At 39.2% G+C, this 72,089-nt stretch overlaps 3 protein-coding genes, 3 non-coding genes and 1 pseudogene across 10 annotated transcripts; all 7 read right to left on the bottom strand.

The window, feature by feature from the left end:
• Window positions 1-10,675: 10,675 nt before the first annotated feature.
• Eddm3b (epididymal protein 3B) lies at window positions 10,676-11,472 on the bottom strand. The gene has a single exon (XM_013365759.4). The coding sequence runs from the start codon at window positions 11,458-11,460 to the stop codon at window positions 11,023-11,025; it is 438 nt and encodes a 145-aa protein (XP_013221213.2). The 5' UTR covers window positions 11,461-11,472; the 3' UTR covers window positions 10,676-11,022.
• Window positions 11,473-30,698: 19,226 nt separating this feature from the next.
• LOC101965025 (mitochondrial nicotinamide adenine dinucleotide transporter SLC25A51-like) lies at window positions 30,699-31,780 on the bottom strand (annotated as a pseudogene).
• Window positions 31,781-32,673: 893 nt separating this feature from the next.
• Window positions 32,674-48,627, bottom strand: LOC101957018 (ribonuclease 4). 5 transcript variants are annotated; one of them, XM_078050425.1, is made up of 2 exons: window positions 48,445-48,627; window positions 32,674-33,688 (listed from the first exon to the last, which is right to left on the bottom strand). In XM_078050425.1, the coding sequence occupies exon 2, from the start codon at window positions 33,669-33,671 to the stop codon at window positions 33,228-33,230; it is 444 nt and encodes a 147-aa protein (XP_077906551.1). In that variant the 5' UTR covers window positions 33,672-33,688; window positions 48,445-48,627; the 3' UTR covers window positions 32,674-33,227. The 5 variants fall into 5 exon arrangements, with proteins under 5 accessions (XP_077906551.1, XP_077906550.1, XP_040131028.1 ...); XM_078050424.1 differs by having other exon boundaries at window positions 48,396-48,627; XM_040275094.2 differs by lacking the exon at window positions 48,445-48,627 and adding an exon at window positions 41,462-41,591.
• On the bottom strand, window positions 35,587-39,838 carry Ang (angiogenin). The gene is made up of 2 exons (XM_078050423.1): window positions 39,608-39,838; window positions 35,587-36,222 (listed from the first exon to the last, which is right to left on the bottom strand). Exons 1-2 carry the CDS (start codon window positions 39,680-39,682, stop codon window positions 35,764-35,766), a joined length of 534 nt encoding a protein of 177 aa, XP_077906549.1. The 5' UTR covers window positions 39,683-39,838; the 3' UTR covers window positions 35,587-35,763.
• Window positions 48,628-48,955: 328 nt separating the features above from the next.
• Window positions 48,956-49,027, bottom strand: Trnap-ugg (transfer RNA proline (anticodon UGG)). The gene has a single exon. It is a non-coding gene; the product is annotated as a tRNA-Pro (tRNA).
• Window positions 49,028-50,218: 1,191 nt separating this feature from the next.
• On the bottom strand, window positions 50,219-50,308 carry Trnay-gua (transfer RNA tyrosine (anticodon GUA)). Its single transcript is given in 2 exon segments — window positions 50,219-50,254; window positions 50,272-50,308. It is a non-coding gene; the product is annotated as a tRNA-Tyr (tRNA).
• A 989-nt stretch (window positions 50,309-51,297) lies between these two features.
• On the bottom strand, window positions 51,298-51,370 carry Trnat-ugu (transfer RNA threonine (anticodon UGU)). Its single transcript has one exon. It is a non-coding gene; the product is annotated as a tRNA-Thr (tRNA).
• Window positions 51,371-72,089: the final 20,719 nt, after the last annotated feature.

The raw sequence follows: 72,089 nt of genomic DNA on the forward strand, positions 1-72,089 counted from the left end.
GCAGATTAAAAACTGCTGAATGAGGCTTTATTGAGATTCTCTCCCAGGCGAGACCCTCCAGGCCAACAGAGCGGTCCAGGGAATTACCCATGGGCCCAGCTGGACTGGAATTTTTATTGAGCTTAAGGCAGGAAGGGAGGAAAGAAAGGGCTTGGGACAGGAAAGGGAGGTTTTTAGAGTCCCTTGTCCTACTGGGGTTGGTGGGGGGAGCTTGCTGAGATCCAGGATTGGTCAGGAGACCCTGCTGATTGACAGGTGGTTCTGTCAGCACCTGATTGGTGGTTCTGACATGTGGGTTGCCTGGTGGTTTGTTCCTTAGCCACCTCAAACTGACCCAGCACTGGGTTCAATCCCTAGGATCAAATCAAATAAAAATCTTTCTACATGGACTCCCAGCTTCGAGACTTGTTTCCTTCTAATCCACTGTACACATTGCCTCTAGATTAGTTGTCTTTGAGGGTAGTTATAGTAGTACAACCCTCTTGTCCAATGCTTTTCCTGTAGAAAAATATTTATCTACAGGAAAATAAGACTGTTTATGGTTTACCTACAGTGAAGACACAAGGTTACAAGGTTGCAGGACACAAGGTTAATATATAAAAGTTAATTGTTTTATTAAGCACCGGCAATGAACAATTTGAAATTGAAAACACATACCATTTACATTGCAAAAAGAAAAGGGATATACTTAGTTTTAAGTGTAACAAAATAAAAAGATTGATATGAGAAAAATATAAAAATCTGATGAAAGACATCAAAAGAAATAAATAAACATGTAGACATCCCATATTCATGGATAGGAAGAGTCAATATTCTTATGATGGCTGGGGTTGGTGGTGCATGCCTGTAATTGAAGCAGCTTGGGAGGTTGAGGCAGGAAGATCATGAGTTCAAAGCCAGCCTCAGCAAAAACGAGGCGCTAAGCAACTGAGACTTCTGTCTCTAAATAAAATACAAAATAGGGCTGGGATGTGGCTCAATGGTCGAGTGCCCCTGAGTTCAATCCCTGGTACTTACAAGGAAAAAAAAATTCTCATGATGTTACCTCCTCTCAACTCAATCCATACATTAAGCATCATCCCAGTCAGTATCTCAGAAAGTTATCTTGAGGATAATACCAAAGTTACTCTGGAGTTTATCTGAAAAGACAAAGATACAGAATGTCAACACAATGCTGGAAAAGAAGCAAAAAGAAGATTAACAGCACCCAACTTCAAAATACTATACACCTAGAGTACTTAGTCAGCTGTCTGTTACCGTAAAAGCAAAGCAAAACAAGACCAAACCCTGAAATAATCAACTTAGAAAGAGGCCAGTTTTATTTAGGCCCACAGATGCAGAGGTTCTAGTTCATAGTCAGTTGGCCCTCTTGCTTTGACCCTGTGGCAAAGCAGTATATTAAGGTGGAGTGTATGTGTTGGAGTGAACCGCACCCCATGGTGGTTAGGAAGCAAAGAGAAAGAAAGAGGAGAACCTGGGCCCCAATATCTCCTTCAAGGGCATGCTCCTACTGACATAACTTCCTTCCACTGTTCTCACCTCCTAAGGTTTCTACCATCTTCCAACAGTGTCACAGGTAAGGGACCAAGTCTTCAACACATGGACCTTTGGGAGGGTATTCAAGATCCAGACTATAGCAGGCAGTATGGTGTTAGTGAAAGAATAAACAAATAGGGCCATAGACTAGAACAGAGTGGCCAGAAATGGATCACACAGTGAACTGATCTTTGACAGTTCAACTAATGATAGTGGGACAACTAGACATCCACATGCAAAAATAAAAGAAAGAAAAAAAATCTTATAGCTCTAGATCTTATATAACTTATAGGTCTACATTTAAAATCTTTCACAAAAATGAACACAAAATCGTCCATAAACCTAAATATTTTACCTAGAAGATAACATGAGAAAATCTACAGTTTGGTGATGATCTTTTTTAGATGTAAAAAAATCTGTGAAAGAAACAATGGACAAGCTGGACTTCACTAAAATAAAAAAAAATCTGTTCTGTAACAGACACTGTTAAAATAGTGGCAAGACAAGTCAGAAAAAGGTAGAGAATATTTTCATAAAATATATCTGATAAATGAATGTTACACAATGTGTATAAAGAATTATTAAACCCTAACAATAGGAAATTTAATAACAATTTTAAAAATGGGCAAACAAAAAGAACAAAATGAAAAGGACAGACTTTAGGGCATTTGGGTGACAATGTGAATCTGATTTCCTTTTAAGGAGGTTTATGTAAGATGTGCTCTTCTGAACACAAAGGGTCACTCTTCTTTAAAACAGGAAAATTCCTGAATGATGGTGCATGCCTGTATTCCCAGCAACTTGGGAGGCTAAGGCAGAAAAAATGTAAGTAAGACTATTTAGTAAGACTGTCTCAAAATAAAAAGTAGGAAGGTCTGGGAATGTGGCTCAGTGATAAAGTACCCCTGGATCCAATCTTCAGTACCTAAATAAATAAATTTGGAAAATTCCTAGGAGAATTAATGTCAGCTGAATTTATAGGAAGATTAAGTTTGGATAATCTTTCTTTGTGTATCTGCTGTCCAGATGTTTTCAGTTTAAACTAGTTTTTATTCCATCTGGTGGATGCTAATTTCTTCAATATATCATTAGAGAACTGCAAATTGAAACAACAATGAGATATCACCACACACCTATTAGTATGGCTAAAATTCAAAAAAAACTGGACAACATCAAATATTGATGAAGATGAAGAGAAGCAGGAATATTCATTTACTGCGGGTGAAAATCTAGTTTCAGGGTCATATTTTGGGGTGTATATTCTGATATCCTACAAGAGGGAATCCAGTTAGCCTGCTTGAATCTCATGACCTTTGCTTTGGTTCAGTAGAGGAAAACTGGAAATCTTGATGGATAGTTCTAGCAATATTACACACAAAAGAGGAAGAATAGTTTCCTAAGGAAAATAAATATGCAGTCATCCAAAAGAGGGTAGATGCTGGGAAATCCAAAGTAATAGTACCAAGCTATTATACTAATCATTCTTTTTTTTTTTTAAGTTGACATGTTCCATATTTATTACACAAGTGCCATTGGGCTGTGTGGCTGTGAGCACTCAGCTGTGAGTGGGCTGAGTGCTAGAGGAAGGTCCCTGGACACTGTGTGAACCTCACATGCCTACGTCTTCTTGAGGACACACTGCTGGGGTCAAGTGTCACCCTTGGGCACACCCAGTGAGGGCCAGTTTGCCAGGCCCCTGGAGGACCATGTCCCCAGCTTAGGGAGCTCCCCCTCCTCTCCCTCTCCGAGCATTCGGTTCCATCCACAGCCCAGCTGATGTTCTGGCAGTCACTTCCCAAGTGTGCAGAGGCCTGGGGGAAGACCACCTGTGGCTGCTGCAGCCATATCCTTCCCCAAAAAACAGTGGCTTGGTGGTGGCTTCAACAACCTGCATTTGCCTTGTTTATTCACAATGCCTTCCCTTCCCCAGTCCAGGAACTTTGCTAATGACCCAGAAGCAGAGGCCACTACCTGCCAGCATTACCGCAGCCCAAGGGCTGCCACCTGCCAAGGAGAAACTGCAGCTTCAACCCCCTCAGTGACTTGCCATGTTATCTCAAGCCAGGGGTGGCAATATACTAATTATTCTTGACTCCATTCTCCTTCTACACTGTTTGAATCACCATCTATCTGCTAATCCTTTAATCAAAACATTTACAGAGGGGCTGGAGATATAACTCAGTAGTAGAGCACTCATCTAGCAGGCATGAGGTCCTGGGTTGAATCCCCACTACCACCAAACCAAAAATATTTATAGAGTTTCTTTCTTCTTCTTCCTCCTGTCCTCCCTGTGCCTTCCCCCTCCTTCTTTTTTATTTTTATTTTTTGGTCCTAGAGATTGAACCCAGGGCCTCCTGCAAGCACTCCACCAGTGAACTACATCCTCACCCATTTTTATTTTTTTATTTTGAAACAGGTCTTCCTAAACGGCTTAGGGCCTCTGTAAATTGCCCAGGACCTTGCCATTCTGGGATTATAGTGTGTGCCACCAAACTCAGCTGAACTGATTTCTTTTTTAAAAACAATAAACACAGGAGAATCTCTCAAAGCATAAATAAATTACCCTTTTGTAAGGGAAATTTACTCTTAACAAAGAAAATCTCCACTTCTACTGGTGTCTTCCTCTCTGTACCAGAAAGAGAAGGATGTCTATGAACCACAACAAGCTCTTCTCAATGGGAAGCAGCATAGCAGGTTTTTTCCTCATTTACCATTCTTTTCTTGCATATCTTGCCTCTTCACCACCTTCTTTCTTTGTCTTAGGTGAAAAGGAAATAGTAGGTGTTAGGAAGTGAGTCAGCTACGAGCTAGGAGCAGGTGTTGGGGTGCAGCGGAGCGTCGGAGGGGAGAAACCACACAAGAGACTCACTTCATGCAATCGCAGGGGGGAAGTTTATTGAGGATCCTGTTCCAGCGCGCTGGGACTCTGTGCCCACTCAAGAAGGGAGAGCGGCTCAGAGCCCAGAGCGGAGGTCAGGTGGAGCTTAAGTACACTTTTTGGAGAGGGTGGGGGGCTTTGCATACATCAGAACAAATCATCTTAAGGCGCGGGAAAATTGAACAACAATTCTGAAACATGATTAGTACATACATTGGCGGGAACAATTTAGGCAGAGATGATTGGTCATTTCTAAGTGGGGTACACATTTAAACTGATTGGTTCTGGGGCCTAGATGCGTAAGTGCCATGCTACCTAGAGCCCTTAGCTATTAAACAACCAGGGAATCAATGGAGACATTTACTAGGCATTTCCCTCATTGTTCTAACAACTACAGGGATTACAGGTTTTGGGGGTAGCAGAGGGACTCTAACAATACTAGTCTTTTACTTTTTAACCCAATCCCTGCACTTTGGGAACTTTAGGATGCCTGGTCTTTTACACTTTAACTCAGGCTCTGTGGCTTAGAATCAGCTTGGAAATTTTACCTTTACACAGGGAAAGGACTAGGAAGGGCAACTGAAACCCACAGGGAGCCTCATTGCCTTAGAAAGCCCTGAAGTGATGAGGGCTCTTGTCACTCTTCTCTCTGAGAGAACCTATTCTTGCCCTCAAGGATGTCCCTCTTTCCTTTCTTCCATCTCCCTTCCCTTCTAACAATCATTGCTCTTCTTTTACTAAGTCTCATGTCTTGAGCAAGAACACAAGAATCCAGGTTGGGGGTCTCTGTGACTGCTGCTGCCTAGGGCTCTGCTGCTGCTGGCTGGTCTCCTCTGCAACAGTAGACATTAAGGGGAGTTCCCCTCTGCCCTCTGGGTTTCCACAATTGAATCTGCTGAAATAAACTGATAATAGATTCATAATAAGGGAGAAGTTTATTTGTATGAGGTGCATGGAGAACCACACAAAACAGTGATAACAGGAAGGACTTTACAGCTCTCAGTATTCAACTAAAGCTCAGAAGGCAGATTAGCAGGGGAAACGTGCCGCAGTCTGGCTGGGCACAAAATCACGAGCCACCATACACCTTGTAGATTCAAACAACTCTTTATTCCCGAACTCACACCGGCACTCTACACACATTCTGGGCAAATCCAAGTTCTGAGCAAAATCCAGTACTCCCCCAGGCTCTTATCTTCAGGATATGCCCTATTCGCAGCAGGGTACACCTTAAACCTGGAACCGCCCTAAACCCAAGGCCCTAAATCCAAGGAGCGGGATACTCCCTAAAACCTGATCCGCCCTAAACCCGGATCCGCCCTGGTCCTTGAGCAAGGTCACCTTATTCAAGCATACATGCAATGTCACTGCAAATGACCTGGGTCCAAAGGCAAGCCCATTCATTCCTACTTGGCAATGGCCCTCAGCAGAAATGAGTTTTACTTTGTGGATAATGGAGGATAACAACTTCTTTCTCAAATCTCCAATTTCAGGGGTTGAGGGGTACAGAAATTTATAAGAGAGGATTCATCTCAGGGATGCAAGGATACTTCCACATATGGAAATCAATAAATGTAATTCATCACATAAAATTACTTAAAGACAAGAACCATATATTTATCTCAATAGATGCAGAAAAAGCATTTGACAAAATACAGCATCCATCTATGTTTAAAATACTAGAAAAAAAATAGGAATAGAAAGAACACTGTGAGCCAGGGGTGGTGGTACACACCTGTAACCCCAGTGGCTCGGGAGGCTAAAGGCAAGAGGATAGTGAGTTCAAAGCCAGCCTCAGCAATGCAAAGCACTAAGCAACTCAGTGAGACCCTGTCTCTAAAATAAAAATACAAAAATAGGGCTGGGGATGTGGCTCAGTGGTTGAGTGCCCCTGAGTTCAATCCCTGTTACCATTCCACCCCCGGCCTCGACAAAAAAACAAAGAACATTGTGAAAGCTATATATAACAAACACAAGGCCAACATCATTGGAAATAGAGAAAAACTGAAAGCTTTCCTTCTGAAAACAGGGATAAGACACAAATGCCCACTTTCACCTTTTCACTTTCTATTCAGCATAATCCTTGAAACTCCAGCCAGAGCCATTAGGCAAAAGAAAGAAATTAAAGGGATGTGAACAGGAAAAGAAGAGTTTAAGCTATCTCTGTTGTTGTTTTTTTTTGTTTGTTTGTTTGTTTATTTTTTTGTGGTGCTAAGGATTGAACCCCAGGGCCTTATGCATGCAAGGCAAGCACTCTACCACCTGAGGTATATCCCCAGAAACTCAAACTATCTCTGTTTGCCAATAACATGATCCTATATTTAGAAGACCCCCAAAAACTCCACCATAAAACTTCTAGAACTCATAAATGAATTCAGCAAAATAGCAGGATACAAAATTAACACACATCAATCAATTGTGTTCTTATACTCTGATGATGAATCATCTGAAAAGAAATTAGGACAATCATCCCATTCATAATAGCCTCAAAAAAAAAATACCCACACCCCCCGCCCCCCCCCCACAAAAAAAAACACCCAAAAAACACTTGGGAATCAATCTAACAAAAGAGGCAATTACCTCTACAATGAAAACTACAGAACACTAAAGAAATAAATTGAACTTAGAAGATTAAAAGACCTCCCATGTTCTTGGATAAACAGAATTAATATTGCCAAAATTACTACTAAAAGCACTATATAGACTCAGTGCAATTTCCATTAAAATTTCAATGACATTCTTCATAGAAATAGAAAAAACAGTCATGAAATTCATTAGGAAAAATAAGAGGCCCAGAATACCAAAGCAATCCTTAGTGAGAAAAGTGAAGCAGGAGGCATCACAATACAGAACTTAAATTATACTACAGAGCTATAGTAACAAAATCAGCATTGTATTGGCACCAAACAGGCATGAAGACCAATGGAATAGAATAGAAGTCACAGAGACAAACCCACATAAGTACAATTATCTCATACTAGACAAAGATGCCAAAAACACACATTGGAGGAAAAATAGCCTCTTCAACAAATGGTACTGGGAAAACTGGAAATCCATATGCAGTAGAATAAAATTAGACCCCTATCTCTCATCCTGCACAAAACTGTACTCAAAGTGGATCAAGGACCTAGGAATTAAACCAGAGATACTGTGCCTACTAGAAGAAAATGTAGGCCTAACACTCTGTCATGTCAGTTTAGGAACTGACTTCAAAAAGACTCCTAAAGCACAAGAAGTAAAATTTTAAAAATCAGCAAATGGGATGTCATCAAACTAAAAAGCTTCTTCACAGCAAAAGAAACAATCAAGAGTGTGAAGAGACAGCCTACAGAATGGGACAAAATCTTTGCCACCTGCACCTCAGATAGGGCATTAATTTCCTGGATATACAAAGAACTGAAAAAACTTTAATACCCAAAACAAACAAACAGCCCAATTAATAAATAAGCAAAGAAACTAAACAGACACTTCTCAAAAGAAGAAATACCAATGGTCAACAAATATATGAAAAATGTTCAACATCTCTAGCAATTAGAGAAAAGCTAATTAAAACTACACTGAGATTTCATCTCACTCCAGTCAGAATAGCAATTATCAAGAATACAAAAAAGCAATAAATGTTGGTGAGGATGTGGGAAAGGACACACTCATACATTGTTGGTGGGACTGCAAATTGGTGCAACCACTCTGGAGAGCAGTATGGAGATTCCTCAAAAAACTAGGAATGGGACCACCATTTGACCCAGTTTTCCTATTCCTTGGTAGATACCCAAAGGGGTTAAAATCAGTATACTACAGTGATGCAGCCACATAAATGTTTATAGCAGTAAATTTCACAATAGCTAAGCTATGGAGACATCCTAGGTGTCCTTCAACAAATAAATGGATAAAGAAAATGTGGTAAGTAAACACAATGGTGTATTGCTCAACCATAAAGAAGAATGACTTCATGACACTTGCCTTTTGACACTTGGATCTGGAAAGTATCATGCTAAGTGAAATAAGCCAATACCAAAAAACCAAAGGTCAAATGTTTTCTCTGATATGTACAAGCTAATCCACAATAAGGGAAGCGGGAGGAGTGGAAGAATAGAAGTTCACTGGATTAGACAAAAGGGAATGAAGGGAAGGTAGGGGGTAAGAAAAGGAAAGTCAGTGGAATGAATCTGACATAACTTTCCTGTGTACATATATGAATATACAACAGTGAACTTCACTTTCGTGTATATCCACAAGAATGGAGCCCTAATTAGCAAAAGAATATTCTACTCTTGTATAATTATATCAAAATGGAATCTACTGTCATGTATAACTGAAAAGAATCAATTAAAAAAATAAGAATAAAGGAGGCACAGTGGGACTAAAGTTAGGAAATGTGGATTTAGCTCAACTAAGAAACAAGTCACATTCTCTGTTTCCCAGGCATCCACTAGGGTCAGGAGGCTGCCCCTCAGCCTCCATTCTCACTATAAAGAAGTTCAGGAGCTAAAATAATTTGGAGGCTTTAACTTCAGAGGGGTTCTGTTTCAACATGAGACTCAAAGAAGGTCCAGATGTTTGAAGTGTAAAAAGCATTTCTGTCTACAGGAGGGAATAAAGGTTTGGGATTCTGGGTGGTAGGGGGGAATGATGATAGTTTACAAAGAGAATTAAAGGAAATAAATACATGGCAAATAGGAGAGTTTGCTCTGTGCATGAAGTTTCTCAGGTAACAGGCTTCAGAAAAATAGATGATTGCTTGCAACAAAGTCTTTCTGGATGAGATTTCAGATCTTCAGTCTTATTTTCCAAAAATAAATATTTTTTGTTTAATGAGATTGCAGAGAAGGAGTTCATGATAATTGCATTCAGGAGGAACTTCCAATTCAGACAAGGGAACTTTAGCCCCCTCTGAGTTATTCATCCCTGATCCCACCTCCATGTGTATATGAGATGCACATGTTAATAAACTTTCATTTGTTTTTCTGTTGTTAATGTGATTTCTGTTATATGGACCTCCAGCAAGAACCTAGAAGGAAAATATTTTTTCCTCTTCTATAATATATTAAGAAGAGCATTTACCATGTGGGGAAAAAAACAAATAAACTAATATTCCCCATATGTAAATTGATCTTGAAGGACTCTGGTTTAAAACTAATCTCTTGTTATTTTGGTTAATATAGATTATCATTCACCAGGTATCATCTCATCCCCAGATTCACTGAAAAATTTCAAGGTTCAGGAATTGCCCTACAAACATGATGACCCATCTAGATATACTGGTCGCTGACTGACACCAGAGTTATAGGATGGTGTGCAGTTACCTAATTAAAAAGATTGATACCTTGGTCTTTTCTCTGATTGTTTCAGATTCAGAATCATGTAACATTGCAGGAGACTAGAGAACTTAAGGTATTTGAATGCTTAGTATTTATCCTGCCCATACCCCTCCTATATGAAGGGAACATTCTTCTTACCCTGTATCTCTCTCCCTAATTTACAAATAGAATTCTTATAACACTCTACCTGCTTGCACCCTCAACATTTTCTTCTCCTATTTATTTCCTTATAACAACATTTAAGTCTAAAATCTCATTCTCAATTGAAAAACTTGACATTTTGAAGTCTTCAAACTTCCACTTAATTTATTTCCCCGCTGAATGAAAATGTTTATTATCAGGCAAACTCACTTATACTATTATCTTCTACTTAATGTGGAATGTTATCAGGAAATAAAATGCCTTAACCCATCTACAATGAATTGGCCTTCTTAGGAATGTTCTTAATAAATAAGTCCAGTGGGGGTGTCTCAGTCTGGTTGATGGAGGAGGGGTACTGTTTGATCTGAGGTTCATAGCTTCTGTTGTGTTCACAGCTTACTATGCTTTGCATATTAGAAATCCCCCTCTTCTAGTCAGGGAGAGCAGATGACTAAAGTCTCATGTTTTATCCAAAGAATGAGGAAATAAAAAGTCAATTTTCCTTGGAGTACCTACTGTGAGCCAGGAGCCATGTGACTATCAGTCAGCTCTGCCTGTGCCACTCATTTGGGTGGATCTAAGGATGCTACCACAACAATGCTTAGGTCATGGCTTGCCTTCAGCTAAGCACATACAAACACGTTTATATACCCAGATACATAAACATATTCCATACATTTAGGCACACACAACCTGTGTACAATACAATCACATCTACTCATACACCGTAGTAAGTGCAGCCACACTGCTCATACTAGTGACATAATACAAACTGCATGCATAAATATGCTCATCATACACATTGGAATAACACACTTTATTTATAGAAGGAAAGGTCATTCAGCTTGGTAGGTTTAAAGATGTCAATGTCAGGAAAAGTCCTGGATTAGTCAAGACGAGATGTCACATGAGCTGAACCTTGAAAGAACACTTAGGAGTAACTTAGGTAAATGAGGACAGACTATTATTACAGGCAGAGAACCACAAAAACAAAATTGTAGTATCATGAGACTGTGATACATAACTCTGGTTGGAAAACATTGACATGAAAATGCAAACTGGGGAGTGGCAGTGGCTGTTGATGTATGCAGGGCCATCACCTGAAAATCACGAAATGTTCTCTCCAACCTGAGGTCCCAGACAGATTGTCTAGTTGAAGAGAGGCTTTATGAGCTTCACATCTTCTATATTATCAACATACCCATCCATGCTACAATGGAATTGAATATAGCTATAGCTCCTGGTCTCTCTGTAGTTATTTAATTTCTCCCAGTGACAAGTGAGTGTTTTGATGGGACGCTGGGCCCATATGTATGTATTTCTGTAACGGTCATTCCATTTGCTACTAACGCATACATGCTCAATTTTGTACCATGAGATATAAATGAACATGTGAGAGAGCCTGTGGCTCAGATTTCCTTTTTTCATGAGATTGTTACATTTGTAGGAAGCAAAATCTTGGCTTGGACTTAGGTGATGTTCTTCCATAAATTTCCTCCTGGAAACGTTCTCACTGTGCAAAAGTAAACTGCATTGGAGACACAGCAGGACCAAGAGGGTGACCCAGACCTTTAGAGAGGACGCCATCTCAGTGACCAGGACCACCTGTGTATGCACAGGGAAGAGAGAGGAAAATATTAAGGCATGCCTGGAGGGTTGCGCTGCACTTCAGAATTCCTGTTCCTGGGCTGGAGATATGGCTCAAGCGGTAGCGCCCTCGCCTGGCATGCGTGTGGCCCAGGTTCCATCCTCAGCATCACATACAAACAAAGATGTTGTGTCCGCCGGAAAAAATAAATAAATAAATAAAATTCTCTCTCTCTCTCTTAAAAAAAAAAAAATAAAGAGAGAGAGGAAAAAAAAATTCCTGTTCCTGCCAATGAGGGCACTTGGGCCTAATTTCACTATTTGATTCCTATACTAGAAGATGATAACTTTTTGGGGGGCAGAGGGGTTCTGGGAATTGAACCCAGAGATGCTTTACCACTGAACTACTTCATCCCCTTTTTATTTTTTATTTTAAGAAAAGTTTCACTAAGTTGCTTAGGGCATTGCTAAATTGTCCAGGTTGGCCTTGAACTTAGTGATCCTCCTGCTTTTAGCCTCCCGAGTTGCTGGAATTATAAGCATGTACCACTGTGCCCAACTTAGATGACAACTCTTTTTAGATAATAATATTTATAGAAAATAAAAATGTGTTGCAGACTGAGTGTACCAAGAACAAAATTTGGAAAAAGTAGACAACATTTAAGAATTCTTTCTATTGCCCTCCCCTCTATAAGACCCATGGAACCCAAAGGACTATAGCTATCTCTAGTAAGCTCCTTTCCCCCAATTGACTTGCAGGAAATCATGTGTCCTAAAGAATATGGCATTTTTAAACCTATGTCTGCAAAGTAGAAATGGTTGTCACCTTTAATGGGCATGTAGAAGATAAATAACTTCTTGGGAGATATTTTCTAGGTGAAAGGCTTTGGTTCCCTGAAATCATAGCTCAGGCTGCAATTATGCTGACTTTGCATGATGATGCTTCTCTAACCTTAACTTCCTTATAACAGCTACCCAAAGCCTGGGTTTACACATCCCTTCTCAGGGGCCATTTCCCCAACGCTTATTACAAATGATCTCAATTTGACAGAGCTGCTTGTTGAGAATGTTGTGGTAAAGGAACTCGAATTTTGAAATATTGCTCTAATCAAGTAAGTACTAAGACTAAAACTGCCTTCACAGGAGTAACTCTGACCTAAAAGAGGGAGTTATTTGAAAACTCTCCTCCTTAAACTAGGACTCTGCCCTCATTTGCATGAAGAATGTACTTGGCCCTACTGAATCTCTGATTTGCAACTCTGAATACCAGTGTCCTTCAATGGACCCAATAATATTTCCTTCAGGACAGACCTGAGAGAGTGTACTAGGATGTGTATATGCTTTGGAAGATCAGGGTTTGGAGGAGCAGGTGGGGGAAAGACTATATTAGTGGGAGTTGAATTGAAGCCTCATTTTTCTGTAATTTCTATCTTTTCTATCTAAAAAGTCGATCAAGCTCCTTCCAGTGTTTCTGGGTCCTTCACCCAAGCTTCCTCTGCATAGTTTTGTAACTCACCTTATTCAGATTCTGCGATCCTGTCACTGTTTGCGCTTGGTATCAGTATATGGAAGGGAAGAGCAGAGTCTGCGTCTTTCTTCTCTTAGTGCCCAAGGAGTATTCAGTAGTGGACAAAGGAATGACAGTGGGAGGCACAGCACTCCTGATGATTTGTGCTGCTGGTGGAGTGGAGGGCAGGGTCAAGGATATCTTTTTGTGTGAACCTGATCCTACACCTTCTCATGTAGAACACTTGAGTTCACTCTGAGAATAGCCTCGAGCAAAGGCTGCAAACATCAAAGCATGACTCCTGGGTACAAAGGAATTGCAGGGCACCGAAGAGTGACCCTAGAGAGGGTTATCTATAGTTTTCAGAAGACAACTAGAGATCTGACTTCTAAACTCATTGCCTGACTAACTTCTGGGCTATAATTTGCTGGGCTATGTTCTATGGGAACTCCAGGGGGAAAAAAAAAAAACACCTCTGGAGGTATGAACTGTGGGAACTTTGCTGAAAGGAGAAAGTATTTAGTCCAAGGTGCAGTTTATGGATAGATTGAGACACTGAAATATGCTTTCTATCAACATCTTCAAGGATGGCTTATAGCTAAGCTACCACCATGGAATTTCTCACCGAGCCACATTATTATTAGAATATCAGAATGTTCAGCTTACATCCAGAATTTACCTTCAGACTCTAACTCATATTAAGCATTCTTGGAATAATAGGGAATCATGTGCCAGTAGACTGGCTGGGAGGTTGGCTCAAAGCACAGTCTTTATATCCTTCTATACTCTAGTTCTTTAGGTGACCAAGGGGGAATTCTGAGCATCTGAGTTTGGATACCTTAGAGATGATTCCAAGGACAAATAAGGTCACAATCACGTGCACATATGTCTTTCTTTCCCTGCCTCCCTCCTCTTTCTTTCCTGAGGATTGAACCCAGGGATGCTCTACCACTGAACTATATCCCCAGCCCTTTTTATGGTTTATTTTGAGATGGGATCTCATTATGTTGGCCAGGCTTGCCTTGAACTTGTAATCCTCTTGCCTCAGCCTTCTGAGTGGCTGGAATTACAAGTATATACCACCATGCCTGGCTTGTCTACAGCCCTTTCTAACAAGTTTGTGTTACCTACTGAAGGTTAAAATTCAAGTAGTGCTTCAATAAATATAGAAAAGATGGGGGACCAATATTTGAAAGAACAAGAAAAAGATCCATAGTCTTTCAAAGCATCATATTTTATGGGATCTTATAGAATATCAGCAAGCAATTTTGAGACTTGTTGATAATATTATTACATGTAGGATTATTCTATCCTAGACATTTCTAGTGTTAACTAGTTAATCCAGTATGTTCAATAAGTGATATTCTACTTTAAATATAAAAAAAAAATTACTGTGAACTCCAGGCACATATCAGGAATCCTACAATACCCTAAGCCCAAAGTCCTAAGTCCTCTTGGATATAAAGCAAATTATATAGGAAGCAACCAGAACTACATTGTGGGGAGCAGTATCCCTTTGTATTACCTTTGTTGGTGACTTCTGATTTGAGTTATTAGAGTGATATTATCCTTTGAATATAAATTTTCAGTTATTTCTTAATCATTTTGTTTCTTTAAACATTTTCTTTAACTCTTTTTTTCTATTAGTTCTTTGATATTTCCTTTGTTGACCACTATTCAATACTTTTTTTTGTTACACCTGTTTTCAGAACCATAATAGAGACTTAAGTTTCCTGATGCAGATGACAAGAATGTCTCAAGGAGGCTTCATGTGGGCTGCACATGCTGCCCAGGGTTGCCAGCTCGGTGGGTTCCTGTGCAGTCTATCAGAGAATCAGATAAAGGCCCTGGGGGATGGGAACAAGTCTATTGGGACTTCTTGTTCCAGCAGAAGGGAGACCCAGCAGTGACAGAGTCAAGCTGGCTCTCAGGACAAAGGAGCTAGTGTTATTCATGTGAAACGGGGAGGGGGTGGACCAGAGTTTAGGACTATTAATTGGCTTTAGATGCATTTTAAAAGGTGTTTTTCTTTGGGCAAACTTTTCAATCTTGAGGGAGGGGTAGTCAGCTGGTCGTCTTGGTGTAAAATGTTAGTTTTTTTTTTTTTTATTATCTTGCTGCATCTGGTATAAATGGTTCTGCCCTGGGATAAGGATGAGCTGCTGTAGCTGTTAAGAGAACACAGATGGGAAATGGGAGTGAACACAAATCAGGGCAGAAACAAGTTAAGGGCCCTGGCAATTTTCTGTGTTGGTGACTCCTCAACAGTTTTATCCTTTTTGTTTCTTGGGGGAAGTATCCTGGTTTTAATCATATATCTGTTTCTGAGGCTAGTGACAGAGTTAGTGAGTGAGGGTACAGGAAAGGCACACATTATGCTCTTTATAGCTAAAAAACCATGAGTTAAAACAGAGTGCAGGGGAAAGCACATACCATGCTTTTAATAACTATCAAGCTGGCCGTTGAGGTCTCTGAACTTTGTAGGAGAGATCTGACTGTCTCACAAGGGCTCCAAAGATGGAATTCCCAGGGTCCAGGAACTGATGTGTTGGGGAAAAAAAAATGTTTTTGTTTTCATTAAGCCACAACTGGATTTAGCAATTCCTTCATTTATGAATGTAGGGAAAAAATAGAAATCATAGATTTTTATATCTGTTCACATTGCTACAAATATCTCAAAATCATTTACATTGATTAGAAGTTCAAAATTATTGTCATAATTATGTTCATATTTACACCGTATTACTAAAAACATTAATAAATACATGTATTATTATGTATTACTAGGTCACAAACTTTAAATATTTGATACTTAATTTCCTTTTTAATCCAAAGGATTGTACTTGATGATATTTGTTCTCTTGTTTTCAATTATTATGTTTGCTCTTAATTGTTCTTTGGCTTCACCACAATGCCAAAGGCCTGAATGCTGCAAAAACAAAACAAAACAAAAACAATTTAACCCCCTTTCCCAAGGGATGGTAGAGTAACCCAATGAAAGAATTTTTTTTTTCCATCAGTAACTATTTATTATAAAATTATTATAGTTTTATCTCAAAGGATTAAAAAATAGTGATGCTCTGCTATCACCATACGTTTAATATAAAAGCCCTTTTCAAAGTACCAAATTCACATCATATTTGATTACCAGCTATTCATATATACATCCAATTTTTAAAAATTTATTTATTTACTCTGAGTTGTTATACATGATAGCAGAATGCATTTCAATTCCTAGTACACATATAGGGCACAATTTTTCATGTCTCTGGTTGCTCACAGAATCACACCATTCATGTCTTCATACATGTACTTAGGGTAATGATATCTATCTTATTCCACCATTTTATTCTATTTTAATGCTGAATAATATTCCATTTTGTATATATACCACAGTTTCTTTATCCATTCATCAACTAAAGGGCATCTGGGTTGGTTCCACAATTTAGCTATTGTGAATTGTGCTGCAATAATTATCGATGTGGCAGTGTTCCTGTAGTATGCTATTTAAGTCCTTTAGGTGTAGACCAAGGAGTGGAATAGTTGGGTCAAATGGTGGTTCCATTCCAAGTTTTTCAAAGAATCTCCATACTATTTTCTATATTAGCTTCACTAATTTGCAGTCCCACCAGCAATGTATAAGCGTGCCTTTTTCCCCACATCCTCGACAAGACTTATTGTTGTTGGTGTTCTTAATAGCTGCCATTCTGACTGGAGTGAGATGAAACCTTAGAGTAGTTTTGATTTGCATTTCTCTAATTGCTAAAGATGTTGAACATTTTTTCATATATTTGTTGATCGATTGTATATCATCTTCTGAGAAGTGTCTGTTCAGTTCTTTGGCCCAATTACTGATTGGGTTGTTTGGTTTTTTGATGTTAAGTTTTCTGAGTTCTTTATATATTCTAGAGATTTGTGCTCTCTCTAATGTGCATGGTAAAAATTTGCTACCATTTTGTAGGCTCTCTATTCACCTCTTTGATTGTTTCTTTTGCTGAGAAGGAGCTTTTCAGCTTGAATCCATCCCATTTATTGATTCTTGATTTTATTTCTTGTGCTATAGGAGTCTTATTAAGGAATGAAAGGAATCTTGATCCTTGAATAACTTTCATCATTTACCTAAGAATTCTCAAGTGATAAAGAAATAAAATTCTTTGTACTTAAAATAATGTGTTGTTTTCAAAACCTACTTTTACCCTAGCTAACCCCTTTTGATTACTTTTACAGTTTTGATAAATGTGGTATTATTTTATTATTAATAAGGTTATGATGCAGGCTGAGGATACAGTTCAGTAGTAGAATACTTGCTTTAAAATGTGTGAGGCCCTGGATTATACACCCAGTACTGGGAAAAAAAAAAGTTATGATACAACTATACCTTATTAACATTTGTGTGTGTGTGTGTGTGTGTGTGTGTGTGTGTGTGTGTGGTGGTGGTGGAGGTATATCAAACCTAGGGCCTTGCTCATGCTAAGCCTGTACTCTACCATTGAGCGACATCACCAGTTCTCCCTTAACTATTTTAAATAAAGAGAACTAGGATATAAACATTGCAAAAATAAGTAAGTAAATAAATAAATAAATAACTCAAAAAAGGTAATGCTGCAGTTGTTGCTATTAGGTTTGGGGTAAATATATGAAGTCCTAGGTCAGCCACATTCTAGCAGAAATACATTGTGCCCTCACACTTGTTTAACTCCAAAGTTTAGCTCTATTGTCCCCCCCGCCCCAGGTCAACTGGGAGGAAGTTGAGGAAAGGACATCACCAGAGACTTCCTCTTTAAGTTGGATATTGAGAGAGTGCCAAGAATGTTCGTGTACAATCAAAATACCACCTGCTTATCGATCATAATAAGGAAATTCTGAGTGTGAAAGCATCAGTTATGCCATATGCATTATGGTAAGAATGAGGGAAGATGAAGCTTATTGAATAGATCAGGTACACTCTTAGTATTAGTCAGCATCATATTACTACAACAAAGCCTGGAGGCAATTAACTTACAAAATGAGAATGGATTTATTTAGCTAATGATCCTAGAGGTTCCAGTCCAAAACCAGTAGAACAGAGGCAAAGGTATAAAGACAGAAATAGGAGATAAATTCCACCCCAAGTGAAACAATCACTTAAGGAAAACACACTCTGTTTCTCTCCACTCTCTCACAACATTTCTGATACCACATGTATGGTTTTTTTTTCAACCACACAATTCTGTAAGTCTCCAAATGCAGGCTGGTTGTCTAACAGTTAAATTTAATTTTGAATGTACCTGAAGTTAGCCTCAGATCCCACAAGTTAACATCTCAATCCCAAAAAACTGTACCTATTTCACATGTACATGTCGAGTCCCAGCCTCTAGTATTTTTGACCCACCAGCTATAAATCAGCATTCTACCCTCTCATCAGGTTCCATATTTGCTAAAATAATTTGCACACAGAAGTCAGGCTAACATTTGACTTGTTTATCAGTTTACAAGTTACAAGCAAAAATCCAGGCCTTTGGGGAATTCTTGCATGAGAGCTCCATTTTGGCCCTCTCGGACTCCATTTTGGTTGAGGGTTTGATATGTGACCCTATTTTAACCCCACTTTCACCTCTCCCCTTCCCTTTTTTTTTTTTTTGGTTCTGGGGATTGAACTCAGGGCCATATGCATGCAAGGCTGGTACTCTATCAACTGAGCTATACCCCCAGCCCTCCCCTTTTTCTCTTTTGACAAAGATCTTTCTCTGGAGGCATCACTGATCAACCCTCAATCAGACTTCATTGTCCCTCACCACTGGGAAGGACCTGTTCTCTTGGTCTGATTCCTTGTTAGAAAATCCTTAGGAATTGTGAATCTGTGTCAGAAACAAGACAATCCTTTCAACCACATCTGAGCAACAAGGAGAGCCACAGTGAGAAGCTATTGAGCTAAGAGTGCATGGAATTTATTGTTAAATTCAGCTTTTCTATATCATGAGCATTGGTGACCATCTCAAAGCACTGGGCCTGCATTACTGGGTTAGAATTCTGTGGAAATTCAACAAGCAACAGGTACAAAATTTAAGAAGTAGAACTCATAGTAAAAATAACAGCAATATTATATTTCCAGTTTACGAAATGGTTTTGAGCCATGAGCCTAGGCCTGAAGATAACCAATCAAATAACCAAGGAGAATTTGGTGAGACCTTCTCTAGCTAAGTGGCTTGTTCTCTTCCTTTAATTGGGTCTCAAATTCTCCAGAGGGATTTATCCAGGTACAACATGTAGTGTTACTGATGATGCAGACACTTCTTTGTTCAGCTAGTAAATGATTAAGAGCAATTCTGTTATTTCAGAACATTCCAGCAACAGAATATAGTGAATGCTTCTGAGTGGCAGTAGGTTTTGCAGTGGAATCTGCAAAGACAAGTAATAGATACATTTCTTTTTTTCTTTTTAATATTTTTTTAGTTGTAGATGGACACAATATCTTTATTTATTTTTATGTGGTACTGAAGATCAAACCCAGTGCCTCACCCGTCAAAACTACACTGAGATTTTATCTCAGCAGTCAGAATGGCAGCCCTCAAGAATACAACAAAAATAAATAGTGGAGAAAAATGCACACTTTTACACTGTTGGTGGGACCGTAAATTAGTACAATCACTATGGAAACCAGCATGGAGGCTCCTCAAAAGACTAGGCAAGGAATTACCATATGATCCAGCTATACCACATCTCAATATTTATCCTAAAGAATTAAAGGCATCATACTACAGTGATATATGCATACCCATGTTTATAGCAGCATAATTCACATTGGCCAAACTTTGAAACCAGCCTTGGTCCATCAATGGATGACTGGATAAAGAAAATGATGTATGTATACACAATAGAGTTTTATTCAAGTCATAAGGAGAAATAAAGTTATGGCATTTGCAGGAAAACTTTTGGAACTAGAGACCATCGTGTTAAGTGAAATAAGTCAAATTCAGAAGGTTAAGAGTTGAATGTTCTCTCTCATTTTCAGAAGCTAGAGAGGAAAAACTGAAGAGAAAGTTGGGGGCAAATCTCATGAAAATCAAAGGGAGATCAGTAGAGGAAAGGGACCAAGGGGTGGGAGGTGGGGAGTGATATTGGCCAAATTACATTGTTATATTGTATGCATGTACAAATAAGTATAAATTCCATCTGTGGGTACAACTATTATGCACCAATAAGAAAGTGGAAAAATCTTTATATCTTTATATTAGGGAGTATGATGCATAGTTCCTTATGGGACTTGTGCATTGTTGTAAACCAAAAGAGAAGCATTGGGGGTTTTGATAATAGACCCAATAGTCAATAAAATTTCTGCTTTTGGCAAGAGATTGGGAAATACGGATAAGGGTATTGTCCCTCCACGAAAAAGAAGAAGAGAGTAAAGACTATGGAGTGGGGGTAAGGGGATTTGGTTGTAGCTCAGTGATAGAGTGCTTGCCTAGCATGTGTAAGGCCCTGAGTTTGATCTTCAACACCAAATGATTAAATAAATAAATAAATAAGTTCAGAGAGATAAAGGCTTTAAACAGGTCTGGTCTGGTCACCTTTGGAGAGCTGTCCATATCAGATGACATCTGCTTCATTTCCTAAAAATTATTAGTGTTAAGTCCGGGAGAGGAGTCCAGGTACAACAAGAGGTTGGTGCCTTCTATAAATGAGATATATGTATACAGAAATCAGCTCCTTGGAGCTTGGCAGCATAAATGTTGGTTAAAAGGGGCTGCTATTGGCCTGTCCAACAAGGTTGGAGGCAGACCTGGAAATGTCTTCCAATATACAAAAGTTCTAATGTTTCAAGTCTTTATTTACCAAATTTGTATATGCTACCAGAATATAATGTTTATTCATAGTTTTGATTATACCTTTATATAATTTTTTATCCATGGTGTTAATTATATATTTATAACACAAAAGTACGTACCTTTTTTAAAATGATGGTCAAAAGAACAGCAAGAGCCAAATGCCTGGGGCAGCCCATGACTATTTCAAAGGTTGAGAGTTTATGCAATCCAAAGAGGAGAAAGTAGCTTGTTAATTCAAAATTATTATACATAGGGTTTATGTATAATAACTTACATAGGATTTCTGGCCAGGAAAATTGCAAAGATTTCATAAAATTTTGTGGATTGATTTTTAGGAGTATCATTCAACCAGTACAGTTAATTGGGGATGATAACACAAAGAAAATATTGTAAGATGGGACAGAGAGCACATAGCCATGTTTTAATTTATCCAATGAAGTGTGTTCTTAATTTACAATGGAGGTTTACTAGGTAGGGAATATTTTTAATCTTATTTTGTGGTACTAGGGATTGAACCCGGGGTTGTTCTACCACTGAGCTACATCCTCAGCACTTTTTATTGTGAGACAGGGTTTCACTGTGTTGCCAAGGCTGGTCTTGAATTTGTGATCCTCCTACCTCAGCCTTCCAAGTCACTGGGATTACAAGTGTACACTACTGCACCTGAATGGAATATTTTTTAAATATAATTAATATTTCAGCTTAAAAGGAGAACATACAAACAAGTAGCCACCATCTACTTATTTTTATTTTTTGGCTTCTGGTGCCAAAATTGTGATTCTTCAGTAATTGTTCTAAGATCATGATTCAGAAATTTTTCTATCTGGGATATGACAAGAAATTTGACCAGTGAGATATAGGAGTAGTAATCCCCTAGTTTTCACAGAGCCTAATTGAGAATGGCCTGAAATCTTAATATTGGCCTACACACCAGGTCACTATCAAATCTAACGAATTTTTCCATATGGCCCATTTTTATATTTTGTCTCCGCTAGAAGTGAGGCAACTTGTCAGCTTCCATAATATTCCTAAATCATGACCATTTCTAGTGCATATCTACTGTCTACATAAGTGTTAGCAGCTTTTCCTTTAGCAAGAAAGCATGCTCAACTAGGGCAAACATTTCCACCTGCTGGGCAAAAAAAAAAAAAAACACTCTGAAAGTCAAGGGGTTGCTTCCTTAATTTCAAAGGGACTAATATTAATGACCTGCATAATATTTACCAGTATTGCCTTTTAAGTATGAGGCATCCGTGAACCAGGACATCTCAGCATTGTTCAGGGAAGTGTCCTGTAAATCCTTTGAAGAGTCAAATGGAGTGGTTAATAGGATTTCACGTTAGTTGAGAAAACTAAAGTAAGATGTTAAGTATGAAGACACTTTCAAAGAGATTCCACAGCATAGGAACAAAAATGGCCAACAGAGCTCCAGAAATGATTTCTTTGGTGGATTTGACCAATAGTGCTATAGCAGGGACAGCCCACAGACAAGGGGAGGAACCATGGGCATCTGACCTCAGTTTCTGATTCTTGTACCCCATGGATCAGTAATGATTGACATGCCTAGCATGTGTAAAGTCTGGGTTGTATTCCTGCCATTGAGGGGAAAAAACGAAGGGCATTTCTTTCCTTTTCATACACAGAATAGAAGAAAGAGAGTTGAGGGGCTGTGGCTGTGGCTCAGAGGTAAAGTGCTCACCTAGCATGTATGAGGCACTGGGTTCCATGCTCAGCACTATATAAATATAAAATAAAGATATTGTATCCACCTATAATAAAAAAATATTTAAAAAAAGAAGAAGGAGAGTTGATAGTTAGCCAAGCCATGTCTTCAAGGTCTCTCCAAACAAAGAGATCAGGTTTAGTGGTTTTAAGTAAAGCATATAAGGGTTGGGCCAGAAGTTTGGGATACTGTTGCAGCCATAACTGGCAAATCCAAGAAACCAAGGAGTGACACTGAACTTGAAGTTAAGAAATTGTAAGATGCCTTGTATCAGTTCTGAATCTAATTTGTAATCTACTTCCTGAAATTAGGTAACCTAAATATTTTACTTGAATTTTTACCAGTTGCAATATTTCTTATGAATCCTATGACCTGTGGCATCTAAGAGTTTTAACAAGTGTAGACTATCTTTCTTGCACACTGATTGTGAGGGAGGTGCACAAGAAGAGTCATACACAGGTGGCTGTAAGGTACATCACTGAGGGGAAAATAGTCATCCTTTAGGATTTGAGAAATGAGGGACTTCCACTGAAACCTCAGGCCTTTACTTTCCCAATATATTGCTGGCTGGCCAAAGAGAAGGCTAAAAGGTATTAGATGGCTTACATACTGGTTTGCTGCTGTTCATGATCAAGGTCAGCAAGGTATGTGGGTTTGGGGCAACTGAATAGTGAGGTATAACAATATTACAAGAACTGGTACATAGGATAATAATGAGATTTTGTCTTTTATCCTTTTATAATAGTTTAATGTCCAAAAGAGCTTCTTTGTTTAAAGAGTACTGGTTAATTCTAGGTCAAGTTTTCAATGGGTTGATCTGAATCTTAATAGTGAGTACACTAAAGAGCCTATTTGACCTACTGACAATATCATTCATTAATATATGTTCTAACAAAAAACAGCAGGCTAGTTTTTGTTTACCATAGAAACAAAGAGTGGCTTAGCAAATGAGAGAAACTGGAGACTCAGGAGACCTGGAGTTGGTCTTAGTTTATCTGGTTTGCCAAATTCTAAAATTATCTACCCTTTTCAGAGGAAAAAAAAATTCCTGCATTTTTTTTTTCAAAATGTGTGTCAAGAATGCAAACTGGAACACAGCTATTAAGGAAAACGGAGTATTTATGAAAGACCAAGATGTAAAGAGATAAAGACATGAAAACATTTTGGGTCTTGTTAGAGAATGCACAATTTGGATTGTCTTATTGCTCCAGTGTAGGGGTGTATAAAGCCAGTGAGGTTAAATGCTCAGAGGGTTGTCCTAGTATCTCTAAGGATAATCAGAACTTCATTCCCAACATGAAGAGACTTCTCCCCATTCCCAAGGTATTAAGGGAAAAGACTGGGAAAAGCCCTTGTCTTCCTCAGAGACCTGTCACGGGATGGTTCTGGAAGGAGGTCTTTTTTTTTGTTGGTTGTTGTTTTGCCTTGTAGCAGTCTCTTTTCCAGGATTTCTGTAATAATAGCACAAGCCAGGAGGATTTCATCTAGAATTTTGTTTGAGGACTTGTATCTGAGAGACTTTTAGCAATTTTCTTTTTATTGGAATCCTCTAAAATAGAAGCTCACTGATTAGCCAAATTTCCGAGATCTGGAGTGGGCATAGTTTCCAATTCCATGTGGGTTCTTTTACAAAGGTGGGAGAGCTTTCAAGTTAGGCTACTCACAAACACAGAAGGGAAGTGTACTCAAGTAGAGTCGACAGTCACAGGAAGGTCAGAGTTTTCCTTAAAAATGAATTAAAGTCAGTTGTAGTAATTGTAAACAGATTCTTTAGGTTCCCCAGTACAAGCCTAAATTTTATTCCAGTCTAAAACCTTAGGAAATGCTTCAAGGATAGCTTTGAGGAGATTTTCAGACAACTTTCACATCTGATCCCAATGTTGGGACATTTGTCTACCTCAGAAGGAGTCTAGAGAGCTTCAGCCATCCGTTGTTGGGCCTAGCCTTCCTGATGTCATGTGAACCAAATGTTATAGACCAGAAAAACCTGACTGATAGGCCTGAATGACTGTGTTAAATTCTGAGCAAATTGATGAGGTCTTCAGTGACATTTGGAATTCCTGGGAATGATTCTAAGATAAGCCTTAGTCCAAGAATCTTGGAAGCTTGGAGTTTATCTGGTCTCATCAGTGGGCTTTATATTAAAGGGGCAGGTTTTAATGGAATAAATTTAGGGCGTGGTGGAGGCTGAGGAGTCTGGAAAGAAAGGAAGCTCTGCAGGAGAAAACTAGAGAGGAGGAGGAAGAGGGGCTTTCGGAGGAGAAGGAGAAGGCTCAGGAGCACAAGGTCTCTTAGTTGCTAAAGTTTTTTATCCTCTTAATATTTTCATTGCCTCAGTTTTGAGACCGTTGTCTGTAATGAAGCAAATTATGTGGACTTTTTGTTTTGTTTTATTTTCTGCTTTTATGGTTATGTTTTTATTGACATATAGTAATTATATATACTCATGGGGTGCTGTATATATAATTAATGTACATAGGTGATATTTTGACACCTATGTACACTGTGCAATGTTTAAATCTGGGTAATTAGTATATTGAACACCTCAAACATTTATCATTTCTTTGTGTTGGAAACATTCATAATCCTACATTCTAGGTATTTTGAAATATACAGTAAATTTTTGTTAATTATACTCAACCTATTGTGTTATAGAGCACAAGGAAAGCAGAAAATAAAACAAAACAAAAAGTCCCATAATTCTCCTATGTAGCTGAATTTTTGAATACCTTAATGAACACTTCTCTAATCTCTACTCATTTATAGCTTCTTGAAACTATTATTCTGTATTTAACTTCTAAGAAATTAGCTTTTTTGGGGGGGTTCCATTTATGAGTGAGATCATATGGTATTTTTCTTTTTGTGCCTGGCTTATTTCACTTAGCAAAATGTCCTTCAGGTTTGTCCATGTTGCTGCGAAAGACAGGATTTCATTTTTTTCTTGTGAATAAATAATATTCTTCTGTGCATATATGTGTATGTATGTATATATATATGCACAATGAAATATTATTTATTCATAAGAAAAAAATGAACTCCTGTCCCTCTCTCTCTCTCTCTCTCTCTCTCTCTATATATATATATATATATATATATATATATGTATATACACACACACACACACACACACACACACACACACACAACATTTTCTGTATTAAATCAATCATCAGTGAATATCCCAGTCAAATCATTCATTGATGGATACCTAGATTGATTCCACATCTTGGCTATTATGAATATTGCTATAGTGCTGCAATAGACATGGGTGTGCTGATGTTTCAGTGATATACAAACTTCCTTTTCACTGAATATATAATGAGTAGTAGGATTGTTGGATCATATGATAGTCTTATTTTTAGTTTTTTAAGAAACCTCATACCATTTTCCATATGGTTGTACAAATTTACATTCCCACCAACAATATATGAAAAAAGGTTTCTCTTTCTCCACATTCTCACCAGACTTTTTTTGTCTTTTCTTTTTCTTTCTTTCTTAGTTTTTAAGAAATATTTATTTATTTTTGGTATATGGGATTGACTCCACGGGTGCTTTACCACTGAGCCCCATCCCTAGGCCTTTTTATTTTTTATTTTGAGACAGGGTCTCACTAAGTTGCTGAGGCTAGTCTCAAACTTGAAATCCTTCTGCCTCAGCCTCTTAAGTCATGGGATTATAGGAGAGCATCAATGTGCTTGGCTTCAATGATAGCATCCTTACTAAAGTGAGATATAAAAAGAAGATGTGATATATATTGTACTATAGACTAAACCCAGGACCTAGAGCATGTTGGGTAAGTGCTTTACCACTAAGCTACATCCCCAGACCTTCATTGTTTATTTATTTATTTATTTATTAACTGATTTTATTCAGTCTCCTTAGAGACTATATAGTAAATCATTATGGTGAGATATTGGGAAAAGTTTTCAATTAGCAGTAGTTTTGCCTCAGATAAACATCATTTATATGATACTGCCACTGTGCAAAGTTCCAGCCCTTTAAGTCTTTTATTTTTAAATTTTTTTTAGCTGTAGATGAACACAATATCTTTATTTATTTATTTATTTATTTGTGGTGCTGAGAATTGAACCCAGTGCCTCACACATGCTAGCTAGGCAAACGCTCTACCATTGACCCACAAAACTTCAGCCCCCAAGTTTTTTTTTTTGAGACAGAGTCTCTCTAAGTTGCCCAGGCTGACCTTATGTGTACAATCCTCTTGCTTCAGCTTCCTGAGGAGCTGGAAATACAGGTGGGGTGATTAGTGATAGCCAGTTTGATTTCTATTTCCCTAATGACTAGTGATATTGAAAAAAAATTTTCATATACTCTTTGGCACTTTGTGTGTTTTCTTTTGAGATATGTCTATTCAGATAATTCGCTTTTATTTTTGGTACCAAAGATTGAACTCAGGGGTACTTAACCATTGAGTCACATCCCCCAACTCATTCTCTCTCTCTCTCTCTCTCTCTCTATATATATATATATATATATATATATACACTTAGATACAGGGTCTTGCTGAGTTGCTGAGGGCCTAGTTAAGTTGCTAAGGCTGGCTTTGAACTCATGATCCTCCTGCCTCAGCCTCCTGAGTTGCTGGTATTAAATTACAGGCGTGTGGCACTGAGCCCAGCTCATTTGCCATTTTAAATTTCTTTTTAAATATATATATTTTTTTTAGTTTTTGATAGACCTTTATATTTTATTTAGTTATACACAGTGCTGAAAATTGAACTCATCCCTCACACATGCCAGGCATGTGCACTACTGCTGAGCCCCAGCCCCAGCCTCCATTTGCCATTTTTAATCAAATTATTTTGTTTTATTTTTTGGTTGTTGAGTTATTTGAATTCCTTATATGTTATTTGGATATTAATCATTCATATATATATATATATATATATATATATATATATATATATATATTCTCTCTTTCTCTCTCTCCAGAGTGATATTTTACAAATATTTCCTTTCATTTTGAACTTTGTATCTTCACTGTTGATTGTTTTTTCTTCAGAAGCTTCTTAATTGATTAATAGTCTGTTTTGCTTATTTTCACTTCTGTTGCTTGTGTTTTGGGGATCTTATCCAAATAAATCTTTGCCTATACCAATGTCCCAAAGTGTTTCTTCTATGTTTTATTCTATGAGCTTTATAATTTTGGGTCTTCTAATTAAGACCAGATAAGCCAAGATAGTTGCCTAAAAATTTGTTTATATATAATTCATTTTGAGTTAATTTTTGTACAAGGTAAGAGATACGGGTTTCCTTTCAGTATTCTGTGTATGGTGATCCAGTTTTCTTTTTCTTTTTTTTGATTGGTTCTTTTTGGTTATACATAACAGTGGAATCCATTATGATATAAACATACAAGCATGGAATATATCTTATTTTAATTAGGACCTCATTCTTGTGGGGGTGATCTAGTTTTCTAAGCACTATTTGCTGAAGAGATTGTCTTTCTTTAATGTATGTTCTTGTTACTTTTACCAAAACCAGTTTGCTGTTAATACATGGACTTATTTCTGGGTTTAGTTCCATTCATCTCTGTGTTGTTTATATACCTTTTGCTAGTACCTTTGCTGTTTTGGTTATGATAGCTTTCCTTCACATTGTGAAGTCAGGGATGTTAATGCCTTCAGCTTTGTTCTTTTTGCTCAGGATTGTTTTGGTTATTCAGGATCTCTTGGGATTCCAGATGGGTTTTATTATTATTATTTTATTTCTGTGAGGAATTTCATCGAAATTTTGACAGGAACGCTTTGTAACAGTTTATGGCAGTCATATATTCCTAAGGTGTTTTATTCTTTCTATTCCTGTGAAGTGCAAATAGATAGATTAGTCTGGTTTATGTGCTTGGGCAAGTCTGCTGTACAGGATACTCTACTATCAAGATTGTACAGTGGCCTATATATTGCTTTGTGGAGTTGAGTTTTTCATTATGGGTGCCTATTAAACATTTTTCAATCTCCATAGGTTAGCAACAAGTAACCTCTTCCTGGATTGGGCAACAGAAGTTATACATCATGCCAATCAGACTGATTCTTGAATCTGCTCAGGACTCACTGTGACCACAGCACATGCATTCCCCTGAGTAGTCCAACCTACAGATGAGACAGAATGGACTTGACTAAAATGGAACTGGAGTAAAGACACCTTCATGTCGCAACCCAAGTGTCTAAAAAATTAGTGCTATGGATGTCCTTTTGATTGATCCATTCTTTAGATGGTTAATGTCCCTTCCTTTAATATGATGCAATATTTTCCATGCTTGATGATAGGTTCTTGCTCTTTGTACTGCTGTTGTGGAATATGAATGCAATGTGCCTCTGGAGCCTGTTCTAATGACTTTGTGGAAGATATGGGCAGGCATAAGAATGTTAGAGTGATTAAAGGGTCTTTGAGCCACTGAAGGTGTGGAGTGTTGTGGGTTTAATGCAGGTTAGTACCTAGGAAGTCTTTTGTCCCTGGCAGTGAGTTAAGAAGCATTTAAAAAAATGTTATAGAGGGTAAGGGGGAAAGAATCTGGCCAATTCTCGAATGTCTGATCTTTAGCAGAATGAACTTGGTTATGAAGTAAAGGAATCCATCTATAAAGTAGGAACACTATCTGTCCTATATATATTCCGACTGCTTGTAGGCATGGTGTGGGCCCCATACTGTCCTGGCCTGCCACCACCAAGGAATATCCAAGTAATAAAATGTTCAAACTCACTCTGTTGAGTCCAAATTCTTTTTCTTGGATCAGTAAACAGTACACTGGGTCTTTGCATTCCTATTGTTGAAGAGATTCCTTGATGGATACTACACTTGATTTCCATGGGTCACCTCTTTTTCCAGGGTGATTTTCCTTTGGATTTGACTTCTCTGACAACAGTTTATGCTAACCTAAAAAAAAAAAAAAAAAAAGAAAGAAAGGAAGGAAGGAAGGAAGGAAGAAAGAAGAAATATAGGACCTCTGGAACAAAAAATTTTATTTACTATTAGTAAAGTTTTTCAACTTGGGGTATACAGACTAAGAAAATCCTAGGCACACACAAGTAATTGGAACAAAGAGGGAGTTTTTAAAGACAAAGAAATCAGGTAAACAGCTTCAAAACTTAGGTAATTGGTCTCAGGAATTCATTGTTGGAGTTGGCATTATTGTTTTGGGAGAAATAGCCATTGCTAGGCAACAGTCTTGGCTTATCTGAAATACTATGGCTAGAGGAAATTCCTGAGATAAGCTGGTTACAAGGTATCAAGGTAATTTAGAAATGCACTCAAGAGAGCTTTATGGGTATTCCCAACTCCTTTGGGTTAGAACTTTGATATAAATTACTCCATTTTATATTGTTGACCTCCATTAGCCAGGTGGAAGAGATGAATAGAGCAAGGGATGGAGATCTAGAAGTTCCATGCCTTCTTAGGATGTGCCTCCCTCCCAGTACCTAGCAACTTGGGAGCTGTTCAAATTGCATTGTCCGTGAGTTCTTATGGAGACTGTTTTCCTTGCCTGCCAACCATTATTGGAGGTCAATTGTTGAAGCTGAAAGTTCTACTCCATAATCACTTGTTCTTTCTGGTCACCAGCCCCATCTAGAGGCTATCTAGGGAACTTAATCTAAGTCACATCATTAGCAAAAACTCAGATGATAAGGGGCTCATTATAATAACAAAATATTCCTAATTCAGAAATTCCAAAAGGTTTTTTAAATGAGGTTTGCTATGAAGGACATTACAAAGGATACATATTAAAAGCTTCATAAGGTAAGGTATAGGGGAAGAGGCACAGAGCTTCCTTCCATGCTCTCTCCAGGCCTCCAGGAACCTGTGCAGGTCCAGCAATTTGGGAGTTCCCAAACCTTGTCCTTTTGAGCTTTTATGGAGACCCCATCACATATTTAATGCTAATAGACTGGATGGGGAAACCCAGCAAGTCAGTTTGCTCCCAGTTTCTCTGTACAGCATTCCTTCCTCCTGGACATGTACCAGGACCTTTCTCAAAGGGGGGTCTTATAATATACTATCAGACAAAGTAGATTTCATGAGTTCTGTGACAGAAATCAGGACAAAGACAAAATATATTTTATTTTGCTCCACAGTTACCAACTCCCATGACAACATGGACGGTGCCAAGGGCAGAATTCACTGTCCTCACTCTTTTTTTTTTTTTTTTTGGACTGGGGATTAACCCCAGGGGTGCTTTACCACTGACCTAATCCCTAATCCTTTTTAATTTTTACTCATATATGGACAAACTGTTGGAGGAAAACTTTGCCCTCCATCTACCAACGTTCTATGGTCAAGGACCTATGAATCAACAGTAGACAGATCAATAGGAGGAAAGGAAACTGGTTCTATTCATAACTTGTGGGAGGGCTAGGATGAAGGGATAAGTTAGCTTATTTTTTTTCTTCTTCCTTCTTCTCCTCCTTCCCCTCCTCCTTATCCTCTACCCCTTCTTCTTCTTTTTAAGTTTCCTGCTGAAACCTTTTATTGTTTTGTTCTTGTTGTTGAAGCTTAAAGAAAATAGCTTTGCCCATAATTCCTGAGACGTGGACTTAATGACACCAACTTGAATTTGAGTCAATTAGGAACAAGACCAAACTGCATTTCTAGGTCTATTTAGTTGATAAATGGAACTTCACCAATGACTTTTTTCATATAACCTTCAACAAGAACTCGTAAGTGGCATTGATTATGTGCCAAGAGATAAGGGACCCATGGTCATTCAGGTGGACACCTCTGAAAAGATTTGTCTGTCTCCTGTCCTATTCTACCCTGATTTGTTTTTAAAACCTTGAGGAAAGATTGAAATTTTTCACCAATCTGAGATTGTATCAGAATTTTTACAACATTAATTGAGGGGAAAAAATATCCCCAAACCAAGAATCCCACCATGGCACCCAACAGACCTCCACAGATAAGGTCATTGACGAAAAGAGTATCATGAATCACTGCAGTAGGCTGATGATCCTTAATGGAACTTTGAAGTCCAAAGAAAAGAACTTTGCTGAGTCCATTATGGAAATGAATAGGCACCAAACTTCAATAATACTCTCCAATTCCATGGCATTTCAGTGACTGGAAAGCCTGATGAGTGTTTGTGAATTTGTCATGATGCTTGTGATCTTGAAGCAATGTCTGAACTCTGCAGTGGAGTGAAATGGCTTCTGTTGTCCCTGCAAGTACTGTTGCCACACCACCAAGCCCCTCCACAGGTTTCAAACACTGGGGCCCTGACGTGCTTTTAGAGAGAGGAAGTGCTCTCTGGGAAAGCAAATGGACTTTTAAAGAGTATAAATGAAAGGTTCAGGTAAGGTTTATTTGTACAATTGTCTTGGAATACCTCCTGCCTGGAGATTCCCATGGAGGGAAGTTAATGCTGGCTGTATTTTCAGGAAGCTATGCATTAATCAGATAAGGGGAGTTCGAATAAAATTTCTTTCTGAATCTTCTGTTATTTAAATATTTTCAATTTATTCTCCCCTCCCCATACACTTCCCTCCTTGCAGGTAGCATCTTCGTATATCTCTGCTCTCCAATTTATTTCTGAATCTCCAAAGGGTGAGGGAATGGGTGTGAGACTTGTTTTTGAGATGAATTACTTCTTCTGGAATAAACAAGATAAAGGTTTCTGTGCTGTGGTCATGGATCTGATGTGCATTCTGGCCAGAATGTATGAGGATATTCAGGTGTTTATACGGAAGACCAGAACTTAGAGTATAGGAGAAAAATTAATAAATAAAGATAATAAGTAAAAATAAAAAAATCCCTTTAGATACTTGCAGATTAAGTCTTTTATTACAATTACAAGGGAAACATGAAAAATCTTTCAAGCAGGAAGTCCTTTTTTTTTTTTCAGTTCTGAGAATTGAACCCAGGGATGCTTTACCACTGAGCTACATTCCCAGCCCTTTTTAATTTTTATTTTGAGATGGGGGTCTCACTAAGTTATCCAGGCTGGCCTTCAACTTGTGATCTTCCTGCCTCAGGCTCCTACGTAGGTAGGATTACAGGCCTGTTCCACTATGCCTGACTTTAAGAGTAAGTAAATCTTAATGATCTAGTACATTTTTAATACCCTAACATCTTAGGATGAATCAAAAGTTTGGGAAGAAAAAGAGAAATTTTCTAATACCATTCCTTGATATAATCAGACACAAACATAACAATGTCAAATCACACAGAGCTCTGATTTTACCAGTATTTTATTTCTAAACATTTAATGACTCCCCAAACAGCTAAATTTTGGGAATAATAAAAAGCAGACACTTTCAAAACACTCCTTATAATGAACAGAAAAAGCCCCAAATGAGGAGCCAATTCAACTGAAATTTTGTCTCAGATCTTCCACTAACTTAATGGTCTTCAGTAAATTCCCTTAACAGCATTGTCAGCATAAAAGGGGTACAAGGGGTATGAAAATGAGATAACTGAGAAGAAAGTACTTTAAAATGCTTGAAATGTGATATAAATACACATAATGACTCAATTCCAGAGTATAGGATCTGAAACGGCTAAGTTGACTTGTCTTTTATAAAGAAGCTTATAATAGAAAAGCCTGGACTCACCATAGTTTGCCTCCATTTCTCTTGGATACTTAATAAAATGGGTTACATAGAGGGAAAGTGTAAGTAATGAGCAGAGGAGACAGAGTCCAAAACAATTTAAATGCATTACTCATTGCTATTCTTGGAGTAAATCAGAGGCCAATCACTGGCTATATAGCACCCAAGGATGGCATTTATCTGTCAAAGTGCACAGGCACCTCTGGGTCACCTTCACAAGCAACTACCACCCGCCTAGTGCTTGCCTTAGCCCGATATCTGCAGTTGGAGGTCCTGGAACTTCCTGTCTCCTTGCAGTCTGTGACCTTCACTACACCCTCATGACAGTTCATCTTGCCATTCTTGCACTGGATATTTTCGGTGTTACAGATGCTGCGAATACTCCAGATGTCTTCATGGATGAAGGTGTTGAAGCTCTTGCACCGATGTAAAGTCATCTTCCGTCTTTGCATCATCAAGTTGCAGTAGTTATCATTGCCACCTGTCTCCTGAGGGTCCACGTGTTGCCGCAGAAACCGCTGGTACATGCGATCCTGGCCATAGGAAGGCTGCACCAGCTGTAGCCCTATCAGGGTGACCAGCAAGAGCAGAAGCAATGAGTGGGTCCTCTGCAGAGCCATCTCCGCCTTAGTGGTGCCTAGAGAAAGCAAGAGGCAGGAGAAGGGACAGTGAGAACTGGGTTCTGGAGAGAGGGATTGAGAATGACACGTTGACATTTCCTTGACGCCACAGTCTCGTCTTTCCCCTTCTTTTATGTACCATCTCCCCACTCTTTTCTGCTCCCAACTTTTCCCATCCTCATTTTCCCACGAGTGAACGATTTTCCAACATGGCACTTCTCTAAATGCAAAACTCTCTTTTCCAGAAAGAAGCTGTACAGTGAACCAGAACAGGACTTGCTGGGTGGCTGCCCAAGCCTGTGTGGTCCAGGTACAAAAAGAGGAAATGCAAATCTACACAGAACTGGAATTGTCTTGTGATATAATTACCTGGTATGGGGAAGGTTTGATTTACTGGAAGCTCCAACAGTTTAGACAAACTCAGGTCAAAGAAAGTTTATGCACCAATTTGAATAGCTTACATCTAGGAATTGAGGGAGGTGGAGAAAAGGGAATAGAGTAAAATTTCAGACTAGCCTTTGCTCTCATATGACTATTCTCCAAGTGGAATAAAATCAGATCCTTTTGGAAATCATATGTGTATATACATACATACATATGATTTCATACATGTAAGTATACGTGTGTGTTTTAAATTAGGATATTAAAGACATGCTCAGAATTGCTTCTCTCCCTTGAGGTTTCAGGGATGGAGGTGTAAATCATTTGACAACTCTGACTAGACCAATACTGCCATCTGGCAGTCGCTCCTAGAATTGACTTGAACTGTGACGCTGGTCTGAGTTTATTCTACTGGTGGCAATGGGGATGTTGGGGAGGAATCAGCTCTGATTTGAAAGGAAGTGAGCAATCTGAAGCAACAAAGATAGTTTTTTGAGAGTCAAACAGATGCATCTCTACCTGTGTAGTTCAAGGTCTGGCCCCAGCTGAACTCCTTGTTTGACATATATGGATACCTGTCCCTTTTTTTTTGGCAGTGCTGGGGATGGAACCCTGGGATTTGCACAAATAGGCTTAGATGAGTGCTCTGTCACTGAGCTATATCTCCAGCCTTACTACTGTTCTTTATTTTCAGAGATCCTGCTTCTTGAGGGCAGAGCCCACCATGTGAGTGACTGCGATGGCTTATGAGGGACTACTTCATTCCACCACTACTCCATCCTTTGATTTGGTGATAGTGACCACTATCAAACATAACTATTGTTCTTTTAAATGTCACCTCCTATTTCATAGTCACCTTTTGCCTTTGTACAGAATGACACAAACCTCTATATCCTATTCCTTTGATTACAGCTGAAGATACAAGATAATTGTGTTGGAAAGAGAGGAAGTAAAGTGGTTCTGGGAAGAAGAGTGGCAGGAAGAGCTGACGCTGGATATACTCTACTTCCCAGACCAATGGAAACACGCTTCTGAAGGTTCACTTGGTACTTGGGTTCTAACTTCAGCAGAACAGAGCCTCTGTTCTGTTCCTGGAACCATGTGATTTCCTGGAAAAGAGCCATTTGTGTGTGTGTGTGTGTGTGTGTGTGTGTGTGTGAGAGAGAGAGAGAGAGAGAGAGAGAGAGAGAGAGAGAGAGAGAGGAAAAGGAAAGAGAGAGATAGAAAACATAATTAATAATTAATGTATTGGTAGTTGGTTTTAAACTTTCTTCCCAAGGTCTCATAATTGTGAGATTAATGTTGGCTCATTACTTAAAAAGAAAAAAAAACAATTTTCATCTCTTGAAAATTCTTCTTATAACTGTAAGCCCTAGAGTTTTCCCAGCTCTCTCTATAGAGGAGCTTATCAACTTTACCCTCCCACAAAGGTAAAGTATACCTCCCCATTGACTGATGGGGAACTGGTGATAAAGAAAAAGATGTTTCTACTCCATTCTATCCTCTTTGGAAGCAGTTGAGTGATTCTTACTGGTTTCAGAGACATTTTTATTTATTAAACATAGGTTGTAAAACACAAAAGATGCAGATGGCTTATTTTCTGGGCGCCTGGAAATGAATACTGCTGTCATTGTTCTGAAGTATAGAGGGGAAGCTCAAGGAAAGGAAAGCAAAACCAGCTCAGGGCCAGTGGCCAGCAGTGGCCTGCTGGTTATAGACGGAAAAAGGACTCATCAAAGTGGACGGGTAAGCCATTTTCACAGGCAATAACAATGTGTCTGAACCCTGCTGTAGCCCGGTACCGGCATGGAGGCCGAGGGGACCCTCCTGCATGCTTGCAAGTGGTGACTTGGAAAGGAGATTTGCTTATTCTTAAGTTTTCTCCGTGAGGGTTTCCATTTCTATTTCCACAGATGGCCTTGATGTTGCCCTTGTTGCCATGAATAAAGGTGTTGGTGTCTTTGCAAGGTGAGGTCAGCTCTCGTCTCTCCATCATGCTTTCACAGTATCTGTCATTCCGTCCCTTTGGTTTGGCATCATAGTGCTGGGTCAGGAAGTGTTTGTACCTGGAGTTATCCTGAGCCAGGGTCGGTGGGGTCACAACCAGACCCAGCATGAAGACCAACAATAAAGGGCCTAGGCCCAGCACCATCGCTTCCAACAGAGGTTCCTGCCAAGGGCAAAAGGAGGAGTGGTAGGGGCACATATCTTCATTCCAAATTAGGCTAAAAGGACAGGTAATTTTCTCTCTGTCAGGGCATCATGTCTCAGGCATTCTCAGTCACCTAATTACAGCTTTTCTTTAGTCTTCCTCGCTAAATTTACTACCTACGGTTAATCCATTTCTTTGGAAAGTCTATTTAATAGTTTTCCTAATACAACTTCCAACCCTTAAGCCATTCTTCCTTATCTATTAGGATCACTGAGTGTTTGCCTTTCTATCAGTCATAGTGTTACAAAATCCATTCACACTCTTAATTTATTCATTTAATACCAAACATTATATAAGTCTCTTCTGGGTGTGGGCACTGTGCAAGACCTTAGGACATTAAAGACCATGAAGATGAAGATCACTTGAGCCCAGGAGCTCCAGGCCAGCCTGGGTAAGATATAAGACCTTGGCTAAAACAGAGAAAGAAAAGACACACCAAATGCCAACCTAAATAGGAATGTGACAGCTCCAATTTGCTGAGATGAGACCACAATACTCGTGTGAGAGCTATGAAGGATGACTTTTAAGGGATCCTGAGCTCAGAAAAAGGTCTCCTGAGTACTGCTTTAGATGGGTTCCTGGACATATATTTTAATCAATCATCTCTCTATGAGGAGAGCAGTGGAGAGTGGTGTCACCTAGAGGTGAAAAGAGGCAGTTCCACTTCTCTAAGAAGTCTGTGGTTCATGGCCTAAGGCAGAATTGTTTTATACTCTAAAGAAAGAACAGGGAGGAGCATGGAAGAAGCCATGCAATGCTTGGAAGTGAGTCTGAGGTTAATTCCCACAGAGCAGAAAAGGCAATTCAAGTTTATTCTGAGGGGCTTCTCACACTGGGGGAATTTGAATTATTCTAGAGAATATTTTCTAGTTCTCTCTGCATATGTACATAAACTGTCCCACAATTGGCAAATGATGTTACCATGTGGTAAAAAACTAAACTAAACTAAACAAACAAACAAAAATTCCTAAGATCTTTTCATAAGGTCAAAAGACTTGCAATTGGCTAAAATGTTTTTCTCAACATCATTCTGAAAAGAAAAAGAGAAGAAGATCCCTGCCACCATCTGTCAAGAGCTATTAGCCTTGAACTGTAGAATTCACACACCATTGTATATGTGGGTGTGTGTGTGGGTATGTGTGTGACCCAAACGCAGCTATAGGATAAACTTCCTCCTGGAACATGACTTTAATTCAATGACAGATCATTGAAAATAGAGTTAAATGTGGATTATAACAAAATAGAAAACAGACACAAACTTCTGAGATTTTATTTCTTACAAAATTTGAAATTTTGAGAATTAAAAGGTTTTTGGCATTTGTAAAAGGTATTTTTCTGATGTTGTTATTTTGTTTTGCTTTTTGAGATGGGGTCTTGCTCTGTTGCCCAGATTGGTCCCAAATTTATGGGCTCAAGTGATCCTCCCACCTCAGCCTCCTAAGTAGCTAGGACCAGAGGTGTGTGTCATTATGCCCAGCATGCAGCAAGTAGTTTCTGACAGTAACCTTAGTTCTTGGAAGAAAAATTTAAATACCATTCAACCAAGTGTGGTGGTGCATGCCTGTAATCCCAGTAGCTCTGGAGACTGAGGCAGGAGGATTGTAAGTTCAAAATCAGCTTCAGCAATTTAGCAAGGCCCTAAGCAACTTAGTGAGACCCTGTCTCAAAATAAAAGAAAAAAGAATTGTGTATGCAGCTCAGTGGTTAAGCACACACCCCTGGGTTCAATCTCTGGTACCAAAAAAAAAAAACAAAAAACAAAAAACAAAAAAACCCCACAAAACCCAAACCATTCCAAGCCTTTAAAAAAAAGACCATAGATCTATACCATCTCATATCAAATATCTATAAATGCTGCTATTTTATTATTAGTTTTGGATAAATAAATAAAAATGGCTTTTCACTGTAAAATTTTAACTGAGTTTTAGAACTTTTATTTTTAAGTAATTTGTCTACCAATAACTCATTTAATTTATGATTGAAAGCAAGCTGTCTCTCTAATAAGCATTGATCCTCCTTGTCTGTTTCATGGTAACTGTAGACAAATTTGGTACATTGTTGAAGAATGCCAAGTTAGACACCAAGGAATATTTTAATTATTTCACAGTACGGAAATAAATTGCAGTTTAAAAAGTTTCATTTAAGCAAGAGACTACAATTTGTAAGATAATCAAGTAAAAGTGTGTTCTGGAATTTACCAAGAATGTGGCAATGATTGCAAAAGTGACAGCCACCCCTAAAATAATAACAAGTATTCACACATGGCTGGGGTACCTTGCTACCTGTGTGACAAGTTCTTCACATTTATACTGTGCTTTTCAGTCTCCTGGGTGTGTTTTCTCTTTCTGTTTTTTTTTAATCTTATCCCTTTCACTGATTTGTAATCAATTAAATATATTGCCGTATATTGGACAAATATTGACTTCAAACATCACAGGCAACTGTAAAATATCAAGTTCTCAAGATTGGAGAGGAACATAGAGGTCACATAGTCAACATCCCTCTGGTACCAGAATCCCTGAGTTCAAAAATTAGGAAGCAGAACAAGAGCAGATAGTACTCAAAAGAGTCATTAGGTGGTAGTGGTGGCTAGGGATGTTAGTAATGTCTTCCCTCAAGTAGAAAGACAGTTGGTCCTTAGAGGTGCCAATATACAGGTTATGGGTATATTAATGTTCACAGAAGAGAGTCTGAGCTGGCAGCCCTGCTGAGTTTCTGTCCAAACTTTCTATGCTTTAGATATTAAGACCATGAAGACCTTTAGCCATTCAGAAGAATGAAATTATTTGCTGGTAAATGGATGGAACTGTAGAATATTATGCTAAGTGAAATAAGCCAGTGTGCCAAAGACAGACTGTTCTCTCTAATATGTGGATGCTAACCCCAACAATGGTCGTGGGGAGGGGAAGAATAAAAGTCCATTGGATGAGACAAAGGGGAACGAAGGGAAGGGAATACGAAGTATGGTAGAATGAATTACACATAAATTTCCTTGTATTTGAACATAGGACCAAGGTAACTCTGCATCATGTACAACCACAAGAATAGAATCCTAATTAGAATGTTATACTTCATGATGTATAATATACCAAAATACATTCTATTGTCATGTACATAGAAAAAGAATGAAGAAGAAGGAGGAGGAGGAGAAAGAGGAGGAAGAAGAAAATGATAATCTGACCATAGGGTATCACAAAATAGATTTACCTGTTGTCAGGTTTTATGGGTGCTCTTTCCAAGAATGCTATGACTCATGTGATCTTGAACAAACATTAGACTATTTACTTGTCAGTGTTTCCTACTGGTGTATAATCTACAGGAGGGCAGGGCCCACATTATTTACCTTGAATCCTGTGCTTGCCTCAAATAGAGAGGCAATATTGTCTAAATAACTGATTTCATTTTCCTCTTCAGGCATAGGTTTTTTTCATTTATAAAACAAGAGTTGTGGGCTGGGGATGTGGCTCAAGTGGTAGCGCTCTCGCCTGCCATGCATGCGGCCCGGGTTCGATCCTCAGCACCACATACCAACAAAGACGTTGTGTCCGCCGAGAACTAAAAAATAAATATTAAAAAAAAAATTCTCTCTCTTTCTCTCTCTCCTCTCTCACTCTCTCTTTAAAAAAAAAAAACAAATAAGAGTTGCTAACTCTAAAGTCAGAAAGTCCATGGTTCTAGGTATAACAGAGTCTTTACCTGTATCAGTAGCATAAGTCCAATGGCAATGGAATTGTAGAGACAGATTTATGTAAGTTTGGTTGGTGGCATAAGGCACCAGCTAGCAGAGGAGGAGGAGGAGGAAGAGGAAGAAGAAAATGATAATCTGACCATAAGGGTATCAGAAACTGGAAATAGGGTGATCTGTAGTCCTGTCTTACTGAGATGCATCATCTCTTAAAGTTAGGTGTGTAAGACAAGTCCACATATCATCTTTAGTTAAGGCATTAGACTGATACTATAGGAGGGCTTTACCTCCTAAAACACAGGTTACTCTTTGGAGTTTGAAAGCCCTCAGGTCTTAATATGGCAAGGGGGAGGGGTAACGTTTCCAATTTGCAGAATTCGTAAACTCATTTTGTAATTCGGACTGTTCAGTTTTATTGTAATCTTGACTCCCTAAAACACATAGAAACCAAACCCCAATCAGCACACACCACAACCAGTGATATTTACAATCTGCCTCCTCACATATTCAACCTCCTCATTTACATATTCAACCCCAAATTTCCCAAGACCAGGCAAAATGGAATTGAGAGAAAACAAGTAAGAGCCAGATTATTTGTGAGGTAGAAATGAATCCGCCTAGGCCAAGGATCTGAATGTATTTTGGTGTATTATACATACAGAGCTTTACTCAGATACGCATCTATACCCAAACATGAAACTGTCAGTTGACTTTTTATCAGTGGAATATGACCCAATGTTCTTCAGACCCCTTTATCTTTTATCTCAAACTAATCCCTAAGTCTTCATAACAATTAATATCCCCATCCTTTTCTCAAAGGTAATGTTTTGTACCCAAGGGATGTACCAACCTTTAGGTACTAGCGAGTTAACATGACAGTTTATGATGAGTAATTATGGTTATCATTTTCATAAATGTAGTCTGGCCCTTTTATACATTCTAGGGCAATATCTTCCTGAGGGAAACAATAACACTAAATGCATATTCCTCCCATTATCTCTCTTGTTTCTTCCCTTCAATTGGCCAGTGTACCTTCTTTTGATCCCAAACAAAGTGTTCCACTTTGTTTTTAAAGAGCTTCCAAACTTTTCTAAGTAAAGAAATCTGTTCGGGATGTTAGAAGGAAACAGTGCTGAAAGCATACTTTCTGTATCTCTCCTTAAACCACATATAATGCTTATAATGGGGGCAGGAGCATAAGTATTTCAGATGCCCTTTAGCAAATGGCTTTCCAGATCTCTGGGGATTTTATTACAATTTAGGAATGGCCTTAAACCTCCACTTGTTCCCAATCCCACTAATTTCCTATTATACACATACAGGTTATCCCAAAAGAAAACTGTTTACATTTTAAATTTGAGAGTCTTATTTTTTTTTCTTTTTATCTCATCAACTTGGTCCCAGAGATCTTAAAAAGGGATAAAGAATTTCATTGAAATGGATGAATGACTAGAAATAGTATATAGATATAAAGAAATATAACAATAGATTACCCAGGAGGAAGAGTCTTACAAAAATCTGGCAGTTTCCCTCCAACTAGAGATGGATCTGGCTGTTCTTCCTGGAGATGAGTTCCAGCTGTGTGAACGTAGAGGTCCCTCCTGGTTCTGATTATATAGTGTTCACATGAAGGGGTGGGAGAACTGACCTAAGGTCCCAAATCCTGGCAGAGACAAGCAAACCAAGGACCCTGCTCTTAGACAAACGAGGAGAGTCATTCACCTTTTCCCTGGGCATGACTGGATCAAATATTAACCCACCTGAATGGACTGGAAATCTGTCCTGGGGGAAAAGTTTGATAAACATGCTCTTTCATCCCAAAGCTGCCTCTTTCTGATGTCCATGGTTCTTATTCTCGCCCACAACAGAACTGAGGTTTCATTGTTCACACACAGTTATCTGAATCTTTAAGACATTATCTTTGACCTGATGAGCCAACTCCAAGAACTGCCTTGGAAGAAGTCTATAGAGTAAGTTATGGTCTTCCTGTGGTTGCTTTTCTACTGTACTTTCTGTGTATCTATTGAATTTGGTTTCATGAAAGGATGCTAAGAAGGTTATACCAGAAATTTCATGGAACCAGAAAAACACTTTTAGTGAAGGTTATGTGACAGCTATTAATACCCTGCCTCCTACCTCAGCCTCCCAGATGCTACCCCCAGAAATAACCTTGCTGTGTTTCTTAGGCTTCTCTTTCCTTTTAAATTTTTTTTTGTAATTTTTTCTAATTGGTTATATATGACAGCAGAATACATTTATGCACTTGATATATCACACATAAATGGTAAAGGCTTCGCCTTCCTTTTATCTTTACCTGAGCACAAGAGACTAACTCTGAGCACTCCATTTTCTGTTCCTTGACAAAAACAGTTGCAAAATTGATTATCTCCACCACGGATGCAACTTCGCTCTTTCAGACACTCACAAAGTAGCATCACTACTTATATAGGAACATGGGCCTCAGTCACCATTATCACTTTCTACATCCCATAGTTTCAAATATTAAGCAAAAGTGGGATGCCCCAAATTTCCAGACTCCCAGTACTCACCTAAATTTGTGCAGCATCTAGAACACTGTCATCCTGTTTTAAATCCTCAACACTCTGTTGTCATCCCCACACCAGGTGTTCAATCTGCCCATGTTTGAGAAAGTGACAACTCAAGACAGGCTGGCTGCCAGTAAAGCAACTGCACTTGAAATCATTACAGTAATTATAATAATCAGTGTTACCCTTTATTCTGTGAAGCTCTCATATGCATGGCTACATTTAACCCTCTGGGCTGTGTGAGGTAGGTATTACATAAGTCTCTTTTGCTTATTAGAAACTCCAAGATCAAACAGCAGATGAATGGTGGAGTCAGACTTCAAGCCCTTAAACTGCAGAGAGAAAATCTACTTGTTTTTCCAGACTCAGCTCAGCAATGCCTCCTCTGAGTTCCAGCTAGTTCTTCTCAATCCCCATCCAATCCTCTGAAGAGCTGCCCACTTCTTTCTTTGTGGAGTCATGGCATCCAGTACATACCTGCAACCAGGCAAGCATTTAGCAGAGATCCCAAGATGACAGCACTGAGTTAACCTCAGATATGTGCTGGTCTGTCTGAAAAGCAAGTGAGTCAGCCTGAAGGAAATCTGTTTGTGTAAGGACCTGTAATGCCTCAAGAAAGGATTCATCCTAACAGAAGAACATGATGAGGGGTAGAAGAAAGATACACAGGCCACACAGCAGTGTGGGGAGTATGGTGTGTGTCATTTACATTCCCTTCTGACTCAGTTTCCTGAGTCCTAGGGAGAAGACCCTGCAATAAAAAATTGAATAAAGGAGTGGGGAGGGTTGTTGTTTAGTAGTAGAGTGCTCACTTAGTATATGTGAGGCCCTGGGTACAACCTCCATACCACACACATACAACTTAAATAAAAATAAGTTTTGTTTCATAAAATCTATCTTTCTCTCTTTGGTACTGGGAATTGAACCACACCTAGCTATTTCATGAAATCTCTCTAAAACTCAGAGAGTCAATAGCAAAGCAGTGTAATTAAGTCCACAATCCCAGTGATTCAGGAAGCTCAGGCAAGAAGATCACAAGTTGAGGCCAGCCTCAGCAATTTAGCAGGACCATAAGCAACTTAACAAGGCTCATTCTCAAAATAAACATAAAAAGGGCTGGGGATGTAGTTCAGTGGCAAAGCACCCCTTGATTCAATCCCCACTCTCAAAAAATAAAAAAAAAGGAAGAAATTCACTGTGATTGTTGTATTCTTACCTTGTAATCTTGTATCTAGGGGGAAACATAATATTCACTTCAATAGATTGTCAATTTATACATTTTGTTCCATCTTTCTATGTAGATAATCATATATAGATAACTAAAGCTGTACTTCTTCTCTTTTAGGGATTCACTACAGGAGTGGAGTAGGGGGGCAGGAGCAAGGGCAAACTACCTTCCCCCACATGGGAATCATGTTGGAACACTTTTGAGGCAAGTCTGGACACAAGAACTGGAGCATCGGTTCATACCATTTGCTCTACCAGAAAGGAAGAGGACACTGTGTATTGTCACCTTTAGTCACTCTCAGAAGCACAGGTCACTTTGTATGGCAGGAATAGACCTCTCAGAGGGAGCTGAAACAGGACAGGTAAAAACTCAGCCTTACTGTGTAGGTTAAAAGCTAATTTGCAGGCTGGGAACTTCAGAAAAAAAAAGGTGCACTGATTTGGAGGACTTATAATTGGATGGGATCAACCTGGTTTTACTTCAGGATAGGGTAACCAGGAAAATAGTCTGCTAACCATCACTCCTTTCTCTTGAAGGCTTACAAATGAGAGTGGCATGGTAGCAGTCACTAACTTAGGAAGTCCTGATTTCCAGACAGAGAACGAAGGCTTTCAAGGGTCTCAGGAAGGCTCTGCTTCTAGCTTATTGCTCATTCCTGAAATCCCACTGAGTACCCTTCATTTCTGAGGTATTGGTCCTGGCTCCAATGAAAAAAAAAATCCCTAGGAGGGTAAAGTCATTACATATCTGACAGTAATTTATACAACCTTAGGAATGTGCTTCAGATCCTCTGTTAAGAACAGTTTCTGGTAACTGGGGAAGCTTGATGATTTAAGGCAGAAGAAAAGTAGGTGGCAAGGCTCAGTCTCAAAATAAAACATAAAAAGGGCTGGGGGATATAGTTCAGTGGCAAAGTACCCCTTGTATGGAAAAGGACCAGTTTTTCAGTTTTGTTGGAACACAGACCTGCCTGAGCTTCACTGTTGTCCTTGTCCCAGCATCTCCAGTCAAACCCTGAGCTAAAAGGAAAAGAGGTTGGGGGTAATGAGAAGAGGACTGAAGCAAACTGCCACATACTGCTTGCCCATAGGACCTGATGCCTCAGAGGTCCTGGAGTCCTTGGAAAGGGAGGGGCTGGCATGCCTCTGATGTACCATCAATCACCAAAAGCCAAAGTTTGTTCTGCCAAGTGCCAAAGTTTAAAGTATTTCAGGAGCAAAGGGAAATAACAGCACATAGGAGCCCACAAGATGGGGCTTCAACTGGCATCCAACAGAGTGCCCAAATGCTTGGTTCCTTTTGTGGGCAAACACCATTTGCAAATGGTACCTATTTTAAATTAATCACACATTACCATTTAAAAGTACACTGGAGAGCTAAGGTCTAAAAAGTTATGGACCACTTGTTTGTTAGGGAGGAGAGATGCCAGACTGATTGCAACACCTCGATTGCTTCAGCATTCATCAGTAGAAGCAGGAGCCAACTCCCACAGCTGGAAACGACTTGATTAATATGTCCCTTCTCTGATAAATAGCCTAAGAACTAAGATAAAGTGCTCTACCCTAACCCACAATTTGCACACACACCCATGGATACACACACACACACACACACACACACACACACACACACACCCATACATGCCTCTGGCCTTGAAACACCAATTCAAGCACCATCTCATCAGAACAGAGCTGCCTCTACTTTTAGTCACGAGGTAGTGGGAAGGAGTAGCCTCAGGCCTCTGAATACAGTCAGAGCCCTTCTCTGCCTGACAACCCTGGAGGATTCACAACCTGCTCACATAGTTGATAATGCAAAAAGCCATTTCTTTACTTTTCAACTAGGCAGAAGGAGGTTATGTTGAAAGAGAAAATAGGGTTGTTAAAACAAACACATCAGCCAGGCATGGTGGTGCACACCTGTAATCGTAGTGACTCTGGAGCCCAAGGCAGGAGGATGGCAAATTCAAAGCCAGTCTCAGAAACTTAGCAAGGCCTAAGTAACTTAGCAAAACTCTGTCTCAAAATAAAAAAATAAAAAGGGATGAGGATTGGTTCAGTGGTAAAGTACCCTGGTACAAAAAAGAAAGTTTTGCTATTTCATTAAAATACATCTAGTACTTACTCATGTGTGTTTCAAAATACAAGAAATTATAGTCTATGATTAACAAACATTATATCTTTGTCGGTAATTTTAATACATGCAAAGCATTGCTGATTTAAAAAAAATACTCATAAAAAAAGAATGTTCTGTGGGGTATGGTGGTACATGCCTGTAATCCTAGTATCTCAGGAGGCTAAGGCAGGAAGATCACAGTTTTGCCTGGGCAATTTAGCAAGACACTCAGCAACTTAACTACTTGGGGATGTAGCTCAGTGGTAAAGGGTCCCTGGGTTCACATCCCAGAACCACATAAATATATAAAATTTATATATAATAAATATATAAAATAAGTAAATTTAAAAATGAAAAATGTTCTGACAACTTGAACTTAAAAGTCATTCCCTTTTTCTGGATTTTTTTCCTATGTCTCTCTCCCCAGCCAGTTGTGTCCTCACATGTAGACACAAGAAGCATGAAATTTTCCTTCCAAAGATTCTAGTGTTTATGTACTTTCCTCCTTTATACAGAGTATACATGTGTGATTCTGTCCTTAGGAGTAATTACAAAATTAGGTGATGGAAGGAATGAATTACATGTACTCTAAATTCTGTTATAACAGTAACATTTATAGCAATCAACACAACACTTATTCAGTAACAGAGGTAATAGTTAAAGGAGGAAACACATGAAGAAGAAGGGTCATGGCTCCAGGAAACAGGGACACTGTTGACTGAAGGTGAATGGGAACAAAGTCCTGAGGACATATCTATATCTCAAAAGACAAAAATTAAACATTCACTTTTCAACAAACTTTGGGCTTTGTGCCTGCCTATTCCCTCTTTCCCAGGCATTCTTCTGAAAACAACTGTTTACAGAGACTTTTCTTGGCTCAAATACAGATTAAATTAAAAAATACTAAAACAGGTTTCACCCATGTGCACTGGTCCTCTTATTAATCCACCTACTTTAATTTGAGTCACAGGCAAATGCTTCCAATGATAACTCAAGAAACCTCTTACGCTTATCTGCTTATAACCTGCCATTTGCTTTCTAACTAGAGCCAAGGCCATTCCTCTTTTCCTTGAATAATTTCCCCGTAATTCATCTCCATTTTACTCAAGTACCTTCTTTTATCTAAGAGTTATATTACTAATGCATCACTACCCCACACAGTGGGGGAATAAGAGAGGGAGGGACCCTGAGGAACTAAAGAGGATTTGTTTCTCATTGGTTTCTTCCTCTCTAGTAAGATGCATTTTACTGATGATGAAACTGAGAATCAGATGGAGATATTAATTGCCCAAGAACTTATGATGCTCCTGGGAATAGAAGCTCTCCAATGTACCACATAGCTTTTAGATGCCATTTGAGTAATTTCTGAAAAATCAAAATCAAAGTTTTTGTTTTGTTTTGGTACCAGGGATTGAACCCATGAGGGTTTACATCCCCAGCCTGGGTTTTTTTTTTTTTTTTTTTTTGTTGTTGTTGTTGTTGTTTGTTTGTTTTTAAGTTGCTGAGGTTGTCTTTGAACTTGTGATCCTTGTGCCTCATCCTCTTGAGTCCCTGGGATTACATGTTTGCCCACCAGGCCCAGCTAATCAAAGTTAATTTTAAAGCTGATATACTGAATGAGTCTTTTAAAGGAAGCCTATATTGAATATTTCCATATGTTCCAAAAATATTTATTCCCCATATTATCTGCAAAAGAATTGCTGGAATTAAAGTCGCTGTGAAAAAATTACCCTTCAGCATTAACGACCCAGCTGGATGGTTAAGCAGATTTTTGAATACTGGAGACTGCTTCTGAAAAGTTGGCTGTGGGCTTGGCTCCTTGGAAATTTCCCAGCTCTGGGAATGTCACTGAAATGCTTTTCACTGCCCTTTCTAAAAGAAAGATGTTCTGAGTTACCAATGTTAAGTTCCCATTTGATGTGTTGTCTCAGAGAAGGAGAACTAGAAACCAGTAAGAAAGCTTAGAGAAGAGGCAGTTGGCAAAGGTTTCCAAGAGTTTCATAACACTGGCTAAGGGTGTGGTAAGGGTGGGAGACAGAAAACAGAAAACGGAAACACCCGTCTCCAAAAGTTAGTATGTGGGCAAAAAAAATGGACAAGGCCTGCTTCACAAATCTGATGATCACCCTGGGCACCTGGCAAAGTTTTGCTCGTTTTGATCAACCGTAGACTTCCCCCCAGGCCTCTCCTCAGTTTGCAAAATCTGTGGTCCCTTCTGAGCCCGGATTCGGGACAATGGGGCATTCGCGCTGGCATCTCTGCCTAGCTGAGTAAAGTAAAAATCGGGGAGGGAACAAAATATTGCTTACTCCTGCAAAAAAAAAAAAAAAAAGACCTTTAGTTTCCTTCCCCGCTCCTCAATTCCTCAGTCCTGGTCCTCCAACGCCTCTCTGATGAGTCCCACACGGCCTCGGCCAAGAAGGGATTCCCACGGCCAAATCGCTCCTGGCAACGCTACCAAGAAGCGGGAAGAGGAGCAGGGGTGCGAACCCAACCTCGGCCTCGCAACTAGGCGGCAGAAACGTCAGAAGAGTGGAAAGAAGACTTTGTTTCTCACCCGCTCCTTCCTCCCCAGTAAGCTGATGGAGAGCTGGCAGAAAACGTACCGAGGTGCTTTTAAATCTCGATGGAGATCTGCGGTGTGAGCGCGCGCCTGCGGGTGCGCACCGACCGGGATGGGGTGCAGAGAGGAGGGTCCGCGTTCTGGTTTCGACGTGGCTTGGGACCCGGCGGGATTTCGCCGAGGAGGCGCCTCCCGCCTGTATCCGCCTTCAGACGCCACAACCTCCGCCCCTGGGCAACTAGCCAATCCCCGCCGGACAGAATGCGAGCCCCTCCGCTGGGTAGAACCTGATGGGCAGCCGCAGGGAGGACACAGCCTCAGGGAAGATCAGACCCGAGCAGAACTTCCTCCCAAGAACGAGGGCGCCCTGAAGGCATCCCAGAGAACCCAGGGGATTTTGTTCAGTCACCAGTCACTAGCCGCATTTGCCACGTTCATTCAGGGCTGTCCTCTTTAACAGGGTAACTCAAGTGTGATTAGTTTATACTGAATTTAGCTTTTTTCCAGCGGTTGTCAAAAGGTGTAAAGACAAGAAAAAAAAAAAACCGCCAGCTGGGCTCGTCCGGGATTTGAACCCGGGACCTCTCGCACCCAAAGCGAGAATCATACCCCTAGACCAACGAGCCGCGGTGCTGTCGGTTTTCCCAGCCTCCTTTTGAACTACACTTTTGTGCCAGCAATTGGCCGCCAGGGTGCTCTTGCGTTCTGAGTTTTAGTTTTCTTTCTTTTGGTAACATTTTCTTTCCATCTTGCTTAGTTCTTTCTCCCGTCTTTACCAACTTCCACATTTGACACTAGACCCGTCCCCGCTTATTCTCCTTCCCTCCCACGTCCTGTAAACCTCCGGACCCAGGAGATCACGGAGATCAGAGAGGCAGCTTTTCAGAATTCAGGCCACACGCTTGAGTTCCACTGAGTCAGGTCCGGGAGGGTCTAACTTCATGCTCGCGCCTGAAGCGAACCAGCTTGGAGCTTCAGGACCGGAGCGGACCTCGATCGCAGGACAGTAGAGTCCTGAGCCCAGGACAGGCGCACCGGGAGTTTTGGACTGGCCTGCTTCTACCCTCGCGTTGGCATAAGATCCTAGAAACAGGACTGGGAGACATCAAAATACCGGGAGCTAGAGTAGGCTGCGGGTGAACAAGTAGGTTGGAAGTGAATCACTTTGTGGCGTTTCCTGATATTGTAGAGCCCCAACAGTCTCCCCGAATATGCACCACGTCCTCCACCTCCCCACCTTTGCTTCAGTTGTTTGATCTTTCTGGAATTCATGCTCCCACTTTCATCCCAACTCATGTCAGATTCTATTTCTCTTTTTCTGTCCTGCTTCAGATGAAAATGTTTTGGTAGAACTATATAAATAAATAATACTTAAGTATCTTAAAACTTCCTTTTCCTCAAAGGACGTGTGTGTGTGTGTGTGTGTGTAGAGTAGGGCAATCACACGGGCGGAAAGTCACAGGAGTTCTTCTGGAAATCAGAATTCTGCAGGAAGCGGGGTACATACACAAACATGCATATCAACAATGTTCTTCTGTACCATCCAGTAGTCTTTCAGTTTTGGACTTCAGGCAAACCAGGATGCACAGAAGTCAAAAGTAGGCCGGCATGGAGGCCTACTTTTACTTGCCTTCAGGTAGACTCACACATTTCTGTACCTCAGAATTGGAGCAAAGGGGCTCAATTTCATTAGTGTGACAAACAGATGTGTACTATTCTCCTAAGCCCATTAGGTCTCCTCATAGGTTGGAAGACTTCAGATCCGAATACGGGTATTAATCTAATATCTAGTAGTGTGAATCCAAAAACAGCGCTTTTCCTTCGAGCCGGAATCGAACCAGCGACCTAAGGATGACTACACCGGGACACACTACAGTCCTCCGCTCTACCAGCTGAGCTATCGAAGGTAGCACAAACGCGCCTCTCAAGAACTCCCTGTTCAAGGCATAAACAACCAGAAGCGGGCGCAAGACTATTTTAGAGCATGACCACAGCGAAAGCACGGTTTATGAGAAAGTCATGCGTCTGTGGTTATAGGGACAGCTCTTTTGGAGCTGAATTCTCCTGCTTCACTAAAGGGGCTTGCTGTCCTCCAGGACATGTGCCTTTGTGTGTGGCGAATAGGACCGGCATTCCGTCATCGAAGATCTGAGGACCTAGACATTCCCAGCCCGCCCAGCCGCCAGTCCGACCCGCCTTCCCCGTGCCTCACTTCCGGCGCTTGCAGGGTGCGGCGCGTCGGCTCTGGCGGGCGGTCTCTCCCTGCAGCCGCCACGTCCTCACGCTTGGGGGTGGGACAGCGTGCGGAAAAGAATAGAGAAGCGTAAATCTAGTGTTTCTATGATGATTCGCGTCTGAAGAAAATACATTAAGTTTTTCAAATAGGAAACCACAATTTATTTTTGTCATTATCAAGTTTAGAGACCTAAGTCTCGCACCCAAATTTACCGGCACTTAGTTGTCCCCGATGAGACAGCGAAGGGTCCAAGATCCAGTGATCCTGAACCCTGGCCGGATGGCTCACGCCTTCTGGACGACTGACCTAAACGGCTGTCGCCGGTTTTCTCCCTTTAGGGAAAGATCTTGTTCTCCACTAGAAATCTGCCCAGTGTTTGAGGGCCCCTCTTCTTCCTTGCTCCAGCGCGGGGTACCAGTCGAAGGGTCCACAATGCTGGGGTGTCCGCGGAGGCTGACCGCGCGTCCCGCAGCTTGTAATGGACTCCGCCACACTCCAGTCAGCAGAGCAGGACATGCGCATTCATACATGAACCTAAAAGGAAGAGATTTCCGCTCAGTTGGTGTTCATTCGGGAGCACCAGCAAGTTGGAATTAGCCCATTTTCTTCGTAATGTGGAAGGGAAATTAATGAAGAAAAAAAAAAAGAAACAAGCCCATGAGGCCCCAGCGAGATTTGAACTCGCGACCCCTGGTTTACAAGACCAGTGCTCTAACCCCTGAGCTATAGGGCCTCGCGAGGGCAGACGTTCCATGTTTCTCAGAAAAGGAACGTGTTGCTGAGCTTCCACTAGACCACGTGAGAATAGAACGCAAAACTTGGATTTCTTTTCACTGCGGGTTCTGGGATTACTGGAAATGGCGCAGTACGGAAGCCAGTGACAGAAACCACCACTATCTTAAGATTGGAGATATGTGCCCAAACTGACACAATAAAAGACATGCACGCACACACACGCACACCTTCAGTTTGTAAAATTAAGAAGGGAAACCCAGCAAAGAGAAATCTGCCACGGTCTCTCCTGAAACTGCAACTTGCACCCTTAGTTTTTTCCTGGACTCAGGATTTACAGGAACCTGCAACAGTCTCTCTACCAAATGCCTTAAAAGTATGAAACTGTTTCACAGCTCCAAGTCAGCGCCAGAGCAAGCAGTCACTAACTCGCTATTTAATTCATCCTTTAAGACAACAAACACTGAATTCCAATACTGTGTTAGGTCTACACTAGGAACTAGAGATGCAGAGATGACTTTTATCCTGAAGTCACTGTCATAATTTTGTGGAATAGAAAAACTATAATTTTCAAGAAACACAGCTGTTTTCCAAGGTGCACAAACTTGCAAAGTGAGCCATCCTTCCTGAGGGATGTTTAGCTGCTGGCTGCATTCTGAGGAGAGGTTGAGATTTACACAAGTTAGGGGCCGGGCAATCCACTATAGAAGAAAATTAGGAGCACAGTCGGAGATAAAGACTGAGGTATTTTAAGGGTCTATGATAGACCACTCTCTGGAGCAGATGCACACTCCCACCCTCTTGAAGTGAGAGTAGGTGAGAAGACAGTTTAATAGAATGAAGTTAGACCCTTTTCAAGAATAGAAGATGGAAACTCTCCAAGCATGGATTGTAGAATAAATTGAAGGGAGGAGAAACCAGAGTCGGCAACACCAAAGGATCAAACCTAAAGAGGCCAAAAGCTAATAGTTATGAGATGGAAAGGAAGGAAAGAATGAGAGATACAGGGAAGGAAGATTCTGCTGAACTTAAATACAAATTACAACAGAGGAAAGAGAGAGGACTTTCAGTTTTACCTTGGAGAAGCAAGATGATCTTTGCAGGGAGAAAAGAAAGCCTACTCCTTCAGGGTATGTGGATAGGACAGAAGGGAAGAGGAAGTGCTAGGATTTAGGTAGACTGAATTTGAGGTGAGGATGGAACAATTTGTGGGAATTGTACAACAGAATACTCTTGAGTCTAGAATTTAATAGTCAAGGTTAGATCAAATCATACAAATTATCCATTGAGTTAGGGCCTCCAAGAGCTATGAGTTCTTTTTTTAAATTTAATTTAATTAATTTATTTTTGTTGTTGTAGATGGACACTTTATCTTTTTTTTTTTTTTTTTTTATGTGGTGTTGAGGATTGAACCCAGTGCCTCACACCGTCGAGGAAGGCACACTACCACTGAGCTCCAGCCCCAGCCCCAAGCAATGAGTTCTTAAAGGAAGAAAATAAAAGGAGAAAACAGCAGAGGTCTGAACATGAGCCTTTTGAGCAGCCCTGTTGTAGGTATTTGTCATATTAGTGTTGTCCAACATCGTTTACACATTCTTTTTACACTTGGTAATTTCACATATTATAAGTAAGTGTTTGGGAGAAAATTTGCTTTCCCACTTTGCAGCTGGAAGTGAGCATGTTATCGAGGTTCAACCAGTCAGATAAAGTCAGGGAAGATTTCAGTTTAGAAGTAGAAAACAGAGGTTAATAATCCCATAGGGAAAACCTACGATTTTCCAAATATGGAATAGGTTTATGTTTTAGGGGTCTGAATTTTCTTAAATCTGTAGACTGTTGTTTTTCTTTACTTACGGAAAATTCTCAGCTGTTGTATTAGTTTGGTAGAGGTATCATAACAAAATATCATAGACTGGATGGCCGAAACAGTTGAAATTTATTTTCCTCATGATTCTGGAGGTCAAAAATCAAAGATCAAGATGTTGGTGTATTTTATTTCTTCTTATAAGGATACAATCAGATTGAATTAAGGTTCATTCTAATGGTCTCATTTTAACTTAATCATCTCTTTAAAGGTAATTTAAGGCCTATTAGAGGCCTCAACTCTTTTTAATTCTTATTTCTGAATTCAGCTACATTATGAGGTACTGGCAATTAAGACTTCATATGATTTTGGAGTGTGGAGACATATTTTAACACATTATAACCATTTTCTTTTTCATATATTGTGTTCTATATTCTTCTCTCTTTTTGAAATTGAAGTTAAATCTATTTTAGAGCTTCGCTTCTGTCTTCCATTTCTTTTAACCTCTCTCCATATATTTTTGTCTCTCTATAATGCATTCTGGATAACACATTTTTACCTATACTACTGCTCATTCACTCTCCTTACAGTTATGTTTAATCAACTGTTAAATATGCCTGCCGCTCCAGGCAGAGTGGAACATTCCTGTAATCCCAGTGGCTCAGAAGGCTGAAGCAGGAGGACAGGAAGTTCAAAGCCAGCCTCAGCAATATAATGAGGCCCTAAGTAACTCAGTGAGATCCTGTATCTAAATAAACTATTAAAAAAGGGTTGGGCATGTGGCTCAGGGTTCAATCCCTAATACAAAAAAAGAAATTAAAAAATAAAAAATAAAAAAAGTATGCCTATTATATCACTTATTTTGGTTTAAATTGTAATTTCCAATTCTAGAAATTCTAGTTGATTCTTCTTCAAAATTGCTGGACCAAATTTTGTGTTTTCTGTTCCTTATGGATATTTTTCAGCTTGTTTTAAAAAAATCATTAGAGTGTTTTGATATCTATAACTGATCATCCTAATTTAATTTTATGCTATTGTTTTTGTTGATTCTCACTCATGTTCTTTTTTTCCTTGTGTGATTGTCATCTTTCAATGTATACTGCTCAATGTCTTCGCAAAATTACATGCAGTGATTTTTTTTTTTTATACTGAGGATTGAACCCAGGGTGTCTTGCCAAATTGCTGAGGCTGACTTTAAATTTGTAATCCTCCTGCTTCAGGTTTCCAAACTGCTGGAATTACAGGCCTGCTCCATGAAGTCCAGCTGTCTTCCTTTAAAATGAAACAAATCAAACATTCCTTTTGTTTCTCACAGGCACCTAAAATGCTATCAACCTAAACAAAGTTCTTGGTTAGGCATTGATGAGGGGGGCCACCATATGTTAATACAAGCTGCATATCAGAGAGAATGCTGACCTTTGTCGGAGCTTCTTAGGAAATGACCTTATTCTTTCAGTTTTCCCTTGCTAAACTCAACTGATTTCTGCAGAGCTCCACAATGATTTCAAGAAATGGGAAAATAAATATAGGTTTACTTCTTATTCCTCTTTACCTTATGAATAGCTCTTTAGAGTTCCAACTTAATATTAGGAATCTGATCCTCATGTTTCTCCCACCCAAATAGGCTACCAAAATGAAGCCCAACTTTGTAGCAATTAGCAAAACTCAATGTCCAAATACTTCTCTTAACTCTCTAGATTCTGTCTTTCCCCAAAATCTTGGCCTATTAGTCACTTAACTACCATATCAACACTTTGATGCTTTTACAGAGATTTGGTAAATCATATCCAATATTTTAAAATCATTTTTGTTTAAGGGAACAGTTTAAATTAATTATCCTACCATTACTAGAAATGAGATTGAAATTGTAGGAGCTATTACATCATTCATTTTCTACTATATGACTGAGAGGCAGACAAAGCATATCTATATTACATAAGAGAGAGAGGCCAAAGCATAAAAAGGAGGACTGGTGATAGCTAGAAGGAAGTCTGGATACCCTCCAAACCCCTAGTTCCAATTCAGGGAACTGGCTGTATCTTATATTCCTAGATTCTGTGACACTTCTTGAAATAAAACTATTCTCAATTTAAAGACTAAGACTAGATTTACTCTCAGTGCTAGTTGACAATCTACATTACTTACTACCTTTATTTTCTAATATTCAGTTCAACATTTATCAAATTACAGTGATATATTGGCAACAGGTTGCCCTGTAGAGATCTTTGTTCTAATCAAATTGATCTTTTTATAGTTTCCCAAATCTAATTCACATCTTTTCAATTATGATCACTTGCTTATTATTTCTTAAACCAGAATGATTTCCTGTCTCTCAATGCCTATCAAAATTACTTATCCTAGAAAGGCCAATTCAGTGTTCTTATTTATAATGCCTTGACTGCTCACCCACATGCACTTCCTCCTTTCTCTAGGTCCATAACACCTTTTTATCTTTGCTATCCTCTCTTTACTCCCTCTCTAAAGATATTAAACAGGACACATGCAATGGAGGTGACCCATGGCACCTAAAAGTAAACAGCCAGACTGACATTATCGATTCAACATCATGATTAATGTGCATATATTCTGTCAATTATGAAGTCTTCAAATTGTCCTGTCCTCCTTGCCATACTTCATCCCATGTGAAAAAGATAAAGCATATTTCAATCTTACTTTTATAATTTTCCAGAACTACTTCTGAACTGTAGTATCTTATCTACTCCCATGTCCATCTTTATGAAAATGCTACAAAAGATACAAAGAAATAACTTAATGAGAAGACAAAGAAGGGAAGGAAACTCTGTTACACACCCAACCCATTTGAATTGAAGGGATTTTTTAATTCCCTCCTTTTACTGATGAGACTTAGTCCATGGTTGGCTGACTACATTGCTCTGGGCCTGAGATGAGGCAAAAATTCATGGTGGAAAGGTATGGGGAAATAAAACTATTTAGCTTATGGCTGCTGTGGAACAGAGAGAGAAAGGAGCCAGGTACAATGTAAAATCCCCAAGGGCATGCCGGTGACCTGTGTTCTGTAGTCACATCCTACCTGCCTACAATTACCATCCAGTACCCATTCAATCTGTGTACTGATTAGGTTACAGCTCTCACAATCTAATCATTTTACCTCTGAACATTTCTGCATTAATACATGAGCTTTTGGGGTGATACCTCATATCCTAACCATAATGACTGATTTCTAACAAAGGTGCAAAAACAATTTAGTAAAACGTGAAAATAAACATTTCCCTAAGAAGCTATATTGCAATAGAACTCTTCAAGCATGTTCCAGAGGACAACGTCTTTCTCCCAAAAGGAAATAAAATGGGCCTGCCTGCATGCATGAAAGGGACTGGGAGGCTGGAGAGAAAAGCTACTCCAAGCCCTTTGGAAAACAGGACATTACTTTCTCTCTTTTGTCTGACCTTACATACTCATGATTATTAGGTAGAAGAACTGATCACTGACTTTACCAGCCTTCTTGCTAAGAACACAGTGAAATGCTGTCTTAGTCCAAAGGTCAGATTTCCCCAGGTTTATCTTAAACTATCTATGTAACCCACCCCCATCAGTGTATTTAGAGAATGTATTGATTTATGACTTTCCTTGTTCTGTGCCTGTAAAAGTTCATGTAACCTCTTTCGGGTCATTTGAGGTAACTTGAATCCAACTTCCTGGGCCATGGTCACTTACTTTGGCTTAGTATAAATAATTTTCTCATTTTCCTTTAAAGCTGAGTCCTTATTTTGTAGCAAAAAAAAAAAGAATAATATTTTCAACAAATGAATCTTGAACAATTGGATATCCACATGCAAAACAATGAACTTGGATTCATCTCTGACATCATATGTGATCATTGATCCAAAACTATAAAACTTCTAAAAAAGACCAGAAAAAAAAATATTTGTGAACTGGAATGAGGTAAAGATTGTTTAGATATTATTGTAGTTTGGATCTTAAATGTTGCCCCAAAACTCATGTGTTAAAGGCTTCGTTCCCAGTTGATGTTATTGAGAGGAGGTAGACATTTTTGGAATTTAGGGCCTAGTTGGAGGAAGTAGGTCATTGGAGTGTCCCTGTGAAGGGTTTTGGGGGCCCCAGTTCCTTCTTCTCTCTCCTTTTGCTTCTCTGATGCAATGAGATATTTTCTCTTCCACATGCTTCCTCTATGACATACTGACTTACCTCAGACCAAAAGGCAAGAAGGACATGTTATCATGCATTGAAACCTTTGAAACCATGAGCCAAAATAAACTTCCTCCTTTAAGTTGATTTTTCCCAGGTATTGTCACCGACAGAAAGCTTACTAACAGAAGTAATATCAAAAGCTTAATTCACAGCCGTGCACAGTGGCACAAGCCTGTAATCCCAATAACTAGGGAGGCTAAGGCAGGAGGATTTCAAGTTCATAGCCAGCCTCATTAGATTAGTGAGGCACTTAGCAACTCAGCAAGAGCTTGTCTCTAAAACATAAAAAAGGAGCTGGGGATGTGGCTCAGTAGTTAATCACCCCTGGGTTCAATCCCTGGTACCAAAAAAAAAAAAAAAAAAAAGTATAATTCATAGAAAAAAAACGGATAAATTAGATCCCGTTAAAACTAAAATCTTTCACTCTTCTAGACATATTGAAAAGAATGAAAAAAGAAAGCAGACTTAAAGAAAATATTTGTAAATCACACATATGAAAAAGGATTTATACCCATAACATATAAATATTATATAATATATATGCTAGTATATATGAAATGTGTATGTGCCCACCATATATATATATATATATATATATATATATGTATGTATATAATGTGTATGTGTGTGTGTATATATTTTGCAAAACTGTAAGAAAACTAAAAGTGGGTAAAATATTTGAACAGATATTTCACACAAAAAAAGTATAGGAATAGACAATTAATACATGAGAAGATGCTCAACATTGTTAATCACTAGGGAAATAAAAATCATAACCACAATGTGATATTACTTTGGCTAAAACTTAAAAGTTACCATGCCAAAAGTCATGCATATCTGATGAGTGTAAAATGTGCAAAACATGGATGAGTACCAAAATAAGTGTGCCAATTCTAGGAAATGCCTAGGAATGACAGGGAAGAATGGAAAGGAGAAAATACATAAGAGTAAAAGGAGACTTGCAAATGATTATCTTGATTTTGGTGATGGTTTCTTATCAAAGCTTATGAAATTGTGCCCTTTAAATTTGTTCACCTTATTGTTTGCCAATTACTGTTTGATAAGGCTGTTTTTGAAAAAGGAAAGCTCATCTGGGATTTGAATTGGAGTTGCAATACGGGGAAATCTATCATTACCTTACGAAATTATCAAAGGGCTAGGCACTATTTAGATCTTAGTTGTTTAAAGGTAGTGCATTTTGGGACGTGGTGGGGGGGTATAGCTCAGTGACAGAGCACTTGCCTAACATGTAAAGTCCTCAGTTTTATCCCCAGCACCACAAATATAATGATAGTAATAATAAATGATGTGCATTTCCACTCTCTTTTTTTTTGAGAGAGAGAATTTTTTAATATTTATTTTTTTAGTTGTTGGCGGACACAACATCTTTGTATGTGGTGCTGAGGATGGAACCTAGGCCGCACGCATGCCAGGCCAGCACGTTATCACTTGAGCCACGTTCCCAGCCCCATTTCCACTCTTAACACCATGAACTTTATCTGAAAAGTCTTTTGGTATTTGTTTCTCCACTTTTTATTTGTTCTTCTTCCAATATTATTCAAACTTGTTTTTTTCTACACTCAATATTAAAATCTAATATCTCTTTCCCTTGGATATGTAAATTTAACCTCTAAGAAGGGGAAACAATCACAGCCAGAACTTGAACAAATGGAGCCCTATAGAAGCTGAGATCCAAGAAGCTGAGATCCTCCCTTTGTCTCCCCTCACAAGTCACTCAACTTTTGTGGTTCAAGAGCCAATAGAGTTGGAATGATAATCATACCCAAGACAACCCTGGATTTTGGCCAATAAAAAGGTACCTGGAAGAGGAATTAAATCAATCACTCATCATAGGGTGGGGCTTCTCTGTGAAAAGTACATCTTTTGGAGGCTTTGTTATCCCGCATTGTCTTGAGAAAGGAAATGCAGCATTTCTCAAAACATCCTGGCCTAATAAGACGGAATATATATGTTAAACTATATATATATGTTTTGTTAAAGAACATTGACTTCAAGATAGGTACCCTCAATATATAGCCAATTAATTTTCCTATTTTTCTGTAAAATGTGTATGCGTGTGTGTGAGAATGTACATTCATTGGGAAACACACACACACACACACACACACACACACACACAGAACTAGCACCTGAATGCAGACTTCTTTCTGTAATTCATACTCATACAATATCAGAGGTAGAGGGAGGTTAGAGATGACTCATAAATTCCAAGAAAAAACTGAAGAATTCCATAGTATTACATATCCCCACAGACAATAATTTCCTTTGCACTCCACATAGCCACATTTTTTTGTTCCTCCTGTCAAGAATTTAAATATTTTGGAGAAATAGAAATATAATCACATAACTGTCATAAGTAAACTGAAGACATAGTTGATACTAAGCAAATGTACATGAATCTAAGAACAAAATAAGTGAATCCAGACTTGAGTGCTTTCTCTCTTCCTATTAGTTCAGTACTTTGTTTATATCTTTGCAAAGTTTTGAATAAAATTGATATTAAGATAGATGGGGAGCCACAATTCAGAAGTAAGTAAGACTTGAATGCTTAAAAAATCATGTATGTATTTTCTGACATCTTACCATATGTGGTAAAGATATATAGTATGGGGTGATGCTTTGGTATGGATATGGTTTGAGTATTCCTGTATTTGTTAGAGAAATAGAACCAAAAGAATACATATATAAAAGGGGATTTATTAGACTTATTAGATTAGTTTATACAATGTGTTAGTCAGCTTTTCATTGCTTTGATCAATAACTGACAAGAGTAGCTTAAAGGAAAAACGGTTATTTGGGGCTCATGGTTCTAGAGGTTCAGTCCATAATTGGCTAACTCCATTGCTCTAGGCCTGAGATGAGACAGAATATCACGGAGGAAGAGGATGGAGGAGAAAAACTTCTCAACTTGTGGCAGCTGGGAAGGAGAGAGGTAGGGGAGGGAGGAAGCGAGAGGAGAATGAGAGAGAATATGTGTGTGTGGCCAGGGACAAAATATAATCCCCAATGGCATGCTCCCAGTGACCTACTTCCTCCAGCCATGCCTCACCTGTCTGCGGTTACCACCCAGTGGTCCATTCAAATTATTAATTCATCAAATGGACTGATTCACTGATCTACTGGTGATATTATGCCTTCATCATGGCCTAAAAGCCCCACTAAGCCTTCCTGCACTGGGGATCATACTTTCAAAACATAACTTTTCAGGGGAAATTTAAGATTTTAAACATAACAGGTAATCAGAGGCTGAATAGTTCCACAATGGCTATCTGCAGGCTGGAGAGAGCTGGGGAAAGCATAAACTAGTCAATCTCAGAAGCTGGAAGCCTTAGAACAAGAGGGGATCAAAGCCCCAGTTGAAGGCTGAAGGCCTACACTAATTATTTCCTTACTTCTTTTAAGTTTCACCACCTATATCTTCACTTCTAAGTATATTGCTCTATCTGTTTTTAAATGTATATAAGTAGAAGCATACTATTATTTTGTTTCTTTCTCCTTTCTTCTAAATTTATGTTTTTTAACATTCATTCACATCTTTGCATGTAACTCTATTTTATTTGTTCTCTCTGCTGAACTATATTTATTATATGAATATTTTACCAAAATGTACTTATTTATTATACTATTGATGGGCATTTGGGTTCCCCTTAGTGTAGAGCCATACCATTTGTATTTTATCCCTCAATTCCATCATTTCTGGGAGAAGACTTTGGATTATACCTTATTGTATCAAGTATTTCCTCACAGTTCCATGAAGAGTGACCAGGATGTCACATTTAATAAATTTGATAATCATAGAGAAGTTGGTTGTGAGCTAAACTATGGACTTTAGACTTACTTTTGAAGGTAATGGAAAGCCATTTAATCAAATGGAAACAATAAAATAAGGTTTTTTTAGGTGTTATTAATGCACTTTGTAGTTTAGACTACTTTTCAATGAAAGGAAGATAGGAATTCTGACTTATAAGTTGCAGGTTTTGAATCCAGGCTTTTCTACTTATTTCATAGGCTTATGGTGAAAATTAAAATAAACATATGTAGGGGCTGGGATTATAGCTCAGCGGCAGAGCGCTCACCTAGCATGTGTGAGGCCCTGGGTTCGATCCTCAGCACCACATAAAAATAAATAAATAAAGGTATTGTGTCCAACTACAACTAAAAAATAAATATTTAAAAAAACCCACATATGTAACTTGTCCAACACAATGCCTGGAATTTATTAAGACCTAATTTACTAAGGACTCAGAAAATGTTTTGTTGTTGTTGTTATTGCTACTACCGTTGCCATCATCAGCATTATCTTCCAATTTTCCTTACATTTAGTGTAAGACAGTTTGCAGAACACCACGATTATCATTCTTGTCCCCACATATTCCTTTCTAAGAATATCATAAAAATTCTTGCCCTGAATATTTTTATACTTTCCTTAAGATCCTCCTTAAGATCCATCACCTCCTTCAAGGTAAATCTCAGCTCATAATAACTACTCCTTAAAGCCATTATAAAGCTCTGAATAGTTCTTCGGGTTTTTCTTTAGTGTATGATTTATTTTTGCACATTGAGTGCAATGATTATTTGTCTCTTTCTTACCTGGCTGTGTATCAGTGCAGATTATTTGAAACTTGAATTCACTCTATCTAGTTTACTTTGAATAGTATCTATTATTGGGTATTGAGTAGCTTACAGATTTTCTAGGGTGCTCGAGTACCAACTATAGATGCCCCACACCAGAAACAAGTACATCACTGGATGATTCTAGACCATCTCCAATGTGTAGAATAGAAACCATACTACATATTTAAAGCAGAGACCATTTTAATGAGAGAAATTGGTAACACAGATGTTGGAAAAGCTGGAGATGCAAAAGAGAACAGAAATTGTTACCTGGGACAGAAAACTGCTATCACTTCTGAGTTAGAGCTGAAAAGCCACATTGCCCTTGAGTTGTTTAAAGCATCAGTGCTACCCAAACAGAAAGTGCCCCCCTGCCAATAGGACTCCTCAAGCTTGTGTGGCCTGCAGATACCTGACCTATCATTGCTGCTACCTCTACCAGAGCCAAAAGTAGAACGGCTTCATTGTAGGTGCCATTTGCTGACCTCTTGTCAGTAAATCCAATTGATAAAGCATAAGCTGAAACCAACTGGCAAGGGAGTCTGGAAAAGAGAGATTTCAAATTTCCAGTGTTCTGTATGCAGACAATAGAAAGGGCAGGAAAAGTACTACATAACAAAAGAAAATATCTGGCAAGCCATTGGTGCTTCGTGCAATTTTGCATCTTTAATGCTGAGGACCAGCTATGTGGTTATTTTAGAAATAAAAAAATCCTTCATGCTGCTAAGTTATGATTCTCATTCCTCCTTATTAGCTTCCTTTAAGCACCAGAGCCTACGTCACAATAGGATCTTAGCTGTGATGTTTGGGGAATATAGTTTTTAGCTTTCCAGACACTCTGGTAGAAGAAGTCAGCTCATATGGGTGTTGTAATGAATGCCGAGAAAGCTACTCTCAAGACTGCTGAGACCCTAGTATACATCCTGATACCCTCTGAGTATATATTAAATGCTTTGTATTAAATCTGTGGCACGTTTTCCTTTCCTTCTATTCTTCATTTTTTTCCCACCAAATTCTTGAATCCTCTCAGTCACTAATGTCCTTGTTCTGAGTAATTCTGGAGTCTCTTTAAGGAAATTTCCCCTTAGTGTGATTTCAGTATAAAGCTTAATGCAGTGTGCGTGCTTTCATCATACCCATTCCTAGGGACAGTCCGGAACCTGACATTAGAGATGATCCTCCAAGAAGATAGGGGGTAAAAGTTGTGGAGTTAGACTTATGGGACCTCGGGGCTACCACAAGAAGGATCATCGGTGATTCAACTCACTCTGAATCACAGAAAGCCAGCAATCTACAAGACACCTGAGGAGTTACAATCTAGTGAGAAACAAGACTGATGCCTTGCCTGGCTTTTACGACTTTGTCCAGGGTTTTCCCTTCACATTAGTTTTGCAGACCTTTTAGGCAGTGATACTCAAACAGCGCTTTAGGATTGGATCCTGAAAAGGAAGAGAGTGGGGAGTTTAAGCACAAACTGAAAGGGTAACCACAATTTCTATGTTCTTCATTTCATCTTCAGCTCCCTCTATACATTGAGTTTTCTTTCCCTGGAGCATTCTCAGTCCCTAGTCTTTTGAGTTACCACTACTTAATACCCAATTTAGTTGGGCCAGGTGATTCATACCTATAATCCCAGTGGTTCAGGAGACTGAGGCAGGAGGATTGTGAGTTCAAAGCCAGCCTCAGCAATTTAGCGAGGCCCTAAGCAACTCAGAGAGACCCTGTCTCTAAATAAAATACAAAAAGGGCCAGGGATTTGGCTCAGTGGTTAAACACCTCTGGGTTCAATCTTTGGTTCCAAAAACAAACCAACAAGCAAAAACCTCCTAATATAGAAGAAAAGTAAATGCAGAAACTCTGAGAAGGACATTTGTTGTTCGATCAGAGTTTACAAATCCAGTGTTTTTTCTTAGGGCTACTAGGATTGTGGGTCAACTCTCATCTTTATTGGTTAGAAAATCAAGTTCTTAGCATAGTCAGAATTTTAGAAACCACTTCACATTCAAATTCACCTCATTTTAATTAGATTATCCCTGTGAAATGTTATTTCCAAATAAGGTCCTCAGCATTAAAGATGCATTTTGAAGTACTGGGGGTTAGCACTTCAACATTATCTTTCTTAGAGAGACACAAATCAACCCATAACAAAGACCATAGAAGTTTATGGGAGACTAATGGGAAAATCCCCTATATATGTCCTGAGAATATCTCCCCACCACCTCCCTGCCATGCAGTGAGAATAGTTTTACCTTTCTTGGAAAACACAAGTGATTTATAGGTAGTGACCATAGTTTAAGAAAGTATGCCAGATCGGGGTGCTTTTTCTCCAACGTAGACAATATGTTTGCAAGAGAGAAAAAACAAACAAACAACAAACAAAAAACAGAACATGAACACATACAATTTCCTGGTTCACAGCTCTTTGTGGATATGAGTCCCCCCACCATACACCAAATTTTTTAAAATGTGATTGAGTGTTACCAGAGAACCCCATTTTCTCCCCTTGGAAGGTACAAAATTTGCCAAAACATTCTCTAATCCCATCCCCTGCATTTTGCTGGGACAATCACTGCAAGCCTAGACAACAGTGAAGGAAGAACAAAGGACAGGCAGCTAGTATTGACGGATATTCCAGTCAAATCGGAAAGATGGAGGCTAATACTTTCAGGACACTTCCCCCTCCTTCCCACCTGTCGCCAAGGTTACATACATCCAGGGAATTGTTCCTCCCAATGAGGAATGGTTAAGAAAATACCTCTTGGGTGGCTGCCTTTCTGCAGATATAGAGAAGCACCCCTGGAAATTTCGTTCCTTTCCCACCTTTTATTCACTTAGGCAATATAAGAGGAGAAGGGGGCATGAGAAGAAAGGATAAAAAGGGCAGGACACCCCCACTGCCTCGGGCACCAGCTTTGGATCCCCTCCTCTATGGAGGAATCTCTCCTCTCTTTCATTCTCTCTCTTTCCCTTCTATCCTTTAAGTAAAACTTTTTTCTCTGGCCTTGGCATTTCTCAGGTGTTCATCTTTAGCACCAGGGAACAGGGACTGGATTCTTATTTTCAGCACTGGTATCATCTATGCTCTCAACAGTACTATTAAAGTCTCTGCTACTGCCACACATCAACCAAAGGGAATCATCAGCATCTTGGCATTCTGTAATTTCCACTTTTAAGTGTTGCTGAAAGCTCGGTCCTTGTCCCTGGTGCCAATCCAATAACGAGGACATGGTTATGAGAAAAAAGAAAAAGAAGGTGTATTGCTTTGCTAGCAAAAGAGAAACACAGGGAACTCCTGTCCCAGAAGCTGTCATTCTGCCCATCAGGGGGAATGAGGGCTTTTAAAGAGGTGATCCAAAGGCTGCATTCCATGTGTTCTCTGTTGGTGTTGAAATTTACTTGTTAATTTGTGAGACAGTCATTTCTGAGATCTTTTGGTACATCCCCAAAGTCTGGATTACTTCTTTTCTAAGGTGGGTATGTACTCAAAGATAGATAACTCTGTCTAGGATGGGGAAGAAAAGTAATCCTGTTTACGCTGAGATTAGGGAGCAGAGAGATTAGGAAGGAGCAGGGAGAGAGGAAGAGTAAGAAACATGTCCATTCTAAAAATAAGTGGCAGTGGCAGAGCAGGGACCCTTACATTAAAAACATAAAGTGGATCACTTTACATAAGCAACAGGAGGGAACTCCATTTCATACAGGAAGCACCCTATGTCAGAAACTATAACCTGCCGTATGGCCACTTTTTCTAGCAATGTAATTTAAGTCTTTGTGGTGGGTGGATGAGGTTCAAATGGAGTGGAGGAAGGAGGGAAGTGAAAAACAGGTTCTTCCGGGGAACTTCTCCCCTAGCCCTTCGGTGATACCTGGAATTAATGGTTCCAAGTCAGAGGTCTGGAATACAGTTCTGGGAAAAAGTACAGAATGATGTAGCTAGGAAGAGTAGACAGAGGCACTGTTGCTAGTTGGTCATGTGGCTGGGTGGACTAAGGCTCTGGATTTAGGCTCCAGTCTCTCGGGGTGGGGGGGGGTGGGTTTGAATCTCATCACAGCCAAGTTTTGATTCTGTAATTATCGTTAAATATTCCCAGAGTCTTGGTTTAACCACTGGCAAGAAGCTTTCATATGAACTTCATGAACACCTACTACTAGATTGGGTGGGTGGGTGGGGGGTGCTGTGGTTATTACTGCCTACCAGGCAAGGTGCTTCCAATTCAGTCCCACATAATCCCCTAAAAGATTCTCCTTTTCATCCTCATCTTCCCTTTGGAAAGCAGCCAGTAAGGCCTTAAGGAGTGACATTGCTATTGGAACCTTGAAATAATCTTCCAAGCATAAAATGTGGTCTGTGAAAGAGTAGGAGTGCTGAGCATCAAGTGAAGTGAACCTTGGTCTCCTTTACTCCTATGTTAGCCTGAAGGAATTTGGGTAGCTGCCCAGAGCTGAAAGTGTCTTTGTGTCCCCTACTGTTGACTGCCTCTAGACTCCCATTGATTTGCTACAAAATATTGTCTTTCTAAAGGCAATGTATTGTTCTTTATAAAGTTGTTTTGTGCATACTGTGTCTTTGAATTTTCATATAAATTTTGGAGTTGGCCTGTCAATTTTCTTCTTAAGAAACCCTGTTGAGATTTTTATTGAGATTGAATTGAATTTATAAATCATTTTAGGGATAATTGATATCCTAACAACATTGAGTCTTTGCATTCACTAATATAAAAACTTGCTCCATGTATTTAGGTGGTATTTCATTTTGCTTGTCTTTTTTTTCTAGAGTATGTGCCTTGGACATATTTTATTCTTAAGTATTTCAGTTTTAATGATTCCACTATGAAATTGGAATTCTTGCTGGTTGCGGTGGCCCATGCCTGTAATCTCAGAACCTCGGGGTTGGTGGGGAGCTGAGGCAGGAGGATTGCGAGTTCAAAGCCAACACCCGCAAAAGCGAGGCACTAAGCAGCTTATTGAGATTCTGTCTCTGAATACAATTCAAAATAAAGCTGCAGATGTGGCTCAATGGTCGAATGCCCCTGAGTTCAATCCCTGGTACCTCCCAAAAAACAAAACAAAACAAAAAATTGGATTGTTTTTTAAAATTTCAACTTCTGATTATTCATTGTTTCATATAAAATTATATATGTAATATAGAAAATAATATGTACTATTAATTTAAATATTAATTTTGTATCCTTCAACTTTGCTTTTTTTTTTTTTTTTTTTGGCCACTGCACCTGGCTCTATTTTTAATTATTGTCTTGGTCTTTCCTGCTGCTATAACAAAAATACTTAGAGCAATTTGTAAACAATAGAAATTTGTTTCTCATAGTTCTGCAAGCTAGATGTCCAAGATCAAGACACTAGTAGTTTTGATGTCTGTTGAGGGCACAGTTTCTACCTTCAAGATTGTGTGTCCTACAATTACTAATAGGGCATTATGTAAAATTGTGGATGTGTAACCGATGTGATTCTGCAATCTGCATTTGGAGTAAAATTGGGAGTTCATAACCCACTTCAATCTAATGTATGAAATATGATATGTCAAGAGCTTTGTAATGTTGTGAACAACCAATAAAAAAAAAAAAAAAAAAGATTTTGTGTCCTATATTCTCCCAAGGCAGAAGAGACAGAAGCAAAAGGGGCTTAGCTAGTTTTAGGTGCATTCATAAAGTCCCTAATTCAATTCATGAGAACTCTACCTCATGACTTAGCTCCAAAGAGTTTTAGTTCTTCATTTAAACACCCACCAGGCAGTTTCCCCTGCCCCCGCCCCCGCCCCAGAGTGCTGGGGATTGAATTCTGGGCTTTGCACAAGCTAGACCAGTGTTCTTCCACTGAGAAACATCCCCAGGCCTGATGCTTTCCATTTTAATTTATTCTTCTTTGAATAGGCAAGAATCCCCAGTACAAAGTTGCTAAAAGTGGGAAAACAAATGTCTTTGTCCCTAATCTTATAAGGAAAACATTCAGGCTTTCATCAGTATGATGTTAGGTGAAAAGTTGTTTTTCTTTATATATATATATATATTTATGTTTTAGTTGTAGTTGGACATAGTATCTCTATTTTATTTATTTATTTTCATGTGGTGCTGAAGATCGAATCCAGGGTCTCACATGTGCTAGGCAAGAGCTCTACTGCTGAGTACAATCCCAGCCCCTGAAAAGTTTTTTATAGGTGCTTTTTATCAGGTTGAGGAAGCCTTCTTCTATTCCTATTTTGCTGAGTTTAAATCAGAAATGAATGTGAAACTTGTCAAAATATTTTGCCTGTATCCTTTTATAAGATCATATGATTGTTTTAATTTTATTAACATAAATTACATTAAATGATTTTGCATATTATATCAACTTAGCTTTTCTAGGATAAATCTTACTTGGTCCTAGTATATTATTGTTTTATATATGCTGTTGGATTCAACATGCTAAGATTTGTTAAGATTGGGCTATAGTTTTCTTGTAGTGTTTTTTTCTGCTTTTAATATCAGAATATTCTATCCTCATAGAAAGTTGAAAGTTATTACTGTAATGCCAGATTCGTGGGACCCCAATAGACCTCCAGGAGCCGAATCCAATGCAATCACACAAGAGTCTTTATTGCAAACTGGAGCCTGGACTCGACAGTTTCCTACGCAGCAGTCCTAGGGAGTGAGTCCCGGTCTTTTGTTCAGTGAGATTATAGGTTTTTGGGGATACTCTATGTGTCACAACATCACACAGCAAATCATTTCATACCGTGGGAAAATCAACAACTCTTAACATTGATTAGCACATTCACAGGCAGGAACAAGTTGGGTAGGGGTGATTGGTTAGTACAAGATGGGGATTAGTTTGAACTGATTGGTTTAATCCGTGAGGGGTGTACGTGTTAAACTACATGGTTTCCTAACATGTTATCAATCATCAAGACTACTGAGGGGGTCTTCTGGCATCCCAGGTATTTTCCCTGTCTAATGCTGATTGGTGGTTGCTAGGGGGTTGCCATGGATCCCCTAACTGAGTCAGGGATACCTGGAGCCACAGATCTCTCCTGTTATTTGCAGATAAACAACTCAGCAGGGTGGCTATGTTCCTAGGAGTACTCTGTGGGTTTTTCCAAGGACAAGGGTCACGCCCTCTTCCTCTGGACAACCCTTGAGGTAGAAGCTATTTTAAAAAATGGAGTCATATCAGTTTCTCATTACCTCCTCTGCAGTTTTTCTGGAAGAAGTTGTGTAGACCTGGCATAATTACTGAAGTATTTGCTAAAGTTCACCAGTGAAGTTATCTGAGGTTGGTAAATAAATCCCAGAGTATAAAAACTGCCATAACTGGAGCCCAAAGGGTGCTAGAACTCACTTTAGTTACCTCCTGGTGCACGAACCCTTGAGACACAGTACTGTGTTATTTGCTCTTCTAGGAGACACCTTCATTTTGTTGTTCCACAACTAACAAAATTGACAGAGAAGAAAAAAAGAGCAGATACTTATCCTTAGGCTCAAGTAATTGCAACTTACTCTCTGAGGCCATGATACCAGAAGCTAAGGACGCAGATCAAACAAGGATCATGATCTGTATAAATGTCTCCTGGGGGAAGTCCCTGCTTTCTACCCACTTCAGATTTTTTCTGTTTGATACTGGAGGAAATATGGGCCCACTATGATAACCACTTTGCCTCTCCTGACCTGGGAAAATCTCTAACGTGTAAGGGGCAGACTCCTCTGAGACTGATACCGGACCTCAATCAAAGCTTCTGTCTTCCAAACATCTTCCAAGTCTCTCAGCAGAAGTTGTGGGAAGAGGGCACTTGGTGCTTGGAGGAGAATTTCTGTCCCATCTCTTCTATAAGCCCTACCACAGAGAAACCAATACTTTTAGAATACTGTGTATAACTCAGGTCAGCTTCCTAGGTTTGAAAATGAATGACCTGGGATCTATGCAACAGTGAATAGGAAAACCCATTCTCCATTCTCAGTTGTCATTGTGAACACATTTGTTCCAAGAGCTGAGGCAGCAAATCTGGACTTTGCCTGGCACGTGTGGTGTGGTAGGGATCATGAGAGCCTGAGAAAGTCTCATGTCTTTGGAGAATGGGACTGAAAAGCAAACAGACGAACTCCGAGGGACAAGAGAAGAGCCTTTCCTACGTGTTTCCACGATGTGGTTGATGGGGTTCAGGACATACTACCCCAAAACATGACTTAGTCAATCCAAAACATGCCTCTTTGCCACAAGGATTTATTGAGCTAGTCATTTTCAGAAACCGTGGACACAGGAGAAGCCAAAACTTACCCTTGTGTAATAGACTTCCATCTATAAAGGAAGTCTTCATTTGAAAGGGTGACTCCTCTGTATCAAAATGAAAGGGATGGGCTGGGGTTGTAGTTCAATGGTAGAGTGCTTGAGGTACTGGGTTTGACCCTCAGCACCACATAAAAATAAATAAAATAAAGATATTGTGTCCAGGGGCTGGGGTTGTGGCTCAGTGGTAGAGCAATTGCCTAGCATGTGTGAGGTACTGGGTTTGATCCTCAGCACTACATAAAAATAAAATAAAGGTATTGTGTCCACCTACAACTAAAAAATAATTATTAAAAAAAGATATTGTGTCCATCTACAACTGAAAAAAAAATTTCAAACTTAAAAAGAAAATGATGATTAATTACTAGAAACTCTAAATCCACAGAGAATGCACCATTTAAATCTGCACAGCAGATTTACTTTTATATATGGTCTTTTTCTGGTTATCTCCTGTTAATCAAGAATTTTCCTATACTCTTCTTTCTTTTTATAGGGGAGGCTGGTTATTTAAGGCAGGTTTCTAAAACGCTCTTGAGATCTACTCTAAAGATTTACTGGAACCGGAGATGTCAGTGGTAGAGTGCATGTGTGCAAGGTTCAATCTCCAGTACCACCACCAAAAGAAAAGAGAAATTACTGTGACTGAATTCAATGGGTTTGCCTCATGGTGAGTGCAAAGCCAATAAATACAACCAGGAGAGAAAGGAATGGAGAGGGATTTATTACTTGCAACGCATAAGCACAGCCCTGGATTTAATTTTGTAAAACAGTGTTCTCTTTGAACAAAAAAAGCAAGGGACTTTTACTCAGGAGGCATATATTCATATAAGAAGATTCACCATCACATGTAGGCACCAGGCAGAGTAGTTTGGCAGCTGCCACTCAAGCACTGAAACTGGTACTCGCCTTTCTGAGCAGTGTCTGGAGAAACAGCAACTGGCCCAAAGGAGTTTTGATATAACAGGAAGGACAAGGGACATGTCCATAAAAGGAATAGAATGGCTTGCTAGAGTAAATTCAGGCACTGGTTCTACAATGTTTACATGAAACAACAACTCTACTTTAAAGGAAATAAGAAAATTGTTTAATTCTGAGCCAAATAAGAGTGCCCATAGTCCAAGAACATGGATTCAAGGTACCTTAAATGATGTGTTACAAAGTGAAGAAATTACATGAAGTTTTGTAACCAAAGAAAGTTATAAATCCACATATTCAACAAAAACATTGGTGGGGGCATCAGGTAAGAAGGCTACAGCAAAGTGAGGAAGTCTTTCCAATAAGTGTCAGATGGCATTTTTTTTTTTGCACTCTTAGCTTTAAGATTGGTGGTAGCTAGAGATCCACTAAGTTTAACAATACATTCTGAGAGGTTTACCTAATTGTCCAGAGAATGTGAGGTCAGATATAAAGGTTAAAAGGAAATGGCTATGCCTAAGATAGTCCAAGATAAATCTGATTCTCACCCTGCAAAATTTTTTCTAGCTTTCAACAGTCACTTTGTTCTACTCTGCCAAGGTCAGTCTGCAGAATTTTTAATATGTGGCTTCTTCAGAGATCTTCAGCTGCACACTGGGTTGGCTGCGCTCGGGATACTTAGCTACTGATGCTTCCATACCACCCATAGAGATTCTGATATAATTGGTCTGTGGAGTGGTCTTGATATTGGAATTTTTAAAATGCCACACACATGATTTTAATGAGTAGTCAATGTTACTCCAGAGATATAATTATTTTGGGATGTGAAGTGCTAAGTTCAAATTGAAGAAGAATAAATGCCCTTTTGAAAAACAGCAACAACCTTATTCATCGAATGAGA

Source organism: Ictidomys tridecemlineatus, chromosome 5 (genome assembly GCF_052094955.1).
Source record: "Ictidomys tridecemlineatus isolate mIctTri1 chromosome 5, mIctTri1.hap1, whole genome shotgun sequence".
NCBI classification, from domain to species: Eukaryota; Metazoa; Chordata; class Mammalia; order Rodentia; family Sciuridae; genus Ictidomys; species Ictidomys tridecemlineatus.

Excerpts from the sequence above, each read along its gene's own strand:
- Eddm3b (XM_013365759.4), bottom strand. The coding sequence starts at position 11,460 with ATGGCGTCCTCTCTAAAGGTCTGGGTCACCCTCTTGGTCCTGCTGTGT.
- LOC101957018 (XM_078050425.1), bottom strand. The coding sequence starts at position 33,671 with ATGGCTCTGCAGAGGACCCACTCATTGCTTCTGCTCTTGCTGGTCACC.
- Ang (XM_078050423.1), bottom strand. The coding sequence starts at position 39,682 with ATGCCTGAAGAGGAAAATGAAATCAGTTATTTAGACAATATTGCCTCT. Across the intron at positions 36,223-39,607 it reads AGGCAAGCACAGGATTCAAG|GAACCTCTGTTGGAAGCGAT; the intron begins GTAAATAATGTG and ends TGCCCTTGGCAG.